The 63,439-nt window shown below is 38.0% G+C and overlaps 4 protein-coding genes, 1 non-coding gene and 1 pseudogene across 7 annotated transcripts in view; 3 read left to right on the top strand and 3 right to left on the bottom strand.

Moving 5' to 3' along the window:
• Window positions 1–23,340: 23,340 nt before the first annotated feature.
• LOC121782707 lies at window positions 23,341–24,408 on the bottom strand (annotated as a pseudogene).
• Window positions 24,409–24,557: 149 nt separating this feature from the next.
• On the top strand, window positions 24,558–25,730 carry LOC121782708 (wall-associated receptor kinase-like 1). The gene has a single exon (XM_042180656.1). It carries the CDS (start codon window positions 24,558–24,560, stop codon window positions 25,728–25,730), a length of 1,173 nt encoding a protein of 390 aa, XP_042036590.1.
• A 6,528-nt stretch (window positions 25,731–32,258) lies between these two features.
• LOC121782709 (E3 ubiquitin-protein ligase ORTHRUS 2-like) lies at window positions 32,259–47,855 on the top strand. The gene is made up of 10 exons (XM_042180657.1): window positions 32,259–32,699; window positions 32,835–33,237; window positions 43,721–43,856; window positions 44,263–44,361; window positions 45,432–45,531; window positions 45,616–45,677; window positions 45,756–45,858; window positions 46,558–46,702; window positions 47,050–47,168; window positions 47,568–47,855. The coding sequence occupies exons 1-10, from the start codon at window positions 32,259–32,261 to the stop codon at window positions 47,853–47,855; spliced, it is 1,896 nt and encodes a 631-aa protein (XP_042036591.1).
• On the bottom strand, window positions 35,560–35,666 carry LOC121783121. Its single transcript, XR_006046536.1, has one exon. It is a non-coding gene; the product is annotated as a small nucleolar RNA R71 (small nucleolar RNA).
• A 9,861-nt stretch (window positions 47,856–57,716) lies between the features above and the next one.
• On the bottom strand, window positions 57,717–59,140 carry LOC121781857. Of its 3 annotated transcripts, none has more exons than XM_042179559.1 (4): window positions 58,946–59,140; window positions 58,579–58,831; window positions 58,307–58,431; window positions 57,717–58,224 (listed from the first exon to the last, which is right to left on the bottom strand). In XM_042179559.1, the coding sequence occupies exons 1-4, from the start codon at window positions 58,946–58,948 to the stop codon at window positions 58,195–58,197; spliced, it is 411 nt and encodes a 136-aa protein (XP_042035493.1). In that variant the 5' UTR covers window positions 58,949–59,140; the 3' UTR covers window positions 57,717–58,194. The 3 variants fall into 3 exon arrangements, with proteins under 3 accessions (XP_042035493.1, XP_042035492.1, XP_042035491.1); XM_042179558.1 differs by having other exon boundaries at window positions 57,717–58,214; window positions 58,307–58,454; XM_042179557.1 differs by having other exon boundaries at window positions 58,307–58,454.
• Window positions 59,141–62,247: 3,107 nt separating this feature from the next.
• Window positions 62,248–63,439, top strand: part of LOC121781822 (stemmadenine O-acetyltransferase-like) — a 1,433-nt gene continuing 241 nt past the window's right edge. Inside the window, exon 1 of the mRNA XM_042179524.1 lies at window positions 62,248–63,439. This exon is cut by the window's right edge and continues 241 nt beyond it. Within this exon, the coding sequence (XP_042035458.1) occupies window positions 62,253–63,439 (1,187 nt within the window). The 5' untranslated portion in view covers window positions 62,248–62,252.

Raw genomic sequence — 63,439 nt, forward strand, 5'->3', positions numbered from 1 at the left:
GGATATCGACTAAAGATAATAATGTGTCTATTATAGGAAACATGAATTTCTTATTGGTACTACTCTTTTGTCCTAGTTAGATATTAAAAAATGTTACTGTAAATTATGCATAAAAAGATGTATACAAAGTAAGATACTTTTGTTGAAGAAAAGCATGACTGGATCATGGTAGTCGCTAATTAGGCAAGTATTCCACACTCGTGGGGTCAAATAATCGTGTAGCATATTATGTTTTTTTACACGTGTTTCGGTATTGATTATTAATAGTTGTTTTTGAAATTTTGATTCTTTTTGAAATTTTGTTTTTCCATTAAAGATATAAATATTACGAGAGAATTTGTCCAAATTATCATGAACACTAAGATCATTCACAATAGGGAGATGATCGGCGGTTTCATCGTCCTCTATTGCAGGCCGATCACGGGAGGATTTTTTTTACCCTCTATATGTACCCCTCATTTTACACCATTTGTACCACCCCTCTTCATTCTCTCATATAATTTAACAATGAATCTCAATGGAAGTCTCTTGTAGTCCGGCAGGCCTCCGTATCCAGGCGGACCCAACTTTGCCTTCGCCTTGTCTTCGGGATTTACATCGACCACTTTTTCTTCACTATGAGGTGGTGGCTTAATTCATTTCCAACAACATTCTACCACCTATGATCAAAATCAAAGGGTGGTGGTTGGATAACAATCAGACTCCGTGTGGTATCATGGAATTGGGCATGCGGAATTGTAATTGGAACCTGCAATTCCAAATCCAAAGTTTGGTACCGCAAAATATTTGGATTTGTAATTGAATTACAATTTAAGTTCCTCCCAATTCCACAATTTAAATCAAAAGTAGATTATTGGAATTTCAAATAGTTATACAATTGGGAACTTTCACACTGCACACACTCTTCATATCAATATCGAACTAACGGATTTGGAATTGAATTATAATTCTACTTCAAATTCAATTTTGTAAAATTGTAATCCCATTTAATTTCAATTCCAAATCTATGTATCGACCGGACAATGTAAAATGATTGGAATTCTATGGAAATAAGCAATAAGTTTGAATACTAAAAATAGTAAAAAGTGAAGGTGAAAAAAGGACGCATAGCGCGATCATAAAAAGGTGTAAGATGGAGATTATACTTTAAATGGATTTAAAATAACTACTTGACTTGACTGCTTTGCAACTTAAATCATTTATTATAAACATAGAATCTTGAAAGATAGATGGCATCGATATAAAATGACAACTACTTGCGTCATAATTCCATGAAGGAGTATCTTCCCTTTCATAAACATCGAGAACTTCATCAAGCTTAGCCTCCAAGTCTTGTCTTCTACATCAATGGAGCAGACTCATTATCCCATCTTACGAATAGATATCTGCAACCTCACAGACTAAATTCCATACTTGTATTCCTGATCAAGTCACTCAAGCAGCAGCTTGATCAAGTCACTCAAGCAACTTGATCAAGTCAACCCAAGCAAAACTGATCAAGTCATTCCTTGCAGATTCCGTACTTGAAGAAATTTGTGATGAAGAAGAAGATTTAACGGCTAGTTAAATCTGGGCCGTTGATTTGTAGTCCGTTAGATTAGGTTGAATGTAAGCCGTTAGATCAAAGTAAGTTGATCAAGTTAGTTAGGCGGTTTTTGTCTTCTTCGTTCTTTTAAATAGTGGTAGTCGAGTAGCAGTTTGTAATCCAATTCCATTCAGCTCAAATCAAGATTTCTTCCTCTCAAATTCTCTATCAATATTCCAAATTCAGATTCCAAAGAGTTAACAAGATCTAATAAATGTTTGTACATAAATAGACAGTATTTCCTAGTATAATTGTTTGAAGCATATAAAAAACTGAAGATTTTAAAACAATATTACCCAAGCATAATACAATGTAGTCATTACATTGATTTCACTTTTTTACTATCCGCATTGATATTTTATTTTTAACATTCTAATTTATACCAGTAGATATTCATGTAATTAAGATTAAACTTCCGAATTGAATTAATTGTCTTCTTATGCATAAATTAATTATGTGCTACTATGATTTGTGTAATTGAAAAATCATTTTAACACACACAGTGAATTTATATATTGCAATTTTTCCACTCCAAACATCAACATATATATGATGAGAGAGTAGGCATACTCCCTCCTACTCATAAAAATATGTGTATATGAAATGACATGAGAATTAATACACAATTAGTAAAGTAAGAGAAAAAAGAAAAATAATAGTTAAAATAGTGTTAGTGAATGAAGGGTTTAGGTTTAGATAGTGTTAGTGAATTAATACACAATTAGGGTTTAGGGTTTAGTTAAAATAGTATTAGTGAATGAAGGGTCATAGTGATATAAGTTGTAAATAAATTACTCTTCTAGAAGGAGAGAGATTAGTGTCTGGGGAGAGAAAGACCTCAAAATGATTACTCTTGTATAAATTGCGAGTGCTTTCAATTCTTTGGGGACCAAATTAAAGATGATAGAATTGGATTGTCAGTAGAGTACTCAATGTAAACTTTAATTTCACTAAATTTCAGTTGAATTTGTAAACCTTTAAAGTTGGGTTGGCCTACAAATGGAAGGACTGATTCAGAGCTGCCGGAGACTTTACCAGTCAACCTGATTAGCTGCATTCCAGTATTAGTATTAATGTAGCTGCTTGGTAGTTGTGTTGCAAACAACTTCAAAAGATGATTCCAAGAAGCAATTTGGGCCAACTCCGAATGGAAATGGGATCGATATTTTACTTAGTCAATGAAGCATCAATCTCTACATTCCATTAAATATAAAACGTTTTTTTTCATTATAGACTGTTCCACTTAAAGTGATATGTTACCTAATATAAAAACAATATCAGTATTTCATCTTTTTTCCTACATTATTTTCTTTTCACTTAACTTACAAAATAACGTCATGTAAAATCTCGTATCTATAAACAAATGCTTCAGATTTAGCTAGAATCTTGCTGGGTATCAAATTCAAGTATGTAACAACAACCGACTTCGATTTTTATGAATAGGCATCGGGTCTTTCGCTAGAGTGCAAGAATGTGCATGGAAAGTGAACCAAATAAGCAACAAGAGTGGAGAATTAATCCAATTAAATTAATCAAGAAATGTTTGCTAGAAATGGAACAAATAAATGTAAGGTGGATGAGAATTAGTAGAATAAAATTGATCAAGATATGTTTACTAGAGATGGAATTAAATATGTTTGTAAACAATAAATAATAGCCGTAATGGAGTGAACTGATCGTGCAACAACTTAGAAGAACATTACACATAAGTATTTTTACTCTTTTATTTTTCACATTAGTGTTTTATTATTCATATTTGAAGAGCCGGTAATAATCCATAACTAATCCAAAACGAAGTCAACGACCCGCTGAGATGAAGTTAAGGTCCAGAACCAACATAGGATCTCAGCGGCAATGTTGAAGTTCAATCAGTGCTTAGTGCATGCCATTCTCTTCGTCTTCGGAATAGATTTGCATGGATACCTTGCAATTTATAATCGGAGTTCTGTAGAGAACGCTACGACCATTCTACAAACGTTGAGGAGTGCATACAAAACTGATGGTAATTTTAGCAGATATTCAAGGATGGAAAGAAAATTATCATTTTATCGTTAATGAATTGTGCATCAGCAGATTCTTATGATATCATAATTTGTGTGTATTTGTACTAATAAAAGAACGTACTTTAATATTTACTTCGAATTTATAAACTAAAAATAGTAGATATGATAGTGCGAGTGCAATCCAATAGTACCACTAGAAAGTTAGCTATTAAAGAGGCGTCGCGCCACACTATTTACACTTGGTCGTTAAATTTCAACAACGTCTTATTTAATTTCATGATTCTTGTTCCTATACACACATTAATTTCATGGATAGAACTAACAACTGATGTTTTTTACCAATAGTGGTCGAGTTCAATGGTCCACCACTATGGCAGCTAGGGGAGCTAAGAAAGACCTCAAATATGATTACCCTTCACCCTTGTATCCATGGCCAATCCTTTCTAATACTCCCTCCATCCCCTTTAATTGATACCAATTTTTCTTTTCGTCCGTTCCTCGTTAATTGACACCCTTATTTTTTTTATTATTTTTGGTAATGGACTTCTATTCAACTAACTCATGATACTTACCGTTTATTGTAAAACTAATATATAAAAATAGGACTCACATTTCACAAACATTTTCTCCGACTTTCTACTATATTTCTTAAAACTCGTGTTAAGTTCACCGATTCCAATTAATGGTGTTGAATGGAGTAAAATTCTTGGGGACCAAAGATGTTAGAAGTCCATAGACTTTGATGTCATCTTTCATTTCAGTCGATTTCGATTGACTTGGTAAACCACAAAAGTTGGTCTACAAATGGAAGGGAGTGATTCAGATCCGAGGGAGACTTTTCCAGTAAACTTCATTAGCTGCAATCCAGTACTATGAATGTAGCTGCTTTCTCGTGATTTCGTTTATTTATCCATGTTACTCTTAATATATTTTTTACTTTTTGATGTTCTTAAATTTGTAAAAGCAAACAAAAAGAAGATTATCAATTAACTCAAATTATAATAAAATGTAAAAAACAATCTGTTGACTTATCTACCCTATTAAACATGCGTTTATGCGACATTTGTCATAGAACGTTTTTGCTCCTAAACTAATCATAAATATAATTTAATACTCAAATTATACAAAAAAAGTCGGGTTTAGGCATTACCACTAGTGCCAGCAAACTTGAGAAGATAAATTAGAGCATCCCCATCGCTGCTCGATGGGGCGGACGGCGTCCGTGCCGATGGCGCGACATACCCGTGTCTGCCGCTGTGCTCGCGCCGACGGTATGGCGCTGCTCGATAATAAGAGCACGTCCGTGCCGCTGAGCAGGGCGACGTGGCAGGGCGGCTTTTTCTAATTTTTTTTATTTTAACACAGGTTTTTAATTTTAACAATATCACATTATTATTTAATTTGTATACTTACTTTTTTAACTTAACACAGGTTTTTGAGAGAGTAGGTGTAGTGACTTTGATGATATAATAACTGTTCTATAGTTCCGACTTTAATTCGTCGAAATTGACAAGAATTATGATGTGGCCCTCCAAACAAGATGGTGGTTGAAGGTTACCTCATTCGCTAGCAAATTTATGATGCTCAACTACCCTATCTTCAACTGGAGGAAATCGGGTTTCTAGGCTAGTTTACCTTTAAGATTACGTAAATGTACCCATTTTGTTATCTATTCCATAAATGGGAAAAAAGCCACCCTCGTTGGCTTGTTTTTACGTGAAAACGCCACCCGTATTGGCGTTTTATAATTAAGAACCGTATGTGGCGTCGTATTGCATGTACGTTGAAAAACGCCGACGTGGTTGGCGTTTTAACGAAAAACGCCTATGTAGTTGGTGTCTCCACCACCTAAAGACGCCTATGGAGTTGGCGTCGATGAAAACGCCAATCCCACTGGCGTGTTTCACAAAACGCCATCTCCGTCGGCGAGTCTATACAGAATGTTGCCTTCCGCCGTGGAAAAAAATGGCCAAAAATTCTCCCAAGTTATACACGCCAATGGGATTGGCGTGTTTCAAATGGCCCATCTTATGAAATATTTTTGGAGAGAGAAAATATTTAGCTGAAAAAGTAGATGGGCTACAATTATGCAGCTACTAGCATTTATTACTATATTCTTGGAGAGAGAAAAGATTTAGCTGAAAAAGTAATTAAAAGCCTATAACTTACTAGAATAAAGTAAATCTTCTACTTTAAAAATGGCATATGATATACTACTGCAGTAGTTGATGTGTAGGGTTGCGTGGTGAGGGAGAAATGTTAGGTACCTAAGATTACGCTTAAATTTAATATATGAAAATATAAATTAAAATAATTAAGCATTTCTATATTTGATATGTGGACTACATGAGAAAATATTATAGCAATAATGATTTAACATTGGTTACAGTATCTCTTTTAATTTTTGTGTTATTTTCCTGTAACACTATTTTTCCTTAGCTTGTTCCCTTTTTCATTATATACCCAAAAGCAGATATATGAATACTTTTTATTTTAATTTACTATTAGTGATGGGTATTTACTTTTATTTTTATTTTATTAAGGAAATATTAATTATTATTTCTTTCCTAATTAAGATGAAGGGGGTTTTTAGTAGAAAATAAGTACATATACAAGTACTTGCATTTATATTTATAATTTTTAGAATTATTCCATCATGAAATGGTTCGATGCAAAAATATCATGTCAATTTTCTCTCTCCAAGGATATAGTAATAAATGCTAGTAGCTGCATAATTGTAGCCCCTCTACTTTTTCAGCTAAATTTTTTCTCTCTCCAAAAATATTTCATAAGATGGGCCATTTGAAACACGCCAATCCCATTGGCGTGTATAACTTGAGAGAATTTTTGGCCATTTTTTTCCACGGCTGAAGGCAACATTATGTTTAGACTCGCCGACGGAGATGGCGTTTTGTGAAACACGCCAGTGAGATTGGCGTTTTTCATCGACGACAACTCCATAGGCGTCTTTAGGTGGTGGAAACGCCAACTACATAGGCGTTTTTCGTTAAAACGCCAACCACGTCGGCGTTTTTCAACGTACATGCAATACGATGCCAGATACGGTTCTTAATTGTAAAACGCCAATACGGGTGACGTTTTCACGTAAAAACACGCCAACGAGGGTGGCGTTTTTCCCATTTATGGAATAAATAACAAAATGAGTACATTTACGTAATCTTAAAGGCAAAGTAGCCTATAAACCCGATTTTCTCTCTTCAACTGATCTAAATAAATAATAATCAAAAAGAAAACCGGAGAATATTAAAAAAACTAACCTAATAATATCTTACCTTTTAAACACCCACGCCCTATTAGATGTGTTGTTATCGAATTAGAGATTTATCACTCCCTTATCTCGTTGTTTCGAACGTAACTTATTGCCTTTTAAGCTTAATGTTACTAGTTCGCAAAACCAAAAGAGTGTGAGATAATCAAATGAACTAAAACAAATTATTGATTGTAAAACAATAATTGAATATAAAACAAACATAGAGAAGGGAGAACGACGATATTTTATTCCGAACTAAGGGTGCTCGAAAACAAGATATATTAACTCTTATAATGTTTCACATGTGATTTGAGAATGGAAAGAAAAAAAAACTTGGAAAACACTATCCTATTACAATTTCAGAAATGGCCAAGGGGCTACAAATTCCTAAACTTTGGGCCTTATCTTTCGAGCCCAAAAATCACATCCTCTATGGGCCGGGCCCGAACGAGCCCACGGCCGAGAGCAGCGGGCCAGACCTCCTGCTATGCAACAACAATGGCAGCCAATCTTCTCCACCTACAAATCTAGACAAGTCCTATTAATTGCTAGGGACGAGAGTTTAATAGGACTTTTAATTGAAGGAAGGAGACAATACTACCTTTTAATGAAGACCAAAGTATTTGCCAAAATAGGCAAGGTTAGATTGCAGCAAGCTCTTAGGGCATCCACTACGCGTTCCGTCGGCGGCCCGCGTTTCGTTCCGGAGGGACGAAACCGCGGAACTCGTTGCAGCGACGCGTTCCATCCCCAGCCCGTCTCCGTGCCGTCCCTTAGCCCATCACTCCGCGACGAGGGACGCGACGTCTCGCCACGCGCCGAGGCATCGTGGCGAGCTCCCATGCCATGCGTGACGCCCACTTGCCGGCCCGCGAGTGGGTTTCGTCACGCTGACGCAATAATTCATTTTTTTAAAAAAATTCGAATTTAAATATAAAAAAAATTCAAACGGTAATGTTACCGTTTTTTTTTTGCCGTTTTTCAATTTTTTTACCGCCGCAAGGTTAGTGCGCGACTACTTCTGCGATAACCCGGTTTGAGGAGATACTTACTTCCGTCGCCGTTTCCGCATGGGGAAACCGCTATTTCTCCACATCGCGAATACTTTGGCGGCCCGGGAAGAGTTTTTCCGAGATGGGTTCGATGCTGTCGGCCGTCCCAGCCACACGACGCTGCAGAAATGTACTGCAGCAATCCGTCAGCTTGCGACTGGACAAACGACCGACATGTTCGACGAATACCTCCACATCGGAGACACCACTGGACGCACGTGCTTGCTCAAGTTCTGCAAAGGCGTCCGGGCAGCCTTCACCGACGAATTTCTCCTGAGGCCAAGCACGACCGATTGTCAGTTCCTCCTCGACTTACACGAACAAGTGCACGGATTCCCCGGGATGCTTGGCAGTGTCGATTGCATGCACTGGCAATGGAAGAATTGCCCGGTGGCGTGGAGGGGGTCCTACACGAGCGACCGCAAAGGCACCCACCCAACCGTTGTACTCGAGGCCGTTGCCGACTACCGGCTTTAGATCTGGCACGCGTACTTCGGGGTCCCCGGGTCGAACAACGACGTAAACGTGCTCCACCAGTCCGACCTCTTTACCGAAGTTTTGGATGGTAAAGCGCCGGCCATCAACTTCGTCGCCAACAACCGGCTTTATAAAATGGGGTACTATTTCGCCGACGGTATCTACCCGAAGTGGCCGACCTTCGTGAAGAAGTGCAGTAAGCCTGCGAACCCAAAGCAGGCTCTTTTTGCGCAGAAGCAGGAAGCTGCTCGCAAAGATGTGGAGAGGGCGTTCGGGGTTCTCCAACCGTGCTTCAACATCATCAAATCCCCGGCTCGTTCGTGGTTCATGGAGAGCATGGTCGACATCATGTATACGTGCATAATCTTGCACAACATGATTGTCCAAGACGAAGGACCTGAGGCGGGAAATTGATTCGACCCCGAATCCCTCGGAAGCTCAACCGCAAGTAGTCTGCCACGAAGTGGAGCGCATCCGTCTATACAAGAACGATTGTCTATTCGGGCAAGGACACGTGACTCTAGCGCCCACGCCCAACTCAAAGAGGATCTAATTGAGCACATTTGGGAAAACTTTGGCGGAGGAAATTAAATTATATCATTTTTATTTTTTTAGCATTTTAATTATGTCTTTTTCTATTTTTTTGAATTTTAAGTTGTAATGTTGTTTGAATTTTAATGAAGTGTGTTTTTTAAATTGAATTTGTTGGAAAAAAAATAAAAAAATGAAATTGAATGAATAGTAATTTAAGGGACGGTTAAGGGACAGAGCGTTGCAGGTTCCGTCCCTTAGTTAAGGGATGGAGAAAAAAAGTACAATGGAGTCCGCAAATAGTGTTTTAAGGGACGGTATAGTGACAACGCAGTGGATGGCCTTACAACCCTTCCCCCATAACCGACCTGCAGTAAGCAAAAGGGACAGCTTGCAGCAGCCCCCTAAACCCCAACCAATCTCTGCAGCCTCTGATTGTACACTCTACAATACCAACAAATAGCATAATTACAAGAGTCCCTGTTCCTAGTACATCACCAAATTTAAGTTACAATTTGCTGAAGAATCCTAAAAGAAAGGATTTGCTGCAGGAAGAAAACAAGGAATACAACAGCCCCAATTAAAGCCTCACGAGTACACACTCTTGCCTATAAAAACCCATCATATATGCATAAATCCCTCCCCTTCCACCACATCAAAATTTAGCACACATTCTGCTTTTGTGCCAGCCGAGAACTAGGCAACAAAGAGGGAGATCAGCCACACCTTTTCTTCCACAACTCCACCACAGGTAATCATACTCACCACCCCAAGCTTTCACTTTTGCATCTTGTGAAAACACTAAGGCTAGAATCAACAAGCCACTGCTGCCCTTTTGCACCAAAAGAATAAATGACTTAAGTAGTACTCTCAACATAGAAGTCCCCATGTTTTACGAGCTCCTTTCAAGTAGTATTTACTCCCCCCCGAACCACCAACACTTAATCTGTGGGACACGGCTCCAACATGTGCTTTTCGCTTAGGGTCAGAGAATGAAGAAATTATTTCCCCTCCACAATCTGTCCAAGATGTTTAAATTGCACAAAATAATAGAATGGAAATGAATAAATAAGAAGGGGGGGGGGACTTAGCTGCTGTTTCGAGAGCAGCGGCTGGCCGCCATGCCGGTGGCTGTCAACGAGAGGAAGAGAGGAGAGCGACGAAGGGAAGGAGCGGAAGCCGACGGGAGGCGTCCGCCTTCGTTTCGGAGTCTCCCCTTTTCTTCTAACTCGGAGATTTAGGAAGCGAGATACAGAGATAACCGATGACGGCAGTGGCGTATCCAGGATTTTCGATATGGGGGTGCGAAAAAAAATACTACTTAAAATTTCACAATGTGACTAATCAATTTTGTTCTCTTTGTTATGTTTTCTTAATTGTTTTAATATTTAAAATGAAATATGTCTTTATTTTTTACCAAAAAACTTCATTTTAAATAAATAAAAAATTATTTTATAGTGTCACGTAGAGAGTCATTATGCATATGAAATACAAGTATCCATGTTTTGTTACTTAGCAATATTAATTATATTAATATATATATAATATAATGAGGAGGTTAATTTTATAAATATTACTTTATGATACTTATTTCAAATTAGTAATTAAACCTGAGTTATTTGTAAAATATTTTACTCTATATTAGTCATATAAGTATCTATTAAAAATAATTAATGAAAATTAAATATAAAAGAATATAAAATTAAATTAAAAAATAACAAGTTAGTGGTTAAACTAAAAAATGTTTGTTTAAAACGAAACAAATACTGAAACTTAAACATGAATTGTGAGGGAGATATGGATTAAAAACAAATTAAATTGATAACAAGGTCATATGGATTAAAACAAAGTTAATTTTGAGAAGATAAAACAAAAACAACAGGGAATGCGATTGGGGAGGGTCGATCCCGGATCTCCGATGTGGAAGGCGAGGGCATTTTCCACTGGGACAGAAATTGATTTTGTTAAAGTAGTACTACATATAATACTCCCTCCGTCCCGGGCTACTCGCTCATTTCCTTTTCGGCTCGGAGATTAAGGAATGAGTGTATAGGAAAGTAAAAAAAGACGGCTGTAGGTGATATTTTTTACTAAAAATGGAAAGAGTGCAAGTAACTTGGGACGCCCAAAAAGGAAATAAGTGCGAGTAGTGCGGGACGGAGGGAGTATTAAACCACAAAGTTTTGGGGGTACAGTTGTACCCCCTTGTTCCCATGTGCATACGCCACTGGATGACGGTGAACACCGTCGGAGCTACGGCGCCCGCCGGGAGGACGACGCGTGACAAGACGACGGATGGAGGCCAACCTCGCGCAGCGACGGGACCCCGATGAGTGGCGACCTCCGCCGAAGAGGAAGGAGACAGAGTTGATGAGAAACCGACCGAAGGTAGAAGGGACTCACTCCGGTCACGCCTCGCCGGAGAAACCGTGAGGATGGCGATGGGGGGCGATCCCTAATTCTCTAATTTAGGGTTTTTAATTTTGGGGAAGAAGAGTGATTGAATTTTTGGGGGTTGGGAAATGACCATTAATTAGTTAGGTAGCTCAAAGTAGTATGTCTTCATATATACTATTTTGTCTTGGACTCTTCCGCTGCAATAGAACTATGTTCTAGGAATTTATGAATTTAGTCTTGATACTCTGATTTCATTTTGACTATGTACTCATCCGCCTTCGAAACTATTACCTCGAGTCGATTATATCCCTTATGTTGATTTCATGATTGATGAGATTATTTTAGTCACGAAATAGCTACGCTCACTAGTACTAGGGAGTTGTGGTCGTGACAAAGAGAGATGAAAAGAGAATAAAAGTAAGAAAGATGATTACTTTTGCCATAAATAGAAATGATTCGATTAACATGGAACTTTCCAAAAATAGTAAAATGACTCTATTAACATCGAACGGTGGAGTAATTTAAAAAATAAATACCGTTGTCATTGGGCAAGTGATTTCTAAAGTTATACCCACTCTATCCCTAAGAAGTATAAACTTTTAGTTGAACACGGAGTTTAATTGCAAAATTCGTAAAATAAGAACGAGAAAAAGAAATGGTATTGGAAGTACGGTTAGTGGAGAGTGAGTCCATAGCATTAAGAGTGAAATACATATATGATACATGATCTTTCACTTTCGCATATAAATGGTACTTGATCTTTATTTTATACATACATCTAATTGCAATCATAATATAAATTAAGAACAAAACACCTAATTATATTAATTATTTTTAAACTAATTAAACTAATTGAATATTTTTAATTAAATTATTTTATACTCATTTAAGGGTTGAAACACCTAACTAAAATATTCAATTGTTTATATCATTATGAATACAATTCAAAATTTCAAAATTTTATCAAGACTATATTGATTATGTTATTAATTTTAATATAAAATAATAATAATAATAATAGTTATTATTGTATAATATTATATGATTCATAATTTAAATAATTATACTATAATTATTTATTAATAAATACTAGTTTTAAGTATTATAACAATAATATTATTACAATAATTAAACATAATTATAACTATAATTTAAGTTAACTATATTTGAATGATATTAAAAAGTTAATTAATTATTAATTTATAACATCAAAATAATAATAATAGTAATAATATTGATTAATAATTATGAAATAAAGAATGAGGAGAATGAGAGAAGGTATTATAATGTCACTTTTGGTATCAATTTTGTGTATGCCCAAAATATTCTCTATGACACAAATGGGAAAATGTATTTGTTTCGAGGGCATTTTGGGGTGAAAATCACAATAGGTGCCAAAAATATGATTTATAGATACCAAAAACGATATAAAATAAAGATCAGAACTACGTATTAATTAAAAGATCAGATCAAGTATGATTTACGTAGTTCACTTTAGTATTAATAGTGTGGTTGAATTTCCAAAATAATAAAGTTTAATAGTATTTTATAGGGACGAGGGATTATGAGAGAAACATAATATGCCACACGATTAATTATTTGACTCCACAAGTGAGGTATCACTTTCCTAAGTAGTGACTACCACGATCAAGTGCTGCTTTTCTTAAAGACAAGTATTCTGCTTTTCTACATTGTGCAATGAGCATGTTGATGGTGAGTATACATATTTTTATATACCGCCGCTGCCCGACCCCGATCCTACCGACGCAGATTGGCAGAGAGGGCGAGACGATTCTGGGAGGAAGCGCCCGATTTTGACGGCATCGACGGCGGTTTCATCTATGCCGCAATTAGGGTTGGGAGGTCCTCCATCGACGCGCACACATCAGCACCCCAATCAACCTGGTCCGTCGCCGTGGGACAGACCCAGGTTCAGCAGCGATAGTCGCGGCGTCAGACAGCCGTCGGAGTGGGATAATCACTTCCATCGATCGGAAAATCACGCGGGGGAGACACATGCCGGCGTGGCGTGCAGCCGCCGCTCAACCAACGCCGCGGCCGGAGCCCGATCTACCATATGCGAGTTGGCAGCGGGGAAGAGATGAATCTATGCGGCATAGCGCGATCTTGACGCCGGCGACGGCGGTTGCGCCCATGGCGCAATTAGGGTTTGGCGTCGGCACATCAACACAAGGACCGCAGCACGCAGCCCTAACTGGAGTGTCGCCGTGGGACCGCTACGGTGTCAGCGCAGGGCAGAATCATAGCAGACAACCGACGGCGTGGGACAATCCCGCGCATAGACTGGAGACTCGGTCCGGGCGACACGTGCCGGCGTGGGAGAATGCATGGGACCGCCGGGATGAAGCTGCCTATTCTGACATGCAGCGTTTGATCGTGGTAGTCAAGAACAGCCACGTTTTGATCATCATCGGCAAGAGCAACTACGCTACGAGAAGAGGAAAGCCCCGCGGTTCGACGGTTCGGACGCGACAAATTGGATGTCGATGGGTAACCTGGATTATGAAGAGAGTGCATCCATATATTACCCTGATTATGATTGTGACCCTGAGGGATATGATGAAGACGCTGATGTCATTGTAATTGTTGTCCCGCCACCACCACCACAATGCTCGCCATCTTGCTTGAGCACGACAAGCCACTACCATTCAGCAGCGACACTGCCCGCTGTAGCGGTTGTCCCATCTTCGAATCTTCCCCCACCAGTTCCGTCTTGCAGCCCTGACAACGATAGCGGAGAGGGGAGCGGATGGTTAGATGACCTTCCCCCGCCTGCTGTAATCTCTTCTCCGTGCAGCCCCTATATCAGTGGAGAAGAAGAAACATTGTTAGAGGACGATGAGGAGGTTGATTCCATTGAGGAAGTGAAGAAGGTCGTCGCATCTCTCGAGGCTGCTCGAATAACATCTCACGATGTTGTGGAGAATTGTTTGAGTGAAAATTGTGGTGCTTATCTATGTGCATTAGTTGGAAATAAAGTTGTGTCGTCCTTTCCAATACATTTGAAGGAGATTGCCTTTATCTGTGGGGATTTGCATGTTAGGGGGTCCTACACGTTTGAACCCTCGATCAACATTTCTCGACACCGATGCGAGGTTGATCCCTCCGCGCAATGCCACGTCATGTTTGAGCATTCTTGGAAGCGTGGACAAGCTTTTCGTTTTGGGATGAAATTTTGCCGACCACATTGGGTATGCTTTGTTGATTGATGATGGAGGTGATGAAGGGAGACGTTCAGTTCGTTGTGCGTTTGATCCAGGAGGAGCCGTCTCTCAACAATTTTTGGCTTTCAACTCTCGTCGTGCTTCGTGGTCTCCACCTTGAGGACAAGGTGGATTTCAACCGTGAGGGAGTTGATACGATCATATCCCACAGATCATATCCCTATTATTTAGTTGCATATTTGATTCACCATATCTTTCCAATTTATATTTAGATATTTGTTTCTTATTCAATAAGTTAGGCTAGTCTTATAAATATGAGCATTTGTATTCATTCTCATTCATTCAAGAAATAAGATCATTTACATTAGTTTTTTTTCTTTCTTCTCAAGCAAACCCTAATTTCTATCGTCTTTGATCGTCGGGCAAAGGTTCCTGCGACTTCACGAAGGAATTCGTACGGGGTTAAGGAGTACGTCCTTAACAACTTTGTTAAGGACGTACTCCTTAACCTCGAACAAATTCCTCTGTGAAGTCGCGGGAACCTTTGCCCGACGATTAAAGACGATAGAAATTAGGGTTTGCTTGAGAAGAAAGAAAAAAAAACTAATGTAAATGATCTTATTTCTTGAATGAATGAGAATGAATACAAATACTCATATTTATAAGACTAGCCTAACTTATTGAATAAGAAACAAATATCTAAATATAAATTGGAAAGATATGGTGAATCAAATATGCAACTAAATAATAGGGATATGATCGTATCATGGAGAAGCAACCTCAGCTCCAGCCGACTTCGACCGTCCGAACGGAGAGCCGAAGACTCAGGCGTGATCCGCAAGCCATCCAAGTATAAGGATTATTATTTCAGATTAGACACAAATCTATAGTTATTTTATTTCTATATTTTCATTCAAATCTAGCTAATTAGGAACGTTATTTATTTTATTTTATTGCTCGGGTTTTCTTCCTTGATTCTATCCCGAGTAAAAAGACAGTCGAATCAAGCAGGGTCCGTTAGAGGTCATAATTATTATTGAGAAATAAAGAACGATTCCTGCTTCTCAAAACCTAATTGCTCAAAAACCCTAGAACTTCAACTAGGGAATTATCCCTTTCGCTCCGTTCAATCTTCGCGTGCTCTACAAACCTCTCGATAGGGAACTTAAACCCTATCAAATTTGCAATAATGGAGGTGGGAGCGTAAAAATATCAAATTACTATTTTTTCATGCATGTAGTGTTTGGTCACTTGGTGAACCCAGTACCATGTCACCTACTCCCCTGATCCAATAGAAATAGACTGAATTTCCTTTTTCATCCATCCAATAAAAATGGTCTCTATTCGTTTATGAAACCATTTTCTTCTTCTTTTTTACTTTATCATTTATTAAAGCATCCACCGTGGGGCGGAGGATAGCCCACCCGATGCATCCTCCGCCCTATCGTCCGCCACTGTAGGTGGGCGGACGATGCGCCCTCCTTCCTCCGCGCCCTATGCATCGTCCGCGGACAATCATGCAATTTCTGCATCCTCCGGACTATCCTCCGTCCCATTGCGGGGGTCCGGAAGATGCAAAATAATTTCTCTTTTTTTTTATTTTTTTTATATTTTCTTCTATATATATCACCAATTCTTTTACTTCATTTCACATCATTCACTCCACTCTCTTCCCCATCTCAATTTCTCTCTAAATTCAATAATGAATCCGATGATTTTCCATATTTGCAAACATAAAATATAAAAAATAAAAAACAAATTCTGAGAGTTGGATTTGGCTTTAATTTGTGGTGCTTTTATATTTGTTTTTGCTAATTGATATATTTGCAAACATAAAAAATAAAAAACAAATACTACAAAATAGGAGTTAAAACTATAGGGCGGACTGTAGGGCGTCCCACTGCAAGTGGATGTGGTGGAGGATAAAGTACTGATGTGGCGGAGGATAGGGCGCCCTATAGGGCGGACTATAGGGCGCCCCATTGTGGATGCTCTTAGCGCCACTATCGACTACATCATTTTAACTATCTTTTCTCATTCTGTCTTACTTTATCAATTATGCATTAAAACTCGTGTCATCCCCAATTAACTTATTTCTATGAGACGGAATGAGTACATAAAATTAGAAAAACGACAAAGGGATTATGCAGTGGCGGAACAATGGGTACAGATCGCTAAATATTACCTCATGGATTATTATATTTGGAACTACGTATAAAACGTTAGCATAGTTGGTATAGCGTTATGTGTCTACTAGTTTCACAGAGAAGGCTTGGGTTCAACTCCTATGAGGTCATTTTTGTCCTTCTCCATTATGTTTATTTATTCATTTCTCAATATTGCATTTCTTATATATCTACATTTCTGTCTTTTGTAAATATTCTAAATTGCATTCAAAAATGGAAACCTATATAATGCACATGTCTTATTTTTTTGTTTTTCAATCTCATGTAATTTTTTACTCCCTCTGTCATTGAAAAATATGAACATTTAATTGAATACTAGTTTTAATACATAATTAGTAAAACAAGAAAAGATAGAGAAAAAATATTAGAGGATAGTGGAAGTAATATTAGTGGTGAGAGTCTACATTATTAGAAACATAGTTAGATTCCAAAATTAGAAAGTTAATAATTTTTAGAGATGGACTACAAATGTAATACTAGTTCATACTTTTCCAGAGACAGAGAGAGTATTTTTAATCTTTTTAGTTTTTCTTTAAATATTTTATTTATGTTGCAGTTAAAACCAACACAGTTCACATGCATTCATTTATTCTATTTTTTCAAAAAAATTTGTTTCATTTTGTAGTACAGCCACGCCCGCATTTTCTAAGGATAGAAAACACGGTTGATCGCGACTAGGGGAGGATTAAAGAAGCGGGGAAGAAAGGGGAAAACAACACAACTCGACCATAGCTCGAAACAAATGGAAATAGCTCAAATAAAATCAGAGTATCTCAACAATCAACAACTCAAAAGAAGGACAACTACTTAGCGGAAGCATTTGAGAGAAGGAATATGCCACGTGTGATGACATGGCTACGGAATATATAGTATTAGCTTGATTTAGTGCGGACATGGCTATTTCTTTTGTTGTTCGGGGCGAACATGGTAATTTTACATCCCGATAAGGGAAAAATAGTCGCACGGAGGGGGCGACCGCCCCCTCTTGCCCCTAGATCCGCCACTGGCGCCCGTCACGCTCAACCTGCACATTTTTAAAAAGAAATGCAGGACTGAGTACTTGATGCACTCAGTGGACTCATGCCGAAAACATTTTATAAAAAGTATTTGTCATGCCACCATTGAGTGACCTCGGGGTTTTAACTTTAAAAATCGCCCAAGACACTAAAATAATTTCCATCGTAAAATTTGGTTGATCAACCATTTTCCCATAGCTGTCTACCATATCTGATCCATTGATGACATGGAATGTGGCCACATTCCAAGTCACTAGAACGGCTGACCCAAAAGACGGCTCACAATCCCCATTGGTGTACGTTAGCCTGAATAGGGACTCACTCCCTAGACAGACCCGAATTCGATTATCCATTGATGGCAAAAGCCACATCAGATAGGTTTCATAGATAAAACAAAACACGGCATGACAAATATTCATATCATTTTCACATAAAACTATACTTAGGGCATTGCCCTTATTTAAAAAGAAAGTCCACCTCAAACGCTTAACTCCTCAATCACTTTATGCTTCAACCACAAACGACGTGCAAAAGTTCACCATTTTGAAATAATATGACATGCTAAAATTAGACTTTGCAAAATAACTTAATTTGAAACTATGCATGCATCCTACGTGTGTGTGCTCAAATTATTCCTCGTTCTTTTACATAGATGAATATACATATTCTCGCACACTCAGTCAACGCCTGCTCAAGATTATTTAATTAGTCAAGCAGAAATTACTAAACTCAAGCCAGCTACAAAGTAATTAAACAGAAACCCCCAAACCATTGATCTAATCTAAGAGGCCCAACTCATGAAATTTAAGTGGCTTAATACATGAATGAAACTAGCAAAAGAAAAAGAAGGCCAAGTAATTAAAAGGCTAAAGCTATACTCCCTGCCATACACGTATTTATCTCCATCTCTCTGCCTCAACTTTCAAAACTCTCCTCTCTAAACCTCACTCCACCCTACTTTATTTGAAAAAAAAATATATATATACTCCCTATCCATCACAGAATGGATAAAGTCAATAACTAAAAAGAATTCAACTTGAACACATGTATAAACTCCACTGTACTACTACTATCTCTCCCCACGTTCTCCCTCTATCTCAGCATTCTAATCTCACTCTTCCGTCTCAAAATCTCACGCCCTCCCTCTGCTTAGTTCAGATTGACAGCAAGAAACCCAGCAACAAACTCTCTTTCTCTCTACTTCTCAAACCTCACTCTCTCTCTCTAAATCCAAATTAAAATCCCAAAACAGAAACTCCAATCTTCTTCCTCCCTCTCTCACGCACCCGGCGATTCTCCATGGCGCCACCGTCGTTGTCCCCTTCGCCGGATACACTGCAGTTTCAGCGCCGACTCAACTGCCTCAACCTGCTGTCGTCGCAGTGGAAGCTCCAGGCGCCGCCGTCGCGAGTCGCCGGCTCTCCTCCCTTTGTGACCGGTACGTCCCCCCGAAACAACCCCGATTAAAACCGCAGATGAGTTTTTAATTTGATTCCATGGATTAAAGTCCGATTCTTTAATTCAGTTTGCTTTTATTCATTCGATTCAGAGGTCGGTTTTCAAATTTCATGAGATGCAAAAATTTGAGGCAATTGCAGAGGGGAAAAGATGTTGGGTATGTGGTGAACTAATGCATATCTGCAGTATGGATGAATGTCTCAGCGGTGAAGATGAAGATTTTACCTGAAAGGCGGTTTCTCTGGAAATTCTCTCTCGGATTTATGAAAAGTGGGAGACGTGTGGGTATGGTTGGATATATATAGGCAAAACTGATAGATATTGATGAATTTGGTGGTTGGAGAGATTTTAGGGAGTGGACATATGGGGAAATCGTTTGGTGATGGAGTTTGGAGAAATATATTTGACCAAGTCAACTAGGAAAAGATTTAATTAGATTACCTTGATTTTTTTTTCTCCTTTTTTTTCGGGGTGTTACAAGTACTCTATCCGTTCGCTATTAAGAATCCTATTTGAGTTCAGCATGAATTTTAAGAAATCCAATAGAAAGTAGATGGAAAAAGATAGTAGAATGTGAGACCCATTTTTATATACTATTAGTTTTATAATAAAATGTGTGGAGAATGGGTTAGTGGAAAGTGAAATCAATCTACCATTTATAGTAAAAGTGAACCGTGACTCCTAATGGCAGACGACTTAGAATGGTCAATCGAGACTCCTAATGACAGACGAAAGGAGTATATCTTTATCATTTTAGTTTTTTTATAAAATATTCTAATGGATTTTAATTCTTTATTAATGCATATTGTCGCCAAAATATATAATTAGTTTTTATCATTATTTTCTTCTAATGCAGCGATTCTAGAATAAGTCATCTCTCGAGTGCACCTAATCAGTAGATTAGACTCTAACTATCAAAGTCTCCTTCCAATAGATTAGATTATAACTCCTTAAGTTCCTAAGACTCAAGCCATCACAAAGGATCCCCTCTCTCGAGTGCAGATAAACATATGTGTTGTACTCGTTCCTATTACCACGTAAAACTAGCCATCTCTCGATTAATCTAGTTAAACAGACATAGTTCTAAAGTTGGCCAGACAAAAGAACAATAAAAGCACAAGAACAAGCAAAACAATCACAAGAGCTAGGAAAAAGTTCAATTCAATAAATCAAAACAAGTTCATAAATGTCTTCAACAAAAAATCTACAAAGGATGTTTAACTACTCATAGATAAGTAGTAAAAACAATAAAAGTACGAGAAATGAAAGAAATTGATAAAACCAAGTTGAATCTTCAATATTCAGTCTTCTCTTGCCTGGATCTGCAGAGCTCCGCTCCAATGGAAGATGGATGAATTATTTGTGGAAGATAGAATGGTAGAATGTGTAGAGGGAGAATGATTGGAGGTTCTGAGATGGAGATTATGAATTAGGTTTAGGGGTATTTATAGGCTAGAAAAAAGGTTAGTTTTGGCTATTTTCGTGTCCTACAAGAAATGTGAGAGATTTGGTTTGACAATTTAATAATTTATTCTCTTTCTTGAATTTCCGCCCAAATTCCGCCAGATTTTGACTGCACTGCGTGATGTTCATAAAATTACAATAACTTTCTCCACAGAACTCCGATTTAGATGTTCAAGGTACCCACGCGAAGCTCTTTCGAAGATGAAGAGAAAGGTATGTAGTAAGAACTGATTGGACTTCAAACTCGCTGCCAGAATGTGTTCGAACAGAGGCTGCTGCACCTTGACACTTTTGCACCCTTTTTCTATCTTTTTCTATCATTTATCAACAACCAAAGGATCTTAGCTTGCTAAAAAAAAAGGATCTTAGCTTGCTGAAATCAGGCAGGTGGCCATGCCATTTTGCATCAGGTATGTCAAAATTCACTGCTGATGAAGGGGACTTGTTTATTATTACAGCAACAGTGGCCTCAGCCTCACCCCAGAATCTTTTATCAACTCCAGATGACAGCAACATGCATCTAACTCTTTCCATAATAGTTCTATTCATCCTTTCTGCTACCCCGTTTTGTTGAGGATTTCTGGGTGTTGTCTTATGTCTCTGAATCCCTCTATTCTTAAAGTACTCAGTGAATTCCGAAGATAGGTACTCTAAGCCATTGTCTGTCCTCAAACACTTGAGGCTAACCCATTTTTCCCTTTCAACCATTAAGTGCCATTCCTTGAAGAATTTAATAGCTTCTGACTTTTCTTTGAGCACTTGAACCCAGAGCTTCCTTGAGAAATCATCTATAATGGCCATGAAGTATCTTCCTCCACTCATGGTCAATGGTTTAGCAGGACCACAGATGTCACCGTGAGCATATTCAAGAACTGATGCAGATGTGTGCCTTCCTTTTGGAAATGGAAGCTTCTTGCTCTTTCCCATCATACACTGCTCACACTTGCTGAAATCTTCATCTTTCCCCATCTTGAATACACCTTTACTTCCAAGTCTCTGCATTCCCTTTGTGCCCAGATGGCCCATTCTGATGTGCCATGTATGCACACCTATTTGCTTTTCAGCAACATTTGTGCTTCCAGTAATAACACTTGCCTCAAGATAATAGAGAGTTTGTCTCTTCACAGCATTCATCACTGTCTTGGAGCCCTTGTAGATGACCAATCTTCCATCCTCTGATCTGAAACCATACCCTTTTGTCTCAAGAAGTCCAAGATAAACCAGATTCCTTTTGATCTCTAGAATAAACCTCACATCAGTGAGTAATATCACAGATCCATCTGCAAGCTTCAATCTGATATTACCCACCCCCTTATCATACAGGTCTGATTATTTCCAAGGATTACGGAGCCATTTGATGCTTTAAAATCCTCAAACCATTGCTTGTGTGAGCTCACATGAAAACTGCAGCCAGAGTCTATGATCCAGGCTTCTCCTATTGCCTCTGCAACTACATTCATGATTTGATGTACAAGCTCTTTTTGCACTACATCAGTGGAGCCTTGATCATTGCCTTCTGCAGCTTGCTTCCTCTTCCATGAGAAGCAGTTCTTCTTAATATGCCCTGGTTTGTTGCAGTAATGACAGCTGCGGTCTCCTTCCTTTCGCTGCGGGGTCTCATTCCTTTCCCCTTTCTGCTTTTCTTGGAAGTTCTTGGAGGCTACAGGTTTAGGCTAGGGCTTGAACTTGAATTTCTTGATGTTCAAGACCTCTACAGATGCCTCAGATTGCCCATTCTCAGATCTCTGCCAGATTTTTTACTTCAAGGCTGTGAGTACTTCCATCAGAGTAATGGACTTCTCCCTTCCATAGAGCATAGTATCCTTGAAGTGTTCAAAGGATTTGGGAAGTGCATTCAGCAATGCAATCGCCTTATCCTCCTCTTACATCTTAGCATCAACATTCTCCAGATCATCTAATATCTTGTTGAATTGATCCAATTGATCCCCAATCGGTTTATCATCAATGAATCTGAAAGAGTATAAACGTTGTTTAAGATATAACTTGTTAGCTAACGATTTGGTCATGTAGAGATCCTCCAGTTTCTTCCAAATCGCAGCTGCAGATTCCTCTCTCGCAACCTCCCTTAACACCTTATCATCCAGATTCAGAATGAGCACGCTATTGGCTTTCTTCAAGATCTCGATATGCTTTGCATCAGATTTATCTTCCTTCTCTACTTGCTCCAAAGCTTCATCCAATCCTTGATGAGTAAGCAATGCCCTCATCTTCATTTGCCAAGACCAAAATCATTCAAGCCATTGAACTTCTCGGCCTCAAATCTTGCCATCGTCATCGCCTTCCTCGCTTCCCACAGACGGCGCCAATTGTAGTTTCTTGGTGATAGCGATGAAATCAAAACAATCAACAACGAAGCAACACAAGGATTTTACGTGGTTCAGTTTAAATCAAACCTACGTCCACGGGAAACTATATGATGAGTTTATTCACAACTAAAGATGGAGATTACAATGTGAAACACAACTAGGAATGAAGAACAACACACGCACGCTATCTACTCTCAAGATACGAGCTCAAGTATTTCTCTCTTCCTTTCCTTCTTTGTTTATCCTCACACGTGTTGAAAATGAGCTGCTCCCTCTGCATATATACTCCACATGCAAACGTCCAAACCGTGATGCACCGTTGAGAAACAAGTTAGTTATAACCGACTCTCCAACCGCATGCATGGCTAGGTTTCTGTTTCATCCGAGCCTATGCCATGAGCTGAGCCATCTCATCCGAACCTCGAGCCAAGTCCATGGCCACGAACCTAACACTTACGTTTCTCGCATCTTCAGATTCAACTTCCACACCAGTCGACGTTTCAAATCTCCTACATGTTTCCAACTCAGTAGCCACTTCTTTCATAGTAGGTCTCATTCTCCCCTTCAAGTTCAAACATCTTTGCGCAAGCCTCGCAACTAATGTCACCTCTTCCTTTCTCCCTATTTCCCAAATATGAGGATCTAAAATTGTGTCCAAACAATTTTCTTCCACGCATGTTAGAAATCGTGTAGCTAGACTTCTTTCCTCCTCTGTTTTGTCAAAAGATATTGGCTTTTGCTCGGTAAGAAGCTCGACCAAAACTACTCCAAAACTATAAACATCACTCTTTTCCGTGAATTGACTTGACTGAAAATACACTGGATCTAAATAGCCAAATGTTCCTTTAACCAGAGTAGTCAAGTGAGTTTGATCTGCAGCAATGGACCTCAAAGTTCAAAAAATCGACACCTTGATAACATATTTTTCATCTAGAAGGATATTATTAGACTTAATATCTCTTTGATATATAGGCATGGAAGATGCAGAGTGTATGTATGCTAGTGCACCTGGTATATCTACTGCGATTTTTAAACGTGTGTTCCATGAAAATGGAAATTCATTGTTTGGATCATGAATGAGACCAAAAAGGGTCCCATTTGGCATGAATTCATAGACAAGCAGCGGAACCTCCGTCTCTAAACAACAACCCAACAATTTGACCACATTCCTGTGATTGATTTGCGACAATATGACCACCTCATTAATGAACTGTTCCAATTGGTTCTCTTCAACCACCTTTGATTTCTTTATGGCCACAATCTTACCATCGGATAACATTCCTTTATAAACCGTGCCTTGCCATCCATGTCCAAGAATTCTGCTTTCGTTAAAGTTATCAGTGGCTACCTCCAACTCATTTGCGCTGAAAACTTTTGTTTTTCCAAGTACCCCTTCATTGGTTTGTTGTTGCAAGAGAAGGCCGCCATTTCGCTTGAAAATTTTCTCCTTCACCATTTTTTGCTTTCTATCTTGGAACACCTTATATAAGCCAAAGCACATTAAAAGTAGCAGCACAAATCCGAACGCAGAGCCCATGCCTAAATGCAAATATAGTCATGTGAAAACATAAATCTGCAAACTTATATTTTCTGCTGCTACTTTTAATGTGCTTTGGCTTATATAAGGTGTTCCAAGATAGAAAGCAAAAAATGGTGAAAGAGAAAATTTTCAAACGAAATGGCGGCCTTCTATTGCGACAACAAACCAATGAAGGGGTACTTGGAAAAACAAAAGTTTTCAGCGCAAATGAGTTGGAGGTAGCCACTGATAACTTTAACGAAAGCAGAATTCTTGGACATGGATGGCAAGGCACGGTTTATAAAGGAATGTTATCCGATGGTAAGATTGTGGCCATAAAGAAATCAAAGGTGGTTAAAGAGAACCAATTGGAACAGTTCATTAATGAGGTGGTCATATTGTCACAAATCAATCACAGGAATGTGGTCAAATTGTTGGGTTGTTGTTTAGAGACAGAGGTTCCGCTGCTTGTCTATGAATTCATGCCGAATGGGACCCTTTTTTATCTCATTCATGATCCAAACAATGAATTTCCGTTTTCATGGAACACTCGTTTGAAGATCGCATCAGATATAGCAGGTGCACTAGCCTACCTACACTCTGCATCTTCCATGCCTATCTATCATAGAGATGTCAAGTCTACTAATATCCTTCTAGATGAGAAATATGTGATCAAGGTATCAGATTTTGGAACTTCGAGGTCCATTGCTGCGGATCAAACTCACTTGACTACTCTGGTTAAAGGAACATTTGGCTATTTAGATCCAGAGTATTTTCAGTCGAGTCAGTTCACTGAAAAGAGTGATGTTTATAGCTTTGGCGTAGTTCTGGTCGAGCTTCTTACTGCGCAAAAGCCAATATCTTTTGATAAAACTGAAGAGGAAAGAAGTCTAGCTACACGGTTTCTAACATGCATGGAAAAAAATTGTTTGAACACAATTTTAGATCCCCGTGTTTGGGAAAAAGGAAGAAAGGAAGAGGTGATACTAGTTGCGAGGCTTGCACAAAGATGTTTGAACTTGAAGGGGAGAATGAGACCGACTATGAAAGAAGTGGCTACTGAATTGGAATGTTCTAGGATATTTGAAACGTCGACGGGTGTTAATGTTGAATCTGAAGATGCGAGAGACATAAGAGACTTTGAAGACATGCCCACGATGATTTCAGACATTGAATACACATGGACAGGTAGTTACAAGAATGCTTCTGCATCCTCACCATTGGACACACATCCTTTAATGTACGCATCTACTATTTGAACGTTCGTCATAGGGTAGAACCATATATACTATAGACTCAGAGTAACGCACTTATTGCATTTTTCCTTAGGAGATGATTCAGAACACTTAGTTCTACTATGAAGTGTGAGATCGACTTTGATTTTAATATATTCTTATATTTGATGTACTTATTCATATTTACTATGTGTGATATTATACTTGTTTTGATGATTTTGATAATTGGATGTTGTTATTTTGATGAGATGATATGAAGCTACTTAGATAATCTTAATCCTAGTTGTCTAGATAATATAAGCATCTTAACATTTTTGTAACTGAGTAGTTGCTAAATGTATTATGAAGATTTATGGTCTAGTTTGAGTATGGTATTTTTTAATAGCTGTGGTGATGGATCTTATTGTATTCTCTGCTTAGATTACTATGAAAATTTGGATTCTTTACTGAAAGAGGATAGAAAGGACTCCTACATAAGTAGTAGTTAAGAAGGATCTGAAGAAATGACAAAGTCAGTTGTCATCTTGTTTCTTTCCATTTAAATGGAAATGACAAACTCAAGGGTCTCTCCATTTAATAACTCTACTCAGAGATTCTAACTAAATGACAAAGTCAAGGGTCTCTAGGAATTTAATTATTTCTTTTTGATGCTTCAACGAGACTTTAGTCTCTCAAAGCTCATGCCCTTCTATGTTTTGGATCAACTTTATCCATAGTCCCTTTGTTGTTATTCTAATTTTATTTAGGTGGCATGGTGGAGTTCACCAAACACTACATACATGAAAAAGGATAATTTTTATGCACCCACCTACCAGCCCTTCGTTGCAACTTTGCAATTATAAAATCACAATCACATTTGCATATATATATTAATGCTCTACTAGTTGAATTTGATATTTATAAAAAAATCAATATTCACAGCCACATTATTACATTTAAATCTTTAGCAAAAACCCAAAAGCAACACTAAAGAAAGAACCATGAAAGGGGACCAGTAGGGATAATGATCTAAAGTAAAACTTAGTAGTGGATTAGTAGTGGTTCCATTCTGCGACTAAGTATTTGTTTTAACTTGATCATCATTCCATACATGGGACTGCATAATTGTTACAATATTCTACATCTGCTTTAGTAATGATGATTAGGGAGTAGTTGTTTTTGAAATTTTGGTTTTCGGCATGAAATTTTATACAGTATTGTTTTATGAGTTAATGAAGAAAGAGTAAAGTAATAGAGATGAAAAAGTAGAGATGGTATTGTTTCCATTTTATAAAATGTTTCATTTTAATTGAACAACCTAAAAAGGGAAATATTTGATTTTTAATAAGACAGAAGGAAGTAATTTGTATGCTTCATGGCGGACACTGCTCCCCAACTATATCCACTAGTAATTATGGGCCAACAATTTTTCAGAAATCAGTTATAATTATATACTCCATCCGTCCACGAAAAATAGACAAGTTTTGTCATTTTAGTTCGTCCATAAAAATTAGATTAAGTTCAAAAAAAATAGACAAGTTTTGCCATTTTGGTTCGTCCATAAAAATTAGATTAAGTTCAAAAAGGAAAGTTTTAAACGTAGAGAGTCACGAATACTTAAGTGAAGAAATGGTAAATTGCGAGTGTTATGAAAGGAATGGAGTAAAAAAATGGTGGGTTTATGAACAGTGTAGTCATTGGTGGACCTAGGCATGCACAAGGGTCATGAACCGCCGGTTCCGGTTCATGAACCGGCGGTTCAAGGTTCAAGAAATGCTTGAACCTGAACCGGCCCGCCTAGCTCCCGGCGGTTCCGGTTCAGGTTCAAAAAACCGCCGGTTCATGAGGCGGTTCAAAACCGCCGGTTTTTTGCCTGAACCGCCGGTTCCGGTTCATGAACCGGCGGTTCAACCGAAATTTTTAAAAAAAAAAATTATTTATAAAAATTGATTTTTATATTTAAAAACAATTTTTACAAATAAATGAATACTAGAAATTCATAATTGCCCATATATTTTTGATGGGCTTACGAATTTATGAAACCATTCTTGGTTGTTTCTCTTTTATAGAGACATCCTAGAATGTTTTATGTTTCACTTTCGATGTGGGACAAAATCATTCTTGATTGTTTCTCTTTTATAGAGACATCCTTGAATGTTTTATGTTTCACTTTCGATGTGGGACAAAATCATTCTTGGTTGTTTCTCTTTTATAGAGACAACCTTGAATGTTTTATGTTTCACTTTCGATGTGGGACAAAATATGTTGAAGTATTTTCTTTTATAACTACATGTTTAGAGCATTCATTCATCTTTTTCCAATGTGGGATACACAACTTTCTTTTGTCTTCTACTTTCTTCATGTTTTGTGTGATGTATATAAACAAAATTATAATTCAAATATATTCTTGATTGATAAAAATAAAGAATTATTGAGAAATATGATTTGTACATAGAAAATATTTATTTGTATAATAATTATTGTTAGGTTTATACAATTTGTATAAGAATTATTCTTTCAATGTATAATACTCCCTCCGTCCCGTGCTACTCGCACGTTTGCTTTTCGGCTCGTCACAAAGTCCTTACACTATTTATAATTTAAGTTAGAATTAATGCATTTAATTAATATGTTAGTTTAAGTTAAGAGCTCTTTTATTAAGTGATGTCTCATTACACCTAAAATTCTTTTTAAATTACACAAAAAAATCAATCCCAAATTTACGGCCTAAAATGAAAAGTGCGAGTAGCATGGGACGGAGGGAGTATTATTTATTAGTTAACATATACATAAATTTATAAACATAAGCAAATCATTAATGATAAAGAACTAATGAATAATAGTTTATGAAATAATATTTGTTGTTAAGTTATAATAATAGAAGATAGAGTATTAATATAGACCAAAAATGATGGACGATCTATTATAAACTTACAAATAATGACTTTTATTCCACATTGAAAGAAAGAGTAAGTGTAACTATAAAAGAGAATAATACAATATACTATCTTCCAAATTAAATCAAATCCAATATACTCTCATCCAAGTATTGACATTTAAAAATCAAATCCAACTTTAAGTATGGAGTATTTTTTTTGTCTTTTTAGTCTTTATTATGTATAAAATGTGCTTAAACAAATTTCAAACAATAAGGTGAAAAATTACAATTTTATTGATAATAAATCTGAATAAGACTAAAAATTACAACTTATAATGAATATATTTTATTTATAAAAATTAATACACACTACTTAAAGTTAAACCTTTTGATTTTTAAAATATCAATACTTAATATTGGACTTGAGCATTTAAATTGGAGGAGAGTGTATTGGATTATTCTTTTTTATAGTTACACATTCTTGGATGTGTTACTCTTTCTTTCAATGTGGAATAAAAGTCATTATTTATAAGTATATGATAGATCGTCCATCATTTTTCGTCTATATTAATACTCTATCATCTATTATTATAAATTAATAACAAATATTATTACATAAACTATTATTCATTAGTTATTTATCATTAATGATTTGCTTATGTTTATAAATTTATGTATATGTTAACTAATAAATAATATTATACACATTAAAAGAATAATTCTTATACAAATTGTATAAACCTAACAATAATTATTATACAAATAAATATTTTCTATGTACAAATCATATTTCTCAATAATTCTTTATTTTTATCAATCAAGAATATATTTGAATAATAATTTTGTTTATATACATCACACAAAACATGAAGAAAGTAGAAGACAAAAGAAAGTTGTGTATCCCACATTGGAAAAAGATGAATGAATGCTCTAAACATGTAGTTATAAAGAAAATACTTCAACATATTTTGTCCCACATCGAAAGTGAAACATAAAACATTCAAGGTTGTCTCTATAAAAGAGAAACAACCAAGAATGATTTTGTCCCACATCGAAAGTGAAACATAAAACATTCAAGGATGTCTCTATAAAAGAGAAACAACCAAGAATGATTTTGTCCCACATCGAAAGTGAAACATAAAACATTCTAGGATGTCTCTATAAAAGAGAAACAACCAAGAATAGTTTCATAAATTCGTAAGAACCAAGAATGGTTTCATAAATTCGTAAGCCCATCAAATATATATGGGCAATTATGAATTTCTAGTATTCATTTATTTGTTAAAATTGTTTTTAAATATAAAAACAATTTTTATAAATAATATTTTTTTAAATTCGGTTGAACCGGCGGTTCAAACCGGCGAACCGCCGGTTCACGGTTCAAGAAGGCCCTGACCCTGAACCGGCCCGTTGGAACCGGCAACCCGCCGGACGGTTCAAACCGCCGGTTCCGGTTCCGGTTCATGAACCGGCGGGCCCGAACCGGCGGTTAACCGCCGGGCCGGTTCGGTTTGTGCACACCTAGGTGGACCCAAGAGGCTGAGACAAGGGTCTTAAGCCCCTAGCAAATTCATTATTTTTTTATTTTATTTAAAAAAAAATCCAAGTTAGGAACTGATTATCATACGTACTATGTTTAAAATAACAGAAAAATATAATATGTATATAAAATAATAATTACTACGTCCTCCGTCCCACACTCCCACTCAAGATGTTCACCTTTCTTTTTTAATTTGTCTCTTTTAAAATGTTCACTTTCTATATTTGGAAATTCTCTCTTCTCTCTCATCATTAAATTATTCAACTATTTTTTCTCTCTACTTATTTCATCTAACAACTCTTCCTAAAATTTCATGCCACTCAGGAATGCGGAAATCTTGTGTGAGACAAGGGGAGTAGTATTTTATTTTATAAAACTATACTTCATCTGTCCCACAAAAAATATGCACTCTCTCATTTTGAGTCCGTCTCACAAGAATATACACTTTTTAATTTTGGAAACTCATTTCTCTAATGAGGGTGAGACTCATTCTCGACTAACAATACTTTAATTACTTTTTATTTCTACCTCTCTCTTATTTTACTAATTGCGTTTTAAAATCTGTGTACAACCCAAAGTGCATATTTCGGTGGGACGAAGTGATATTAATACACTCTATATAATTTTTTTATACACTGAATTGACAATATTAAAATATGACATGATAATAATTTTATAGGCTATATGACAGTATCATTATAAATTTGAACTTTATTTTTTTTAACTTTATAACGGTATATAATACTATAAAATTCATCTAAAATATTAAAACTTAATCCTAAATTATAAAAATAGTTTATTAATGAAAACAAAAAATTAAAAGTGAATTTATCTAGAAAAAGAAATGTAAAAATCGAATTAAAGAGTTGAAATTTTAAAAATAAATAAAATTAAATAGAAAGGGTAACAATGTAAAATTATTGGAGCATTAAATGAGATATTTAAATCACTCGTATCCATAATATTTAAATTTATAAAAAAAACATTTTATAGATAATCATAGAGTGGTTGCATAGATTTATAATTTATTTCTCTTTTTATCTCTGAAAATATTTGACCTTATCTTGGGTAGAAAAATTTGTCGTCACCAAAACAATACTACCAATTTTCTACCCTAATTTCGAAAATTGGTATTTCGACGTCACAACGGAGGCCCTCCCAAAAATCCTTTCTTATTTTTTTTTAAATTTCCACTTCAGTATTTATCCAACTTATTATTAAGAGCTTATTTACTGCAATGGAAAAGAGGGTCTATCCCACTTTTCATTTCATTTACACATCATCAATATCTGTATATTTTAATTTTATTTGTTTCACTCAAAATGCAATAAATGGTAAGTAAGAATAAATTCAAGACAAATAAATTATAGAAAACATACTTAATAAAAAAACCTTAGATTTAAAAACCTTAATAAATTCACACGCTCGCCATGTCGCGCGAGCGTGTGGCGAGACAGCCCGCGATCCGTCTCGGTGGGACGGGCGTCTCGGCGAGACCGGGACTAGACGGGACGCTGCAACGCGTCTCGCCGCTGTCTCGTCTCGGCGGGATGAGATACGAGCCACCCGCAGGACGCGTTGCGGGTGGCCTAATACTAACTATAAAAATATTCGACGTGTATATGTCATGTGACTCTGAACAAACTGCTATGACGACGTAGTTGTGTAGGTATATACATTTGAAATGACCAACTATGATCTTCCAAATCAATTATTTATTCTTAATTGAATCATTGTCAAACTCAGAGTGATTTAGTACTTACCTTTAAGTTATGAGCTACTTTAAGATTCATCGCCGAAGATTTTGGTTTTAGATCAAAATACATGAATCGTATTGAAAATTTTCCAACAATTATTACATATATTGATTTTGAGTAATATTGTCAAATGTTTGATTGATTTTGAATTTTTTAAGAAAGTAATTGTATACTAATTGCCTAAATTTTGATTAACCTAAAATTTAATACCCCTAATTCGACTTGATTGAAAACAATTGAAATTAATAAGAGTAAAGGAAGCTCCAAATAGGAATCTAAACTCAACGTACCTCGAATTTAAAAAGTGGAATATTCCTTTAATCCCGCCCAATTCTTCTTTGTCTCACCTATTTAAACCGAGCTGTCTCTCTCACTCTATTGAATTGTATCGCCGCAAAATGGCGCAAACGAGCTCTCAACTCCCTCTCGACAGCGACGGCATCTGCATGCTCTGTAAAGAGAAGCCTTCCGAGGAGTCCACTCTTTGCTGCGCCACGTGCGCCACGCCTTGGCACGTGTCCTGCCTCTCTCAGATTAAAACTTCCGCCCTAGGGTTTGAGTGCCCTGACTGTTCCGGCGACGCCCTCACCGGAGCTCCCGCGCCTGCAGATGTTGATAGCAAGGATCTCTTTGCTAAGATCCGTGAGATCGAGGCTGATGATTCCTTGTCGGAGGCCGAAAAGGCTAGGAAAAGGCAGCAATTGCTGTGCGGGAACACCGAAACCGATGCTGGAGAAATTTCGGAGGAAAAAGAGGACAAATCGTGTGATATTCTGGCTGTGATGGGCGAGACTTTGAAGTGTGCTTACTGCATGGAGCTTCCGGAGAGGCCTGTTACGGTATTGATTTTGCTTTACTCTTTACTTATTTAGGCATTTCGATCGAATTCAATTGAGATTAGAAAGCTAGGGTTCCATTCATTCTATGTTAGTTGAAGATTGAAATTTAATTGAATTGTTTTGTTTGAAAACCAGACGCCATGTGGGCACAATTTTTGCTTGAAATGCTTTGAGAAGTGGATCAAGCAGGGAAAGCGTACCTGTGTAAAGTGTCGTAGCATCTTGCCTGACAAAATGGCCAGCAGGCCGCACATCAACTCTGCACTTGTGGCTGCTATGAGAATGGCGAAGCTGATGAGAACAATCACCTCTGGTTCTGTTGCCCCCCAAACTGTTTATTGCTATGTACATGACCAAGACCGTCCTGATGCGGCATTCACTACTGAAAGGGCGCAGAGAGCTGGAATGGCCAATGCTGCAAGTGGGAGGATTTTTGTGACTCTTCCGAAAGACCACTTTGGACCTATTCCGGCAGAAAATGATCCTGAGAGGAATCTTGGGGTTTTAGTTGGGGAAACGTGGAAAATGCGTATGGAAGTTGATGCGAAGCTTATTTCCTATTCTTTACCCCGGATTTCATGTTAATTATAACTCACCAAGTCGTGCTTTGAGTGTAGTTTCGGGTGTTAGAAGCTGGAAGTTCGTCGGAAATGCATAGCTGAGATTCCAGAGAGTTCGCCCGGTCGGGCGTTTTGATGTTGCTAAACGCCCGATCGGGCGTTTCCATTTTGTGCATGCGGAGTCCAGAAAGTTCGCCCGGTCGGGCGTTCTGATTTCAACTAAACGCCCGGTCGGGCGTCTCCCGCGAAGCCATGCAGAAGCATATCGCCCGGTCGGGCGATTGGTCCTTCTAAGTTCGCCCGGTCGGGCGTTACGCATGAGGATTCCAGAAAGTTCGCCCGGTCGGGCGATTATTGACGACACAAAATGCCCGGTCGGGCGTTTCCCCACGATACCTCCAGAAGCCTTTCGCCCGGTCGGGCGATTATCCCTTCTAATTTCGCCCGGTCGGGCGTTTGGTGGTTCAACTGCATTTCAGCAGTTTTCTCGGCAGTTTTGCTGGGGAAATAAAAATAGAAAGGAATTTACAGAGAAGGGGGGACAGAACGGAGAAGAAGGAAGAAGAGAAGAGAAGGAGGAAAATCTACCCGACACTCCGACGATCCGACTCCGCCATCCAATTCTACTCCGAAAGAGCATGCCTTCTACGGTTTTAATCATTGAATTTATCATGTATCAAGGCTAGGCTCATTTGTTGCTCCAAGTTGTGAATTAGACTCGTTAGAATGCTTCTACACTTTTGAACTCATGTTTGATATCATTGATTGTGTTTAATGCGTAATTCTATTACTTTAGAGGCATCTTTTGTGATAGATATCTAATCCTTGTTTATTGTCTCTTTAACATAGACATGGATGGATTAATCAATTGTTTGCTATCAAATTAGAACTGTTCAGGGGATAAATTGATAGTGGATTAGGTAAGTGATTATAGTAGACGACGTTCGTTCCCGCGCATCTGCAGGAATTAAATGTCGTTGAAAGTTGGTTCATGGAACAAGTGTTCAGCTGACTGTGAACTATACGTCGTAGACATGTTCAGTGCACGCGATTAGGTTGATAAGTTAATCCCAAATTTGTGTGTGATAAATGTGTAGAATGATTCGAGTCTAAGGAGCAACTTGGAGTGACCTGTTTTTCTCGTGTTTAAAATCCTTGCGTAGTTAGTTTGTTAACTTAGTGTCATTAATCATCAAAACCAAAAATCGAACCTTTTTATGCTTTGTTTAGCGTTGAGTTTTAATAATCATTCCCTTCCCTGTGGATCGACACCTAAAATACTACACACGAAGCTGTATTCTTGCAGTTAGTGATAATATTTGGGTAATTAAATTGAACTTGCGTGCGAAATTGATTTGTTTTACAAACCAGTATTATCCACACCAAGTTTTGGCGCCGTTGCCGGGGAAGGCAATCGATTATTTAGCTTATAGTTTTTGTTTGTTTTTATTTTGTTTGATTTTTCTTTTTGAGTTTTTTAGGTACCTTGTTCGTGTTCTACGGTGTGATAGCCATCTACCACGTCCGGACTTGAAGACGAAGGAGTGTATTATTTTAGGTAATATTTAGCTAACTCTTAGTTTAGTTTTAGGTAGTTTTGTTCGCACACTAGCACACACGTTTTATAGGACTTACCCCGAAGTTGTCGAGAGGTCTCGCTTTCGGTAATTAGGAAATATTTTATGCTTGTGCTTGGTGTATTTTCTGTTGTGTAGGTAAAATAAAAAAAATAAAAATAAAAAAAGTGAATGCACACGCGATCACAGGGTACACCACCGTTTGGGTTGCTCTGTTATCAAAGAAGAAGAGTTAGAGGATCGCCTACTGAAATCTTCCCGGACTATCCGAGTCCAATCAGAGGCAACTTGTTCAGCGAGCCGAGTACAGAAAGAGATTCAGAATCAGAAAGTGAGATGGCAGATAACAATGAGATACCACCACCTGTTGTGAGGTTTGGCGATACACTGAGATCGGGAATTGAGTACCCCGGAGAGTTTGCTTATGCGAACAACAACATCAACATTCCACCTCACTATATTAGTTTGGTGAATGGGGGGAATCTTTTCCATGGACGGGATGATGAGGACCCGGTGAGCCACCTCAATGCCTTCTACGAGTTGACGAACTCTCACAGACCCCCGAATGTGGAACACAATCTAATCAAGAGGGTCTTATTCCCATTCTCTCTGAGGGAGAAAGCAAGAGCTTGGTATGACTCTATCCCGGGCTACAACATAGCAACGTTCCAAGAGTTGAAGACGTTGTTCCTCTTGGAATACAATTCTCCTATGAAGATTGAGAAGTTGAGAGAGGAGATCACCTCTTTCCGACAAAAGTATGACGAGTCCTTCGCGGAAGCATGGAAGAGATTCACGGAATTGATAAGGAAATGCCCAAGTCACGGACTAGCTCCGGGGCATGACCTTTTGAAATTCTACAAGGGACTCAACAGTGAAGGCACGGGATTGGTGACTGCAGGTTCGAATGGGAACCTAGATGATCTAACTCACGATGAGGTGAGGGCTTTGTTTCAAAGGCTGGCCAACAATCAACGGAATTGGCACAATCCAAGGCGAGGGGCTGATAGAGCGGGAGATACATTTGGTGCTACCAAGGATGCGGAAAGAGTGACCGCAATTGAGGCTCAACTGGCGGACATTAGCACTCAAATGTCGTCGATGACAAAGGCAGTTAAATCTCTTCAACTGACTCCTCAACCCCAAGCTGTGACGGTGATGAGATGTGGGTTGTGCCAAGGCGGGCATCATACTGATCAGTGCCCAAGTCTTCAAGGACCACCTGTGGAAGATGTGAACTATATTGGCAACAATCGCCAAGGGTTCAATCAAGGCAACCAATTCAACAATCAGCAAAATTGGAGACCTCAACAAACGGGATGGAATCAGGCTGGTCCTAGCAACAACTCGGGAAATCAATGGAGGAACAACACTCAACCGCCGGGTTATGAGAAGAAGCCAACCGTCGAGGATCAGTTGGGGCAGATTCTCTCTTTCATGACTAAGAGTCAAAAGGAGAACGAAATTTTCAAGGAAAGGACGGTGGAAAAGTTTGGGCAGATGGATGCGACAATGAGGAATCTTGAGACGCAGATAGGGCAGCTTGCCACGGCATCACACACGAGGATTCCTAACACCATCCCGAGCAATACCGTACCTAATCCGAGAGGCAATGAACAGTGTAAGGCAGTGGTCTTGAGAAGTGGTCGTGAGTTGGATTCGACACCATCAATGGACGGCCAAGGTACTTCCGGCATCTCACACGCAGGGGCGGATGAGATGTTAGGCTTGCATTCCTCGCACGCAGGGGCGGACGAGGCATGTAAGGGAAGTCCCGCGTTGGTGCAGGGTGCCCAACATGGTCAAGAACAGGCTGCATCCGGCAGCAAGGAAAATGGTGTAGAAGCCGAGTTAAGTGAGAAGTTTTTGGCAGAAAAGAAGGGAAAGCAGAAAGTAGAGATGGGATCAAATGGACAGCTGATGACAAGTCCGGCATTAGACCCGAAAAGCAAGTTCAACTTCCCTGATCACATTCCTCCTCCACCATATCCACCGAAGAGGAAGAAGAGAGCTCCAAAGGAGAAAAGCTTCGAGTGGATGATGAACGTGATTCGAAAAGTGAATGTGGATGTATCGTTGGTGGACCTCTTCACTAATTTCCCCAAGTTCTCCAAGTTCTTTAAGGACATGATGGCAAACAAGGAGAAACTTCAAGACGAGGGAATAGTGGCATTGAGCATGAATTGCTCACAATTGATTTCGGGAATGATGCCCATGAAGAAGAGGGATCCGGGAAGTTGTGTGATTCCTTGTGAGATAGGCAACACAATTTTCACCAAATGTCTATTGGATCAAGGATCGGGGATCTCACTGATGGCATTGAAAACAGCACGTGCCATTGGACTGGAGAACAGAATGGAGCCCATCGACATTGCCCTACAACTGGCTGATCATTCCATTGTGAAGCCCACTGGAATAGTAGAGGATGTCTTGGTCAAGGTAGACAAGTTCGTCATCCCCGTTGATTTCATAGTATTGGATATGCCCGAGGACAAAGAGGTGCCAATTCTGTTTGGCAGACCGTTTCTTGCCACAGGGGACGTGTTGCTAGGAGCAAAGGACAACTCGGTCACGTTTAGAATTAATGGTGAGCAAGTGACCATTAATGTGGAGAAAGCGATGAAGCATCCTAGTGATGCAAAAGCGTGCTTTAGAGTTGATGTCCTCGACAAGTGTATCTTTGACAAGATGCGTTGCTCGGCAAGTATAGAAGGAAGCGTTTATGATAAGGGGAGCTTGGAAAGAGACTTTGGTTCGACAATTAAAGTTGATTTTGATTTTGATGAAAGTGAGGATGCTCAAATTGATCAACCAAGTCTAGAGAATGAATGTGTGGTGGATACTTTCGTGGCGGATGTGCAGCCCTCAATTGAAGTACCACCAAAGCTAGAATTGAAGCCACTCCCGACAAATCTGAAATACGCATTCCTTGGTGAGGATGAATCTTTACCGGTTGTGATATCGGCGATGTTGAATGATGAAGAGGAGTTGAAGTTGATAGAGCTACTGAAGTCACACAAGAAAGCTCTAGGTTGGTCCATTGCCGACATCAAAGGAATTAGCCCCGCAATATGCATGCATAAAATCTTGATGGAAGATGGAGCTAAGCCGGTAAGAGAGAGACAAAGGAGGTTGAACCCACTTATGCAGGAAGTGGTTGAAAAAGAAGTGAAGAAATTGCTGAAATATGGGATGATCTATCCCATTTCCGATAGTGAGTGGGTTAGCCCGGTACAATGTGTACCAAAGAAAGGGGGAATAACCGTGACCGTCAATGAGAAGAATGAGGTTTTGGCAACTCGATTGGTGAACTCATGGAGAGTTTGCATGGATTATAGAAAGTTGAATACGGCGACGAGAAAAGATCACTTCCCGTTGCCATTTCTGGATCAGTTGCTCGATAGGATTGCGGGTTATTTCCATTATTGCTTTCTAGATGGATATTCGGGGTACAATCAGATTGCAATTGCCCCGGAAGATCAAGAAAAGACGACATTCACATGTCCTATTGGAACTTATGCCTTCCGTCGGATGCCTTTTGGTTTGTGTAATGCACCGGCTACATTCCAACGTTGCATGATGGCAATTTTTTCTGATATGAATGAAGACATCATGGAGATCTTCATGGATGATTTCTCCGTCTTTGGATCCTCATTTGACTTTTGCTTAGAAAACTTGAGACGGGTCCTACAAAGATGTGAAGAATCAAATCTCGTGCTCAATTGGGAAAAGTGTCAGTTCATGGTCAAGGAAGGCATAGTGTTGGGACACAAGGTGTCAGAGTTGGGGTTGGAGATGGATAAGGCGAAGATTGATGTGATCTCAAAGTTACCTCCCCCAACGAATGTGAAGGGCATCCGTAGTTTCCTTGGACACGCGGGATTCTACCGACGTTTTATAAAGGATTTTTCAAAGATTGCAAAGCCACTTTGCAACTTGCTTGAAAAGGATGCCAAGTTCGTCTTTGATGGGAAATGCCTTGAGGCATTTGAATTGCTGAAGAAAAAGCTAGTCGAAGCTCCTATTATTATCACACCCGACTGGTCAAAGCCGTTTGAGCTGATGTGTGATGCTTCGGACTATGCTGTGGGGGCCGTTCTAGGCCAAAGGAGAGACAAGGTTCTACACGCTGTCTACTATGCTAGCAAAGTACTCAACGAAGCTCAACTGAATTACACCACGACAGAGAAGGAAATGCTAGCAGTAGTGTATGCTTTTGAGAAGTTTCGTGCTTACTTACTTGGCACGAAGGTGGTAGTGTTTACGGATCATTCGGCTATCAAGTACTTGATGAACAAGAAAGATGCAAAGCCTCGGTTGGTGAGGTGGATCCTTTTACTACAAGAGTTTGATGTGGAAATCAAAGACAAAAAGGGGACCGAGAATTTGGTAGCCGATCATCTGTCTAGATTAGAGGGATTGGAAGAGACGGAAGATGAAAGAAAGAAAAGGATAAATGAGAAATTTCCCGACGAGCAAGTGTTGCAAGTGGAGGCTCGGGAAACATATGTGCCGTGGTTTGCCAATTTGGCAAACTACCTTGTCACGGGCATTATACCAGAAGGGTTGTCATCTAACCAAAAGAAGAAGTTTTTGAGTGACACTCGCACATATGTTTGGGAAGATCCGTTTCTCTTCCGGATTTGTAGTGATGGAGTGATTCGAAGGTGCGTTGGAGAGCATGAGCACCTTCAGATTTTGTCTGCATGCCATGATTCGTTGTATGGCGGCCACTTTGGAGCACGACGAACTGCTTTTAAAGTGCTTCAGTCCGGATTCTTTTGGCCATCGATCTTCAAGGATGCAAAAGCCTATGTAGAACGATGTGACAGTTGCCAAAGAGCCGGCAATATCTCGTGGAGAAATGAAATGCCGATGAATAATATTCACGAGGTAGAACTTTTCGATGTTTGGGGAATAGACTTCATGGGACCGTTTCCCAAGTCTAATGGGCAGCAATACATTCTCGTTGCTGTCGACTACGTATCTAAGTGGGTAGAGGCAGTGGCCTCGGCAACCAATGATGCCAAAGTGGTGTTGAAATTTATCAAGAATCACATCTTTAACCGCTTTGGGACACCACGAGCCATTATCAGTGATGGAGGAACTCATTTTTGCAACAAATTGTTTGAAAACCTCCTAGGAAAGTATGGTGTCCAACACAAGGTTGCTACCCCTTATCATCCCCAAACAAGTGGTCAAGTTGAAGTCTCCAATCGTGAGATAAAGCGGGTGCTTGAGAAAGTTGTAAGGCCGTCTCGGAAGGATTGGGCTCAAAAGCTAGATGATGCTCTGTGGGCCTATCGAACGGCGTATAAGACCCCGATTGGAACTTCACCATACAAATTGGTATTTGGGAAGGCTTGCCATTTGCCGGTAGAGCTTGAGCATAAAGCTTTTTGGGCTTTGCAAAAGCTTAATTTGGATTATGATGCTGCAGCCGAGAAGAGGATGTGCGATATGAATGAGATGGATGAGTTTAGGCTTCATGCATATGAGAGCGTTGATCTCTACAAAGAGCGTGCTAAGAGGGTACATGATGCAGCCATTAAGCCTCGTCAATTCCATGAGGGACAACTGGTCCTTTTGTACAACTCTCGGCTTAGACTGTTTCCGGGCAAGCTCAAGTCAAGATGGTGGGGTCCCTATGTGGTGCACAAGGTATACCCCTATGGTGCTGTGGATGTTCGGGATCAGAAGAATGGTAGCATTTGGAAGGTGAATGGCCAACGCTTGAAGGCCTATGTTGGAGTTGAAAGTGGCACGGAGACAGAAGAGGTGGTCACACTAGAGAATCCGAAAGTGTAGACCAAAGATGAAGAAGGTCGAGCCAACGACTATAAACAAAGGCGCTGATTGGGAGGCAACCCAAGTTTTTATCTTTCTTTTATCTTTTGGTTTCATATGTTGGAGGTTTTGTTTGCTCAATTCTTTCCTCCAACATTTATTTTGAATTGAGTGTTCTTTTTGTAGTTTTTGTTTTTTTTGTAGGAGCAATTGGGAGTTAGGATTGGAGCTTAGGAGGAAGCACACCTGCAAAGGATTTTTACACCCACCCTCCCACCCGAATGCACTATGGACGTCATGCCAAGTTTGGGGGAGTTTCCTTTCCCTTTACTTTATTTGTCTTCTTTGCATGCATTGAGGACAATGATGCATTCAAGTTTGGGGGGTTATGATTGATTTGTGATGTATGTTTTTTGGGTGTTTTGCGTGATAAAGATGTTTTGAATCTATGTAGTTGACGGGTGCATGCTTTATCTTCGGCTTTCTGGTTAGGAAATCTTACTTGATTTTACTTCATCTTTGAAGCTTAGGATGAATGGAATGGGTGCATGAATCTATTTGAAAAAGCATGTTGTGATTACATCCGATTTCTTAAGTTGAGGAGAGTATGAAAATCGCATGACTTGTGGAAATTATTTTGGATTGATTTGTTTTATCGAGTGAAGTGCTTGCGTTCGTTTGTGTTAACGATATGGGAGGACAAGGCACTAGGATGAACTCCATGGCCAAATGATCACATGCCTAGTCCTACACATGATCCCCTAGAAGCCACTTTGAGCTTAATTTCCTATTATTTGTGTAAACACTTAGCCAAACACTTAGCCACTGAAATAAGCCTAATTTTAGCCTCATCGAAAGACCTTGCTACTGTTTGGGTGCTAAATACTAGTTTGAGCTTGGTGGTTGAATGTTGAGTGTTGGGTGGTGTATTGCAAAAGTGTAGACATTTCTAGACTTGATAGAAGGTGAAAAGAATGAAGTTCTAAGAGAAAAAAAAAAAAACAAGAAAAAGAAAAAGACGACCTCCAAATTCACAAAAGTCGAGGTCTTTACAAAAAAAAAAAAAAAAAAAAAAAAAAAAAAAAAAATAAGTTGATGAAATAAAGATAGAGCTTCTTTGTTTGTTTGTGTAATCTCGTCTGGAATAGATCTCAAGTTTGGGGGAGTGTGGGTTTGGTTGTAATTTTGTGTTGTTCGATCTTTGGAAGGATGTTGTAGGAGGGAAGATTTTGGCACTCAAATGTGTAGCCTTTGAGCTCACTATCCATACTTATCCTACCTCGTCCCTAGCCCCATTACAACCTTGAAATAAGACCTTGGACCTTATCGTTGATGCTTGTGGATGTTGTGTAAAGAACTTGGTAGAGTTAAAGAGGTTCGATTTGAAATCTGTGAGTCTATGTGGTTAGTATTGCTTAATGAGTCAATGATGATGGTTTGAGTTGTTTGATCGCATGCTTGGACTTATTTTGAAGTGCACCTTAACTTGACGTTCTAGGGGGATGAGTGATTGTTCTTGAGAGTGGGAAATCTCGATTGGAAATGTTGGGGGTTTAGATTTTGTCACTCACGTCCCTACATGATTCTTTGTGATGAAAATTTCTCTGCGGGGTAGACTTGCGTTGAGTTTTTGTGCTAAAAAATGTACCTTGCTCGGGGCGAGCAAGAGCTTAAGTTTGGGGGTATTTGATGCGAAGCTTATTTCCTATTCTTTACCCCGGATTTCATGTTAATTATAACTCACCAAGTCGTGCTTTGAGTGTAGTTTCGGGTGTTAGAAGCTGGAAGTTCGTCGGAAATGCATAGCTGAGATTCCAGAGAGTTCGCCCGGTCGGGCGTTTTGATGTTGCTAAACGCCCGATCGGGCGTTTCCATTTTGTGCATGCGGAGTCCAGAAAGTTCGCCCGGTCGGGCGTTCTGATTTCAACTAAACGCCCGGTCGGGCGTCTCCCGCGAAGCCATGCAGAAGCATATCGCCCGGTCGGGCGATTGGTCCTTCTAAGTTCGCCCGGTCGGGCGTTACGCATGAGGATTCCAGAAAGTTCGCCCGGTCGGGCGATTATTGACGACACAAAATGCCCGGTCGGGCGTTTCCCCACGATACCTCCAGAAGCCTTTCGCCCGGTCGGGCGATTATCCCTTCTAATTTCGCCCGGTCGGGCGTTTGGTGGTTCAACTGCATTTCAGCAGTTTTCTCGGCAGTTTTGCTGGGGAAATAAAAATAGAAAGGAATTTACAGAGAAGGGGGGACAGAACGGAGAAGAAGGAAGAAGAGAAGAGAAGGAGGAAAATCTACCCGACACTCCGACGATCCGACTCCGCCATCCAATTCTACTCCGAAAGAGCATGCCTTCTACGGTTTTAATCATTGAATTTATCATGTATCAAGGCTAGGCTCATTTGTTGCTCCAAGTTGTGAATTAGACTCGTTAGAATGCTTCTACACTTTTGAACTCATGTTTGATATCATTGATTGTGTTTAATGCGTAATTCTATTACTTTAGAGGCATCTTTTGTGATAGATATCTAATCCTTGTTTATTGTCTCTTTAACATAGACATGGATGGATTAATCAATTGTTTGCTATCAAATTAGAACTGTTCAGGGGATAAATTGATAGTGGATTAGGTAAGTGATTATAGTAGACGACGTTCGTTCCCGCGCATCTGCAGGAATTAAATGTCGTTGAAAGTTGGTTCATGGAACAAGTGTTCAGCTGACTGTGAACTATACGTCGTAGACATGTTCAGTGCACGCGATTAGGTTGATAAGTTAATCCCAAATTTGTGTGTGATAAATGTGTAGAATGATTCGAGTCTAAGGAGCAACTTGGAGTGACCTGTTTTTCTCGTGTTTAAAATCCTTGCGTAGTTAGTTTGTTAACTTAGTGTCATTAATCATCAAAACCAAAAATCGAACCTTTTTATGCTTTGTTTAGCGTTGAGTTTTAATAATCATTCCCTTCCCTGTGGATCGACACCTAAAATACTACACACGAAGCTGTATTCTTGCAGTTAGTGATAATATTTGGGTAATTAAATTGAACTTGCGTGCGAAATTGATTTGTTTTACAAACCAGTATTATCCACACCAGAAGTCAGGCAGTGGGGTGTGCACTATCCTCCTATAGCTGGCATTAGTGGGAAGGCACATTATGGCTCACAATCAGTTGTCATTTCCGGAGGCTATGAGGACGATGAAGACCATGGTGAATGGTTTATCTACACTGGAAGGTTATTTGCATTTGCAACTATCTCGATATTTCAACTGTTTTCTGTTTTTGTGCCGTGCTCTCTGTTTTTATCTTATGTTTATGTTCACATTTGGAAGGTTATTCACATTTGCAACTATATATCTTATGTTTGTCAAGAGTGTAATATGGAAAATGGATGGTGTTCCCATCTTATATTTGATGAAATATGCCATGTTTCCTTTGTACGCCCATAACATTTTATGGATAAGAAAGTTCACTAATCTACCGTTTTTCATTTACGTTACTTGTTACTATATTTTATTATCATTTCCTTATTGTTTTACGTTGATTTCCACCACTAACTGCCTAATCTTCATTACTAATCTTTCTTATTTTTTTGGGCTTTCTTTCTATTGCAGTGGTGGGAAACAGTTAACTGGAAATAGACGCACGAACAAGGAGCATTCATTTGATCAGGAGTTTACAGACAGCAATCAGGCTTTGAGAGTTAGTTGCTTGAAAGGTTATCCGGTTCGTGTTATCAGGTGATAGTTTTATGCTTTCAGCTTTCTACACCTTTATTAGATGTGCATTTATTGCCTATGACGAGACAGCTCAGCCCCATAGGAGTTGTGTACGTCTCTTTTTTCGCTCGTTAAAGTGAAGTTCCAAATCGATTCTCTATAAAATTACTATATGCAACCCTAAGATTTTATACCTATAAAGAACAACTATTTACTCCAAAGTGGAGTATATAATTAATTTTTATGACAATTTAGAGTAGAGAATCTTTAAGTTTTGGCAAATAAGGAAATAACTGTACGTGCCAAAGTCGACAAATTTTAAGAAACAAACTTTTATTACACCTTCCTAGAGAAATTATGTTTCTCATATATTAGTAGTAGTTTTCTATATCAAATCAAATACATCCCTACCTTATATTTGTATATTGACTTTAAAGCTCAAATTTCAACTTTTTAGCTATTTATTCAAAAAATACTAATGTACAAAGCCGTACTAATCGATACATATGTTAAATATAAAATTGTTTTGTATGCCTTGATGTCTTTGATGAAACATCGAGAAATGTACTTATGGAGTATTTACTGATCATTCTTGGTCTTGCTTCCATTTTGAATGCTTGCTAAAATCTTGTTTGATCAGCTTGCTAGATGATTCTGTATTTCTGTTGTTTTAATTGATACCCTAATCAGTCCAAGTTTGTAAACATGGTTAGAAATATTTAAAGTGAAGAACACTTCATGCTTAGTCTTTGTTTATTTATTTATATTATATTAGCATAGTACCATTTGAGTCCCCAATAACATTTTCTGTGGTTTGTGGATGTGTAAAGCATGTAGTCACCCATTGACATTGGCAACTGCCCTTTCGTAGCTCAAAATCAATAAAAACTTAAGTTTTGAGTTACCGATATGATTGATATAGTTCATGGCCATACTATGTTAGTTTTCGAAACACCATATAGTTGTAATCCACTTAAACATCAATGTGAGCACAAAAGTATTTTTGACAAAGTTTTTTGTGCGCGAACTATATAATTTATCCATGCAAACTCAGTATAATGAATAGCCCCTCATATTTTTTAATTGAACAGATCAGAAAAGGACAAGCGTTCTCCTTATGCCCCGGAGAAAGGTTACCGGTACGATGGGGTTTATAGAGTAGAAAAGTGTTGGAGAAAAGCAGGAATACAAGTATGGCATTTTTTCTTGATGCAAACTTTCCATCTTATATTTTGTCTCTGCGTTTGCTGATTATTGTACCTCTTTTTCTCTCAGAAGTTCCTTGTTTGTAGATATCTATTCGTAAGATGTGATAATGAGCCTGCTCCATGGACAAGGTTCTAGTTAACACCTGGTCTTATTTATGATTTAATCTGGGTATACTGTTTATTCAATTATTTTCATCACTTGTTCAGCGATGATCATGGTGATCGCCCTCGGAGTATGCCAGTCATTGCGGAGCTTGAAGAGGTTCTCGATGTTTATGAAAGGAAAGATAGTCCTTCATGGGATTATGACGTAAGCAGTTGTCATTTTATGTTGATGTCATTGGTGATCGATCTCTTAATATTTTATGTTTTGTAAAGTGTATGAATCATATGACAAAGTGAAGAATGCATAGAATAAACTATTAAATGATTCTCTATATGGCTTGCTGAAGTATAGTTTCCATCATAGACCCTTTTTTGTCTTCACGCTATGCATTCATTCTTTTTGTTCACCATCACTGTTTTTACTAAGTCGGGTATAAACTCATCGCTTAAGTCCATCGAATTCCAAATTAGAATTGAATTAGAATTCAATTCCAAATCCTAAGTTTGGTAAAATGAAGTATTTGATATGAAACTGAATTTGAAGAATTTGTGCACACACACATTGCGGACACACACACGCAGTGTGAGTTTGTATGTGTGTGCATTGTGTATTTTTTGTGCAGTGTGTGTGCATTGTCTGTGTGTATAGTTTGTGTGCTATGGATATATGCATTGAAGGTACCTAATTTATAACTACTTGGAATTCCAATTGTCTATTCTAAATATGAAATTCAAATTGTGGAATTGAGAGATTTGGAATTGTAATACAAATTCCAAATCCAAATATTTTTTGTGATACCAAACATTGGATTGGAAATTGAAGGCTCCAATTCCACACCCCAATTCCATGTACCAAACGGAGCCTGATAGTTATCTAACCACTGCCCTTTGATTTTGATCTTAGGCGGTAGAATGTTGCTGGAAATGGATCAAACCACCACCTCGTAGTGAAGAAAAGGTGGTCGATGTAAATCCCGAAGACAGAGCGAAGGCAAAATTGGTCATTAGGAAAGCTCAAACAATTTCAATGAGTGAAAAGCTTCTACAAGGTATTATACTCCACAGTTTGTGGCACTTAATCCAAACAATGTGACCAACTTCTGCTTATTAATATTTTGTCATTATGGTGCTTGTAGACGAGATTGTTTCACTTATGGTGTTATTTTGCCCGGTGACAATTTCCATTGAATAGCATTGTTATTCATCCGTTGTTTATTGTAACCCATAAGGAAACAATTCTATGTTGATATAGAAGTTTAGATCAGCAATTTATTTAATTTTCTTCTGTTTGTTATAGGGTTCTGCTGCCTCATATGTAAAAAAGTGATGAATCAACCCTTGACGACTCCCTGTGCACATAACTTTTGCAAGTCTTGTCTTGAAAATGCATTTCAAGGCCAATCATTTGCACAAGAGAGGGTATGCCAGAATGGGCGAAGGCTTCGCTCGAAGAAAAATGTACTAACTTGCCCTGCATGCCCAACTGATATTACTGAGTTCCTTCGCAGTCCTCAGGTATGCTACCTATGTACCCTAAAATACTATAGGGCCCGTTTGGTACACGGAATTAGAATTAGAATTCTACGCAATTGAATTATAAATCAATTCTAAATCCTTTGTTCGGTAAAAAATGATATAATTGATATGAAGTGTGTGTGCACCATGTCTGTGCAGTGTGTGTAGTGGGTGTGGTGCATGTGAAGGTGTCCAATTTTGTAACTATTTGGAATTCCAATTGTGCAATTGGTAGAATTATTACAATTCCAAATATTTTACGGTACCAAAGATTGGATTTGGAATTGAAAGCTTCAATTCCAGTTCCACAGACATGGTAGTGAACGAAGCCTTGTAACCATTTCTTGAAGCTTGAGTGTTGGTCTATAAACTAAAAAATGTCCAATGCTCGTATTTTAGGTAAACCGGGAAATCATGGAGGTTATAGAGAAACTGCAGTCTGGAATTGATACATATGCAAACGGTGATGCCAAGGGCTCGGAGGAAAATAGTACTGGGAATGGGAAGGACGACACAGTCGACCCATCAAATGAAGAAGCAGAAAGCCAGCATGAAAATCGGCTTAAGAGAAAGAGTAGTTCTCCTAGCCTCTCAGATGAAGAGGTGAACACTGACATTTCCAAGAGAAGCAAAGTGGATGTTGGTGATGAAGAAGTGAATACTGTCAAGGCAGAATCCGAAAATTGAGATATGGAAAAGCTCTCTCTCTCATCTGTTTATGCTCTAGCTGCCATTGTTGTATATGGACCACATTTTTTGAGCACCATAATTTTTTGAGTTTGCAATGTACAGTCATTTCCTATTTTGGTATTTTTTATATAATGCAACATTTTAAAAATAAATGTAAACTAGTTTAGTCAAAACCAAATTCATTGACCTACAAACCTAACTAAATCCTATCAGTTCTGTGCAGTTCGCCAGTTCCTCAGTGCCGGTTAGCTTATGCTCACCCCTAATTATTTAAAATAAAAAATAAATGAGCTTATAATGAATTATTTAAGTTGCAAATAAGTCAAGTAGTTATTTTAAATCCATTTAAAGTATAATCCCCATCTTAGACCTTTTTATGTTCGCGCTATGCATTCTTTTTGTCACCTTCACTTTTATCTATTTTTAGTACAAACTTATCTCTTAAGCCCATAGAATTCCAATCATTTTCCACCGAGGGTCCGTTCAGGACACGTCAATTCCAAAACGATTGTTCTTTAAAATGATATAATTGATATGAAGTGTGTGTGCGCTTGCACAATGTGCGTGCATGTAGTATGTGAAGGTGCCAATTTTATAACTATTTGAAATTCCAATTATATACTTTTTATATGGAATTTTAATTGTTGGATTGGGAGGAATTGGAATGGTAATTCAATTCCACATATTTTGCACTATCAATCATTGGGTTTGGAATTAAAGGATCCAATTCCAATTCCAATTCCGCAGGCCTAACTAATTCCATGATACCGAACAGAGTCTGATTATTATTATCCTTTGATCTTATGCGGTAGAATGTTGTTGGAAATGGATTAAGCCACCACCATGTAGTGAAGTAAAAGTAGTCGATGTAAATCCTGAAGACAGGGCGAAGGCAAAATTGGTGATTAAGAAAGCTCAAACAATTTGAATGAGTGAAAAGCTTCTACAAGGTATGATATTCCACAATTTATAGCACTTAATCCAAACTATGTGACCAACTTCTGCTTATTAATATTTTGTCATAATGGTTCCTTTAGACGTGATTGTTTCACTTATGGCGTTGTTAACATTTTTATTCCCATAAATATGTTATTTATTGTAACCCACAAGGAAACAATTCTATATCAACACAGAAGTTGAGATCTACAATTTCTTTATTTTTCTTCTGTTTGCTGCCTCATATGTAAAAAAGTGATGAATCAACCCTTGACGACTCCCTGTGCACATAACTTTTACAATCGTATCTTGAAAATGTACTGACGTGCCCTTCATGCCCAACTGATATTTACCAAATCATTTGTTTGGTAAATGTAATATAATTGATATGAAGTGCAGTGTGTGCACAATGTGCGCAGAGTGTGTGCAGTGCTCAGTTTTATAACTATTTGGAATTCCAATTGCGGAATTGGTAGAATTGGAATAGAATTTACAAATATTTTGTTGTACAAAACATTGAATTTGGAATTGAAGGCTCCAATTCTAATTCCACAAGCACTATTTCATGAAGCCTATAAACTAAAAAATGTCCAATGTTCCTCATATTTAAGGTAAACCGGGAAATCATGGAGGTTATAGAGAAATTGCAGCCTGGACTTGATGCTAAGGGCTCGGAGGAAAACAGTTCTGAGAAGGGAAAGGACGACAAAGTCGATCCATCAGCCAACCTGAAAATCCTCTTAAGGGGAAGAGCAGTTTGCCATTGGTTGTGTTGAATTGAGATTGACCCGTAGGTTCTAATGCAAGGAAGAGACTGGCCACTATCTATGATATTCATAGAAGTGGAGGATCTAAGCAATATCTATGATATTCAGAATCGCATTTATCACACAACAGAACATTGTCACCATCCTTGTCCCATCCGCAGACGTTATATAGTCCCTCATCCCATGGAGCTCTAGGGAACGCCGCACTATTACGCACTTGAACAAGAAGATGATCTCTCTCAGAGTATCAACACTTTGCATTCGAAATATCAGCCATTTCCTTCGCAGTCCTCAAGTATGCTACCTATGTGCTGTAATATACTATTCGGGACCGTTGTGTACATGAATTGGAATTAGAATTTGTATAATTCAATTCCAAATTCTTTGTTCGATAAATATGATATACTAATTGATATGAAATGCAGAGTGTGTGTGCAGTGTATAGTGCAGTATGTGTGCAGAGTGTGTGTGCAGTGTGTAGTGCAGTATGTGTGCAGAGTGTGTGCATATCGTGTTTAGATGCATCAGTCTCTTCAACTCCCGCAACGGCTAGTGCAAAAGCCACGCCCCTGGCCGTTACAGTCAATGGCAAACTGCCAGTAGCCCTCGGCTAGTACATTAAAACTTGTGTCGTTCCTTAAGTCTAGGAAGTATATGGTAAGTTCGGATGTATAAAGCACTAGGAATGAGAGTGATGCATACAGGGTTCTATAAGTTATTTTGATATTTATTTGCATTCCTAGTTAATTAGAATATGCAGATGGAATATTTTTTATCAATATTAATTTCCTTTGATGTTCTTCTTTTAGTTTATTTCCATTAGGTTTTATTTTTTCTTTTTGTAAATTATGAGTTTTATCTCTCTTGTTGGACTAAAATGATACACCTTTCAAGATTAATAAATTATGAGTTTTATCTATACTGAGTTCTTTTCTGAATTTTCAATTCATTGAAACTTATCAAACGACATTTCACAATAGTATGTGGCGTCGTTCATTCCATCACGACTTATCAACGGTTCCTGCATACCCATTGTGGCATCACTTATCCACAATTGCAAGACCTCCGTCCCCGTTCCAACCCTATCAATCATCAAGCATCAAATCAAGAACAATGAGGATCACATATATCCACCACACCTAATCTGAGGTTTAATAAAGAAATTCAAGATTTAAATTTCAAAATTCAAAAATTTAAATTCAAAATCGAAATTCAATTGCTTCGTCGGAAACGGCAACTGAGATTGACGGTGGCAGCTTCGTCTTGTCGATAAGCCGCCGCTTTCGCCTGAACTCTTGCAACACTGCGACCTCTCTATGTCCGACGAGTCCAACGGGTTTTGGACCAAGTTGTAGAGAAAGAAAATTAGGTTCTTGATTGTGTGGGGAAGAAGAAATGAAAGAGAGGGAGAATAAAAAAAATTGATTTTGATTCATGTTTTTATTTAAGGGTTTTCAATTTTACAAATATTTTAGAAATTAAGAAAAATACTCCTTCGTCCTATAAAAATATGTGCACTTTCTATTTTCGTCCGTCCCACAAAAATATGTGCATTCCATTTATGGAAAGTTATATCATTTTAATAATGTAGGTCATATTATCCACTAACACTACTTTAACTACCATTCTCCTCTTCTCTCTTACTTTACCATACCTTTCTCCTCTTCTCTCTTACTTTACCATACCTTTCTCCTCATCTCTCTTTACCATTTTTTTCTTAATTCTCGTGCCATATCCAATGCCCATATTTTTATGGGATGGAGGGAGTAAAAAATTAGCTACAATAATAAAAAAAAATGGCTAATCCGGTAAACAAAACACTAACTAACAGTTGACCTCATAAATTAACGGAACCGTCAAAAGTGGACCGGATCGACACTAATTTCATTTTTTATGAATCCGTTTTTCAAAAAGTGAATGTTTTGGACCAAATTCGTATATCGGCCATACTTTAGGATTAAAATTGACCTTTACTCTTTTACGTAAGAACTACTACAAATAAAATCAGTTTTCTAAAGAGACCAACACAGAGGTTTTTTTTTTGAAGGAAGAGACCAACACAAAGGTAAACCGGTCAATTTATCAAATTTGGCAGGTTATCAAAATGGACAATTGCGAACAATACGCGACATAATAAGCCTTTCGGGAAAATGGTTAGTAAAAGTTAAAGGCGCTGACTTGCGACGAATTTGTTTCAAGTTAAAATCATAAATAACACTAAAGTTCTCAACAAGTGGCTAACGAAATCATGAAAATTAGGATTTTTACATGTAAGAATAAGATCTAAAACTCTACGTATTGTTACTGAGTATTAATGTTAGCACTATAAATATTATAAATTATAGTAAGATTATGTGAATATATATATGGTAATAAATTATGATTTTCCTTAGCAAGATTCCAGCGTCGCGATTGCGATAGGAGATAGATAATAGAGGCAATTGCTGGAGCTTGCCTTTCAATCGTGTGAAAATAAAATAAAGATAATTGTATTTCTGGTTGATTGGAAAGAATAACAATATCACATATTTATAATACTAAATACCCTAACTTAAGGAACAAGAAAATATAAAAATATTATAAATCAACAATAGACTAAATAAAAGATATGGAAAATCGGGTCTTGTATCATCCTCACAAGGAATGGTTAGTTAAGTTGAACATGTAAATGTAAGTATGTATAGTTCTCTCGCTATAAATAAATTTGGAAATTGGTCCCTAAAATTATAAACTTTGCTTTAAATTTGGTATTTCCCACGAATTTTAAAATTGATATATAATATCACAAACTTTGCACTTTATTTGGTAGGGGCGATGAGTTGTGTCTCGCTAGCTCGTAGGGAGGATATGCCTGCAACACATCTCTCCCTTGTCTTGTCTCGCCGAGACTGACTCCTAATGATTTTAGGCTTGTTATTGATGCTCTAATACTCTCTATTTGTCCCACTTAAAGTGACTCATTTTCTTTTTTTGGAATGCCTCGCTTGAAGTGACATATTTTCTGAAAAAGGAAACAATACACTCTAATTTATTCTCTTTCTTACATTATTTTTTCTTCACTTAACTCACAAAATAATATTGTATAAACCTCATGTCTTAGACAGGAGTATATAAAATACAATCTCTACAATTAGGTGCTCAAGCCCCGCGTGCTAATCGGGGAAAAAAAGATACAAGACATGCATATGGTGTGAATTAAGTATTTACCTTTAGTGCACGGTAGAATACTCTAGTATGGTTGATTAGTGATGATTCCGCGAATTTCTGATGTTAGTAAATGCAGGAAGATGCAGATCACGACACAGAGATTTTACGTGGTTCGATTTACTGAGGTAAATCTACGTCCACGGGAAGAAATGAGGGCAGAGTTGTATTGCTTGATCTGTTTTCTTACAGCTTACAATACAGACTTGCTATTTTGTATTTGATCTCTAGAAAGCGAGAGAGTCTAACCCTATCTATCTGATCTAGGTTCTATTTATACACTGAACCAAGATCGTGGCATGCAGCACCATTTACTAGGTAGTGGATGTCGTGGAGATCGTGGCGATCTTGCATGGGTCCACTATCCTGCATGAGTTAATGACTGCTTGACACCACTAAATAGATCGTGGGTGTAGTGGAGGTGGAAATCCTGCATGAGTCCACTATCTCCCAGTTCGGTCGAATACTGAGACCGAACTGCTGAATTATTGCCGAGCAGCTTTTGCCGATCTGAGAGTAGAACTTGATGCCGACCTGAGAGCAGAGTTTGATTGGTTGGCTTTTACCGAGCTGTAGGCTGGGGCCGAACTCTTTGGTCGTGTCGAACTGAACTCTGATACTCTTTAGTCATGCCGAACTGATACTCTTTCTTGGGCTTTAGGCTGATGGGCTTTACTGCTGTTGGGCTTGTTTAGTACGTACTCCATCAATTAGCTAGTCGAGCAACGAGTTCACGAAGTAGCAGTACCGAATACACAATAAGAACAAAGGAGTACGGGTGTACCCTCAAAAGTTAGAAGTTGTAAGTAGCTTAATGCTATACTCAACTTTCACAGCGACAACCCGTTTTGGCTATAATGCCCAATTGGAGTATATTTCATGGTATCCAACTAATATTTGATTAAATATTAATTTACTTTATTTTCTCATTTATTTTATACTCCGTGCATTTTTGGCTATATTACTCCATTGGAGTATATTCCATTGCATCTAACCAATGTCTCATTTATTTTATACTCCGTGAATTTTTGGCTATATTACTCCATTGGAGTATATTCCATGGTATCTAACCAATGTTTGAGTAAATATGATAATTTACTTTATTTTTCTCATTTGTTTTATACTCCACAATAAAGCATGTATGATTGTATATATATAATCTTTATTATTTATGGTTTCTATGTATGATTGTATATATATAATCTTTATTATTTATGGTTTCTAATTATGCTCGTTACACTATTTAAGATTATATAGAAAATATGATGTGTTTTGTTTTATTTTAAATATTTATAATTTTCTCTAAATTAAAATAAATCCTTTGTTAGTATAAATATTTAAGAACCTATATTTTTTTATAGTGAAAATTTTTCTAGTAATAATGCCTTAAAAATATCTCTTTTTTACACAACTCATTGCATAAAAAAATTTAGATAACCGAAGAAAAAAGATCGATTAATTTAAAATTTTTAAGTCAATATAATAATTTATCATACCCAAATATGAAAGTCATGGATCCGCCACTATGAAGTAGGGCAACCGGTTTGAGAACCATGACCAGGAGATCCAGACCTATAATGAGGCCATCCTAAGGCCATCCGCAATGGGGCGGACGATGGCACGTCCGATGGCGCGCATCGTCCGCGCCCGCCATCGTCCGCCCCATTGCGGGTGCGTGACATAGGCCGCGGACGATCGTCGCGCCCTATACTAAGGGCGCGGAGTATAGCGCGGACGATGTCCATCGTCCGCGCCATCGTCCGCCCCATTGCGGCCTACGCGGATGATGGCCGCGGACGATAGGCCATCGGCCGCGCCATCGTCCGCCCCACTGTGGGCTACGCGGACGATGGCACGCGTTTTTGATTTTCTATTTAAATCTCGTTTCTCATTCATTTATACATACGAACATATCGACTATCTCTTTACATATTCTCTCTCAACATCCAACCAAAATGAATCTCGGCGACGACACCAATAGTTCTAGTTCGTCTGAGTCCGGTAGTTCGACGTCAGAAGCATTAGATGCAGCCGTTGAAGAGGTCATGGGGCATGCTATGCGGCAATGCAGTGCGAGGAAGAGGCGGCGGCAGCGACGGCTGAGCAAGTCCATAGGCCTATTCGACATAGGACGTATGTCCGACGCGATCACCCGGAAGCTCACAGACCTCTGGTTGAAGACTATTTTGCGATCAACCACGATGGGGCCCGACTGTTTTCCGCCGCCGGTTTAGAATGCCGCGGTACCTTTTTCTCAGTATTGTTCGGACATTGTCTTCACGTGATGAATACTTCACGTTTCGGGAGGACAGCATCGGCAAATCCGGCCTTACACCATTGCAAAAGTGCACGACTGCTATTCGTCAGTTGGCATACGACACCACGGCGGACCTTTATGACGAGTACCTCCACTGCGGCGATTCTACAGGCTATGAGTGTCTGAAGCGCTTTTATCGGGGGATAGTAGAGGCCTATGGCGACACATATTTGTGCAAGCCGACTGCCACTGATTGCCAGGGTCTGATGCAGATGCACGAGACAACGCACGGGTTTTCTGGGATGCTCGGGAGCATCGACTGTATGCACTGGCAGTGGAAGAATTGTCCGACGGCGTGGAGAGGCCAATTCACAAGTGGATACAAGGGCAGCTACCCGACGATGATCCTCGAAGCCGTCGCTGACCATCGACTCTGGATCTGACATGCTTACTTCGGCGTAGCCGGGTCGAACAACGACATTAACGTCCTCAACTCGTCCACCCTCTTCACCGAGCAATGTAACGGCAACGGCCCGACCATCGAGTTCACTGCCAACAGACGCCAATACCATATAGGGTACTACTTGGCCGATGGCATCTACCCACGGTGGCCAGTTTTCCTAAAGACGATCAATTGCCCAATTGGTGAGAAGAGGGTTTTATTTGCGCAAAAGTAGGAGTCGGCGCGGAAGGATGTCGAGCCGGCATTTGGTGTGCTCCAATCACGGTGGGCAATTGTGAAAGGGCCGACTCGTTCCTGGTATAAGGAAGTCATCGCCGATGTCATATATGCGTGCATAATCATGCACAACATGATAGTCGAGAATGAAGGCGGAAGCATCACCGATTGTAATGAAGATGACCGTGCATCTAGCTCGTCCGGCACGTCGACCGAGACACCCGGTAGAGGGTTACCGTTAGGCTTCAATGAGGTTCTATCTAGACAGGCCTCAATGCGCAACCAACAAGATCATGCGCAGCTCATGAGCGACATGATTGAAGAAGTGTGGGCTCGTAACCGCCGTCGCTGAGTTTGTGTTTTTTTTAATTCGCATTGTAATGTATTAATTTTTATTAAATGAAATGAAGTTTTTGAAATTCGTATTTTAATTTATTAAGTTTTTTTAAATTCGTATGGATTTTGTAAATATTAAAAAAATGATGATGTGGCGCGCCATAGGGCGCGCCTTAGGGCGCCCCACTGCAGGTGGGGAGGTAGGAGGATAAAACTGATGACGTGGCGCGCCATAGGGCGCCCTGCTGATGCCCTAAAGCGTATGGAAGAAAAGCAGGTGCGAGTCCCAACTGCGGATGAGCGAGCATGTAAGTTTGCTGAAAAACTGTCTGAGGAAATAAGTAAGAAGGTGATTATTGGATTGTCTTTTTTATAGCAAAAAGATTATTTATGAAATTTTTAATTTCAAATACATTAATTAATAAAATATAAATAATAAACTGAGCACTTTGATAGCTTATGGAGTATATTAAAACTAATTCAAGAATCCTACGAGTGGGCACCAACACTATACTTAGTAAATAATGTATTAAAAACTTTGGAACAATTTGGCACACCCGCCAAATCAGAAACATTTAAGAGCACCTATGTGATCATTAAGTTGTCTTCGCTTTCTCATCTTCATTTGGTCGTCTATTACCGAACTGTGCGTTTTGCTAGGTAATTGTGACACATTGCTTCGTTTAGTGCTTAAAAGATTAGAATACAATTGACTAATTCCAAAAGTTGAATATCTAATCTATGTACGGGTTGTATTAGGATGGAGTCTAGTACATGCCCTAATTATTTTTCTATTATCCTAAATTAGCTAAGAAAAAATGGAAACTAATTAAAAAAGATTGTTGTATATCTAATCTATGCAACATGAAATTGGAATTTTATGGAATTGAATTTAAAAAATTGTACACACAATCACTAAATATACACATTGTGGAGATGATGCAGAGGAGATCAGTGGCGGACACACACCCATTAGGAGAGGGGCTTAAGCCCCTCCCAAACCTTTTTTTTAATATATTTCTACTTCAAAAATATTTAAATTTTCTTTGAAAGTAACCTCAGCCCTCACCAAGTTAATATGTTAGATGTGTAAATTTTTGGAATTTAACTGGAAGGAGGGGCTGAAATTGAAAATTGCAGCGAAAAAATGTATATAAGAATGGTCGCCGCTCTGTTGGGGTTGGGAAGAAGATGGAAATAACAAAAAAGTTGTTTAATGAATATAAAATAATAATAGTAATAAAATCAGGAAAGGCAATCCCTTATCCCTATTGAAACGTGTTCCACTTTTCATAACAGTATAAGTATAACGCTTAAATTTGAAATCGTTTCCACAAATTATACTTGACTAACGATTTTATGGCTATTCTTTACCACTTTAATTGGTGAGTCCATTTTTTCCTTTTTCTTTTGTCAAAGTTACTGTATTACATTTGTAAGATTAATTTACATAGTATTTTATGGTTTATTGAACTATTTAAAAGGTTTTTTGTGTGGTTTTCATAATTTTAATTTCTTATAGAAAGTAAACTACATTTCTAGGAGTAAAGTTTACATTTTTAATTAATTTAGTAATTTTTTCTTGTATAGAAATGGAATATTTTTTTTGAAAAAATGCGAAAGGGTAATTATTCATCTTCTATCTTCTCTAAGTGCTAGAATTGTTGAATTAGTGGAAATTAGTATGCAAGAAGTTGAATTGGATTTGAATTATAGTATTTATGTTGGCACTTTATGTATTAAATATTTATACAATTTTATTAATGTTATTGGGATTTTTAATATATATATTAATTTATATATTAATATAGTATATATTAATATTGATAATGAAAAATCTTAGTAAAGCCCCTGCTAAAATTTATTTCTGCGTCCGCCACTGGAGGAGAACGAGAGGCTCAAGGGGAGTTTGTCTCAAGAATTCGAGATGAAGGACTTGGGAAATCTTAAGTACTTCTTGGGAATAGAGGTACTAAGATCTGAAGGATGGATTTTTCTGAGGCAGAAGAAATACATCCTAGACATCCTGGCTGAGGCAGGACTTCTGGATTGCAAACCGGCTGATACACCAATCTTAGTTAATCATGGACTGCAAATCTCTGAGGGGGCGGAGCTAGCACACCAAGGCCAATATCAACGTTTGGTTGGGAAGCTCATTTACCTATCCCACACTAGACCTGATATTGCCTATGCAGTCGGAATTGTGAGTCAGTTCATGCATCGACCACAGAAGGATCACTATGAAGTTGCATTGAGAATAGTCAAGTACCTCAAGGGAACAGTTGGGCATGGAATAATGTTCAAGAAGAATAAACTCCGAGGGGTGCATGGATACACGGATGCTGATTGGGCAAGCAACCCAGTTGACAGGAGATCGACAGCGGGCTGTTTTACCTTTGTTGAAGGTAATCTAGTCACTTGGAGAAGCAAGAAACAAAAAGTAGTGGCATTATCCAGCGCCAAAGCAGAATTCAGAGGGATAAAAAGTGGACTGATAGAAATATGGTGGCTAAGAAAACTAATGAAGGAGATTGGACTCACTGTAGAAAAGAGTCAACTCTTCTGTGATAACAATGCAGCCATCAGCATATCTGAGAATCCAGTACAGCACGATAGGACTAAACATGTCGAAGTCGACAGACACTTCATCAAGGAAAACATTGAGAATGGAGCAGTAGAGCTGCCCTTTGTTCGATCTGAAGATCAATTGGCTGATATTCTCACCAAGGCTGTTAACTCGAGAAGCTTTACGAGTGTATTGTGCAAGTTGAGTTTCGGGGATCCCACCACTCAACTTGAGGGGGTGTTAAACAAGACAAGATTTAGGAGAATCAATCACAATGACACTCCAAAAATAGTTCGGCATAATTAGAAGAATAGATCGATAGCATTAAAAGTAGATTGATACCATTGATAATATTCCATATATGTGCCTCTTGTAATACCTATAAAAGGGGGCAACTTACGTAGAACAATATCATCAAGAAATATTCAATAAACCTTTTCGTTCTCCTCCATTCCTCCTACCATGCCTGATATATCTTTGAAGAGGTATAAAGTCTTGAGCGTGTTTGGAAAAGAAAACCAGGGTTAAACAAGTAAATAGGAGAAAAATATCACTATGATTACCAATTTGAAAGAATGGACATCACTATGACTATATTAGTCATGTAATAAATGATAAAAAGTTGAAATTTCAAAATACCTTCGATTCAAAGTCAGACTTATAATTTATTACATACCAAACACTGTGATACCTTCGATTCAAAGTCGGACTTATAATTTATTACATACCAAACACTAGGGATGTCAATGTAACCCGAACCCGCGGGCTGGCCTGAATAAACCGATAAAAATATAGGGTTAGGGTTGTAATTTCACAGCCCGAATTTAAAATCGGGCCATTCGGGCTGACCCGTTCGGGTTGTGGGGTTAGGCGGGCTGACCCGTACGGGTTACGGGTCGGCCCGTCGGGTTGAAGGCATCTGCACAGCGAGCAGTTTTTGTAACGGTCATAACTTTCTCTACAAAGCTCCGATTGAGGCGTGCTATATATCCACGCGAAGCTCTTTCGAAGACGAAGAGAATGATATGTATTAGAGGTTTATCAGACTTCAAAATCGCGAGAAACATTGACTCAAACAAAGCTGCTGCACATCCACATATTTTGTGTACATTTTCTAATCCATTTTCTATCATTTCTCAACAAACATGTAAACATACCAAAATATAGAAATATAATCAAAATCATCCAAGACAACCCTCTAAAACCATGCAAAATCCAAATGCGTCAACCGACTATATAGATCACGAAAAAAATCACTGTGTGGTTCATGGATTCATAAATACTCGTATATAAAAACTTTCTTATAGTATATTTCCAATATAATAGTGCAAAGTGTTTTGACGTTGCTTCGTCATTGAATTATGCGTACTTTGATGATTCTTAAAACAAAGATAAATTATTATTTGACTTATTTATAGCTGGAATATATTAAATTTAACCAAGCATAATTCAAGAAAACTTAGAGTTACTACAATTAGCTAGCATCTTGATAATTCACTCTTTAACAATTCAAAATATTTTTGTTACATCTACGATGCACCTCTCACGTTATGAAAATTTTATTTAATTTTCTACGAATTGATTTATGTTTGAATTTTGAAACAAAGTGTTGATTTATGTTTTAAATACATAAACATTAACATACTATTGATAGATATTTTGTAAATAATTATGTAATGAATAAGTTATTTCAATTTAAATAACTTAATCTTTTTTAAAAATATTAAAGAAAATTAAAAATATGTATTTCATTGTTGAATGATTAATTAAAAATATGTAAAGAAAATTTAAAATGTGTATTATTTTTTTAAAATATTAAAAGAATTAAAAATACGCATTGGCCCGAATAACCCGGTGGGTTAGCCCGAAACCCGAAGGGTTAGGGTTAGGGTCGAACTTTTATAACCCGAAAAAATCATAACCCGAATAGCCCGTACCCGAATGGCCCGACAACCCGAACGGGTTGGCCCGAACCCGAACGGGTTGGCCCGATTGACATCCCTACCAAACACTATGATTACATCCCAACTTCAATTCTTCATTTTGAATACTTTCTCTTACAGTTTCATACATAGATATAATTGATTTATTGTACTCCATGGAGTTGGCATCCCTCTTGCAATTAAAAAAATACCAATTTGCTTAAATTTCAGTTTCTCTCTTTTTTATTTTCTTTATCAATAAGTGTGCCAAAGTAATATGTCTTTTATGTTTACTTTTTCATCCGTTTTAAAGGTCTATATAATCAAAGTTTAATCCTGTTATACCTCTCTAAGAGAGATTCAAACTCGTGAAGGCAGATTTACTCTTGTTTTCTTTTCTTTGTTTTACCTCACAATTCTTCGATATAAAGAGTCAATCTGAATCATTTTCATTTATTTTTTTTTCTTGCTCATCATTCAATCAATTTGGTGCAATCTAAATTAATTTTTGTAATATTCATAGTTCACTAAATATATTTTGGGACAACCGACATATTTTAAATTCCTATTTAAAAAATTAGAGCTACACCAAAAAATGACAGTGGAGTATACATGGTGCGTTATATACTTATATCGCTAACTCATCCTTAAATTGGTAATCACAACTAAATGATAGGCACAAAAAATGTCAACTATGGATATTAATGTCAATTGACCAAAAACTAACATTCAAAAAATATTTCAAAACTTTAAATGATTAAAACTATTTTCAATTTAAATAATTTTTTTACACAATATATATCGAATTAATGATAATTTTATAAAGATTCTAACATTCACTTGCATTTGTTCTAATATCAAAATTTGAAAAAATTCTTGAATTTTCGTATTTTCATATTAATGTAGTCATCATAATATGTCAATACATAATACATATACAATGTCAATGCTGAATTGTGTTGACATATTCAATTAATCCTATCGATATTTAATACACTATATTGACATTTTGATCCATAACTATAATATTGGTAGTTGTCTTATCTTTTTAAATTTAAATAATAATAATAATAAAATAAAATTACACATTGCAATTTATAGACCACTAAATCTCTACGACTTTTTTGGTTTTAAATTAGTTATAGTTAGCAGTTAAAGATTGAGTTAACAATTGATCACACTCCGAAGTATATATGTATAATACCTATAATATAAATAAAACTAAATAACAAGGATACTAATAAAAAGAAGCATAAAAATCAAATTTAAGAATCGGAAAAGAAACTAGAATTAAGTAGAAACGATAATTGTGTCAAGTTAATTGAGCAATAAGTGAGACAAGTAAATTATTAGTATTCATAACATCTACATCGAAACGATAATTGTGTCAAGTTATTTGAGCAATAAGTGAGACAAGTAAACTATTAGTATTCATAACATCTACATCTACTTAAATGCCATTTATGGTCATTTATAATGTGGTTGTATAGTTTTAGGGTATGCCGATTAATTGCCCTATTCTTCTATGCAAATATTTAATAATGAACAATATATACTAGAACAATAAAGTACGTATGTAGCCAGAACTTATATCGAATAAAAAAGTCAATTAATGAGATCCCAAAAATTAATTTCCCTATTCATAGAGCTTACAAACATACTCTATAAAAGGGGAACTAAAATCAAGCTCTCTGGTAACCAAAAAAAGGTAGAAAAAGAAAATCACAATGGAAATTAACAATATTATTTCAGTGCAGAAAATAAAACCCTCTTCACCAACACCTCCTCACCTTAGAGTTTACAACATTTCTTTGCTAGATCAGATTATGGGTGCTATATATGTCCCCGTAACTTTATACTACTTAAGAAACGACAACGGTGACATAATACAACACCTGAAGGAGTCACTTTCTCGAACTCTGGTCACCTTCTATCCCTTTGCCGGAATTATCAGAGATGCACAATCTGCAGATTGCAATGACCAAGGCCTTCCATTCTCCATCGCCAAAGTGAAGGTCCGATTGAGTAATTTTCTACAAAACCCTAATGTTGAATTGATGAACAAGTTCTTTCCAGGTGATGAGAAGATACCGGTTCCAGGTGATAGCGTTATGTTGATTCAGTTGAACTGTTTCGAGTGTGGCAGCATAGCCATGTGTATCAAATTTAATCACGTAATTGCAGACATGGTTTCAGTCTCCACATTTCTCCAACGTTGGGCTGCCAATGCACAGGGATTAGGCTTTTCTCCCTTGAATCGTATATCCCAATCTTCCTTTCCACAAAATCTCTCACTGCCAAACAACTTATTACCTTCCAGCTATGTTCCCAATTACTTGAGCACCGGGAAGTTTGTGTTGAGAAGGTACGTTTTCGATGCCTCTGCCCTATCCATTCTCAAGGCCCAAATGAGTAGCTCTAGCCCTAGCTCCCCCGTGTCCCGAGTGAATGTGGTGACCGCTGTGATATGGAAATGTTTCATGGAGGCTGTGGCGGAAGAGTCTGCGGGGAAGGATGTGAAACCTTTGTTGATGACTCAAGCGGTCAACCTACGGAGAAAGGCGACGCCCCCGCTTCCAGATGATAGTTTTGGTAATTCAGTGTGGCCAGCAATGGGCTTGTGGAGCAACCCTGTAGAAAAGGAGTTGACTGAGTTGGTGAGTAAGGTGAAAAAAGTGATAGCAAAAATAGATGGTGAGTTTGTGAGACGATTGGGGAGCGATAATATGCTTGAATTGTTGGAGGAATTGAGGAATGAGATGCCTCAAGAAGCTACTTATCTTGCTTTCAGCAGCTGGGCAAATATTGGTCTTTCCGAGGTTGATTTTGGGTGGGGAAAACCTGTATGGATGTCAAGCTTCACTCCGCAATACTCTGAATTTGAAACTTTGGTTGGAAGAGATTTTGTGATCTT

The sequence above is a fragment of the Salvia splendens genome, chromosome 20 (genome assembly GCF_004379255.2).
Source record: "Salvia splendens isolate huo1 chromosome 20, SspV2, whole genome shotgun sequence".
In the NCBI taxonomy this organism is placed as follows: Eukaryota; Viridiplantae; Streptophyta; class Magnoliopsida; order Lamiales; family Lamiaceae; genus Salvia; species Salvia splendens.

Excerpts from the sequence above, each read along its gene's own strand:
- LOC121782708 (XM_042180656.1), top strand. The coding sequence starts at position 24,558 with ATGTGCTTTGGCTTATATAAGGTGTTCCAAGATAGAAAGCAAAAAATG.
- LOC121781857 (XM_042179558.1), bottom strand. Across the intron at positions 58,455-58,578 it reads AGAGTTGACTCTTTTCTACA|TGACTAGATTACCTTCAACA; the intron begins GTGAGTCCAATC and ends TGCTTCTCCAAG.
- LOC121782709 (XM_042180657.1), top strand. The coding sequence starts at position 32,259 with ATGGCGCAAACGAGCTCTCAACTCCCTCTCGACAGCGACGGCATCTGC. Across the intron at positions 32,700-32,834 it reads TTCCGGAGAGGCCTGTTACG|ACGCCATGTGGGCACAATTT; the intron begins GTATTGATTTTG and ends TTTGAAAACCAG. Across the intron at positions 47,169-47,567 it reads AGTTCCTTCGCAGTCCTCAG|GTAAACCGGGAAATCATGGA; the intron begins GTATGCTACCTA and ends CTCGTATTTTAG.